The sequence below is a fragment of the Acipenser ruthenus genome, chromosome 28 (assembly GCF_902713425.1).
Source record: "Acipenser ruthenus chromosome 28, fAciRut3.2 maternal haplotype, whole genome shotgun sequence".
In the NCBI taxonomy this organism is placed as follows: Eukaryota; Metazoa; Chordata; class Actinopteri; order Acipenseriformes; family Acipenseridae; genus Acipenser; species Acipenser ruthenus.
The window spans coordinates 18,520,646-18,574,328 of NC_081216.1; the positions used below are offsets into that span (position 1 = coordinate 18,520,646).

A 53,683-nucleotide genomic window follows, 5' to 3' on the forward strand; every position below is an offset into this window, starting at 1 on the left:
AAACTTATTCATATCCATCTATTCCAAGAGGACCCATCATTGGAATAGAACACAACAGTGTGTAAGATTGAAATACACAATGAATACAGCACACAAGATAACAATCTCAGCATACTATACACAAATCTAAACATTTAAAAACAGCATAGACCTTAAAACCTTAGTACCAGTGCACGTCATGACTACATGGATATAATCAAACTTACTATCTACAGAGGATGTGAGTATTGAATTATTAAGGCCTGTGATAAAACAAACAAAAAAAAACAGCAAATCAGCAAATGGATTGACAACCACAGTAATTGGTGACTGGTGCTGCCTGGTGGTCAAATGTGAAATTGAATTGTTATTGTTAAAAATAATTGCAATTAACTTTTCAGTGTTTAATTTTCACAGCTCACAAAATGTATTTGGTGAATGGACTGTACTAAAATCACACCAAGGCAGAATGTCCTCAAACAATAGAGTGAGCAGATCAACAGTGCTCAGTTCAAGCAACCCCCGCATTGCAAAGCTAGTGTTCTCTTCTCGAGTCAGTAAGAAGGTTTATTTCTTTACCAGCGTAGCTTTTCTGTCTGGTTAAATAACTCATATTCTCTGTCTTCTGAGTGTGGCAGGTAAATAATTCACTGTCACTTTGCATCATTCAAATGGGGAGAAACTTGGCAGTATTTATGTAAAGCACACTGCTGTACCTGTTTTAGCTGCAGAGAAGCAGCTCATCACAAATGCCACTTCAGGCTGTTAGGCTTTAACCTTTTCTGAAAGGTTTACTTATTACCTCGCTGGCCATTGAATTATCTGTCATCCTAACATATTGGTATGTGTGCTGCAGCATAATACTGAGCAAAAGGATTTTTATTTTGTACGTGCACGCTGTCTCTTGCTGGAGTGAACATTTCATTAAGAAAGGGGCAGACTGAATTTTGAGGACAGAGAAAAAACTGCAGTAAAAAAAAAAATATATATATATATATATAAATATATATATATATATATATATATATATATATATATATATATATATATATATATATATATATATACATAAGTATTATGATCATTTAAACCTCCTTATTCCCCCGAGAGTTTCCACATTCTCCTTCAAATTCAACCCCTTTGAAAAGGGCTTCAGTGTGACCTTATGTGAACAGCATAACCATTTTAATTGGCAACCTTATGGGAGCCCTTATTCCACAAGTTACCTAGTTACCTTCTTTCAGGATGCTGAACAGTCACTAGCCTTGAAAATGAATTGATTTCTGAATACTCCACAGTGGAGCACGCTCTAATGATGTGTGTTTGGTTGTGTACTGGAGGTGGGCGCTGTAATTACAGGGGAAATGATTTCTGTGGCACTTTTCATTCATAGTACTAGGGACAGCAGCTGCATTAGCAAAGGTGTCGAAAACTCCTTTTAACTTTCTGTAAGTCCTTTATTTCAAAAATATATATAGAGTACCGCACCTCTGGAAGGTTTGACTGAATAGGACATAAAGAGCACAGGTTTTGTATTATGTGATTGAAAGGGTTTTTCAGTAATTGCAACAAACTGCACAAACGAAACAAGATGCGAAAGCCAGCCCATTGATCATTGGATTTAAATTCCTAGAGAAATGGATAGAGCAGCTAATCCAAACCCAGAAGACATCTTGTATGTGATGATAGAAACTCTGACACTTCAGACTGACTATGATCAAATGGCTGAAACGATCAAAAATATAGTTTTTAAATAACTTAGGTGCATGCATAAATTTGTGATTTAAAGAAAAATGAATATTTAGCATAGAATGAAATCTGTGACCATGAATTCATGTGTGTCTCTTATTTAATAACCTGGGTTTAAAAGCTACAGAAATATAAAGCTCCCTTTTGGCTCATTATAAGCAGGTTTTGGTGGGCTTTGCAGACAAAAAAAAAACCCATTAAAGAAGTTAGGCATTTAAAAGTAGTGGCAGTATAAAACCAAGGATCTGTGTTATAAACTTTAAGTTTCATTTCAGAACTAATAACCAGCAACTCAAAACATTAAGTCAAGGACTAGCAAGTGTCCCAAAGTTGTTTGTTACCACTTTTGGAACTTTTTTGTGCCTTAAAGAAAAAATGATTTTGCATCCTCGTTTTGCAGCTTCATTTTGTTGGAGCAGAAGTTGAACTTATAGTGGCACATCTTTATAATCAGAGGACATACAAGCTGTTGTGGTAAAGTGAAAGATTCAAGTAACACAGCATGTGTACAGTGTTGAGCAGTGGGATACAGACAGACAGCTCTGTACTGACACAGCTCACACAGAGGTCACTTGCGCTGGCTAGTTTGCAGTCTGTTAGAGTACCACACGCTTGCATACATATTCCAATTGGGAATGCAATGTCAAAATCAAATACAGGAGGTCATTTTCATCTTTTTCACTGATGGTTTGTAGTTTGTAGAGGTATGCAAATGTATTATTTTTTTCATGCAGCCTGTCAAAAATTATTAATCAAGGACAATTGTTGTATTAATGAAATTATATTATTTGAAGGACATGCCATTTAAAACAAAAACTCTCTGATTACAGCTGATTACAGCTATGTGGGGGCATTTTTATTCAACCTTCTCCACTTAGTATGTATAAAATGTTAAACAATTTAACTTTTGCTGGTCCCAGTTCATCAGTAGTAGCTGGAATTTGCCCTTCTCTGGCATTCACATAATACATTTGATGTTGAAGAGCACACGTTTTGAATCAACAATAGACCCAACCTGTTTTAGTAAAACTCAGAATGCTTCATTTGTTCAAAATGTGTTAAAAACTGAAAAACCTTGTCAGAAATCCAACACGGATACAGAAACGCAACTGTGTTCTCAATAAGAAGGGTACCAAATTGTCATGAACAGGATCAATAATGTTTTCCACTCTATTGCAAACAGCTCTTTCTAAATCATTGCGAGTGTCACAGACAGCTGTTGGGTGTCCTTTGAGATAATCAATTTTATTGTACCGTATTGTAAATATCACAATGAATGACATTAAAAAAAATTGATTTATTTTCTTTTTATTTGATTACGAGGGCGCTCCCAAAAAAACTCTTTGTGTTTGCATTATTTTCCGATAACTGCCAATTAATTTTACACTCGGAAATAATAAATTGCTTTATGATAGGATTAATTAGAAGGAGCACACAAAAAAAACAATGGAAACCCAAGCACAAATAACAATCAGTGAGATATTGATAGCAATAAAAATGCATTGCTGGCAGCTTGGCGCATGCTGTTCTTATCTTGCACATGTTGCTGATCAATAAGGTGTAAGTATTTAAGAGGAACGGCAAGATCACACTGTACATTCACTGAAGATTCACTGTTCACATATCAAACCTGTTAGCTGGTAAGTGTGGGGATTATTATTATTATAAATGTAATGCATGGATGAAGGAAATGTATGTTTTTACTTTACACACCTTTTTTATAGATTTGCTCATATTGCAGTAAAACGTGTTGCTTTGGCTACTACTTAAGATATATACTATTTCAGAAATATTATTATTATTATTATTATTATTTATATATTTATTTATTTCTTAGCAGACGCCCTTATCCAGGGCGACTTACAATTATTACAAGATATTACATTATTTTTACATACAATTACATTATTTTTTACACATTATTTTTAAATACAATTACCCATTTATACAGTTGGGTTTTTACTGGAGCAATCTAGGTAAAGTACCTTGCTCAAGGGTACAGCAGCAGTGTCCCCCACCTGGGATTGAACCCATTCTGGGGGCCACACAGACAACTTTCTTTGTCTCTAGTTGTAGCAGACATTTCAAGCATGTCATGTGCCCACTGCAGGAAACAGAACTAATTAATTTGAGAAATTTAACTTGAAAACATCCTCCTCCAGCAGTAGCCTTGCCTGGAAGTTGTGTTACTTTGCTTAAAGACTCTGTATTTTGTGTTGTTGCAGCTACAGAAAGCATGGCATTCCTGGTCGGCGTCGGGCAACTGCTTGTGTTGCTTATTGTCCTCTTCCATCACACAACATCACTTCCCACTTTCGACAGGTAAGTCTGAAACTTTAATTGTCATTGGCTTGTAATGGAACCACTGGTCCAGCTATAAATGGTGCGTTTTGTTTTTCACACCACAGGAGTCAAAGGCATGTTGATGGACTCTTCACAAGTGAGTTAAGTAAACTGCGTGGGTCCTTGTCTGCTAAAAACTACGTCAAAGCACTACTGGGAGCCAGGCGAAGGTACAGTAACACTAAACTGAACCGCTGAGCAGCATATCAAACAGATAGCACTAGAAAACAACGAAGAGATTAATAACTGCAGAGGCACTGCCTAATATAGCAGTACATAGTGCAGTATATACTCATTCTAATCCTAGATAGAGCTTTCTGAAACATATGAGGGTTGCAAAAGATTTTCACTAGACAATTATCAAAAAAAAAAATCAATTAATTTAATAGGAAGCACCAAAGCAACGTACTTGACAGATGTCTTCTTTCATCATATTGGTGTTATACAGAACCATTATTTAAATAATGTTCTCTTAATCTTCAAATGATAATCTTATCTGTGTGTGATTTTAGCTTGTCCGAAACATCTGGTTTGAGCACAAGGCAACTTGGAGACATCGAATTCACCAACAAATACGCTGATTACCTAAAGTCCAAGGCAAAGTTACACAAAATCACCTCCCTACTGAAACACATGCAGAACATTAAAAGGAGGTAAGTTCAAATAGTCTTGAATCTACCAGAGCAAGTAACCCGTAGCATCATGCAGACTGAATGGGGTGCAAGCGGTGGACTCAAAGTGTCTATAGGCTTGTGTGCGTGGATTGGAAATCAAGTGTTCTTTCTTTTGAATCCCTAGTGATGAAGAAAGTTTTCAGGAGACCCCTGAGCCTCAAATATCCCCTGTTACAGAAGAAATCAACATGGATGTGAATGGCATCTGCCTCCTCTGGTTCCAGCAGAATCTTCTTAATGATGACAGGTACCTCCATTCTACTGGAAGTGAATACACTGAGTGTCTCTTATTGTTAGAAGAGATGGCATTACTGTAGTGCTGTGCAAAATGACATCTTTTAATAGTAAGAGACACTACACACAACATTGGACTCAGGAACTGCTATTGAACATGACATTTTTAACTTTAGAATTGTACCGTGTGCACTCTGCAAAGGGATGACATCTATACACAAGATAAGATGTACTTGAATTCTGAGAAATCCTTAATTGGTTGATCATTTATAATGATAGAAATAAGCAGAAGGATCAGCCAGATCGTTTATTGGCTTGTCAACAGCATTTCCCAGATTTGAATGCTAATTACCACAGACTCCACTCATTTAGATAACCGCTGTAATTATTTTGTTTTATATTCACAGCAGTCTTATTGGCACCGATTCAGATGAGGCTAATCAGCTGATTGGTCAGTTTATTTGCCAAGCTGTGAACCAACTAGTTGCAGACCTCTACCAAGAAGACTTCTACCTACCAGTCAATCAAGAGAGGGAGTGAGGGAAAGGCAGTCATCAGCACAAGCAAGGAGAATCGAGATGCAATACCAGTCATCTTTTTATTTAATAATTATTATTACTCACCAATGTTTATTACATTAAGATGTTTAATGTAAAATAACCTGTAATCACACATTTTGAAATCCTCTATGGATATTTTTGTATTGGATTAAACCTGAAACTCATAATGGTTTGTTTGAGGACCCCCCCCCCCTCCCCCCCCATATCTGCATGGAGAAATCAGCACACATTCAAACACCTGCTATGTCATTCCTTAATTATCCTCCAGGTGTCAATACTTGATTTCCTAAAATATAAAAGAAACAATAAATACGAATGAGTTTCTACAGCACAACATAAACAACTCTTCAAGGCAAGGTGTCTGCCAGGACATCAGTTAATGTATTCAGTAAAAGACAAAGGCATTATCAAAAGAAAGTTGTGGTAAAAGCTTATGAGTATGTACAAAGTGATCAGGATACAGCAGGAAACTTTCCTAAAGGTTTGTAAACCTTGAAATAAGGATAGAGTATATTGTTTCAATAAAGATAATTTGATATTAATGAATTTGAATGTGTCAGTGTTTTATTTTCTACTACACTATCACTCTGCTCAATATAATTGCCATGTGAAATCACCTCAGTATATAAAGACCACCTGACTATAAAGAGTATGGTGGGATGGTCCCTTCAGCGGTTGCTATAAGCAGGTATGACTCTATTCAACCAGTAGAGGGGGCAAGACAGCCTCTTTCTCTCCTTTCTGTTACATAAAACTCTCACCTCTGAATATTTATGCCACATATCTATCTGCACCCTGAAACCAGTCTGTAAAACTCAATCTCGTATAATCCAATCTTCAACTCGACAATATAATCCCTCAATCCAAATACAAAGTCCACTGGAATTTCTGATCAAGGCCAAATATATAATTTTCACACATTTTATTCACATATTGTTATTTTAAATACATTCCAATTTTATATTTGCAACAGTGCTTGATACTGTATGTTATGCTATTGTTGCCCATTCTCTCTATGGCAGTCAAATAGTACCAGGCACTTGAAGGAGATTTATATTGTCATAATTACTGTTATTATTCTGACCCCTCACCTTAAAACTGTAAAAACAACCTAATCTTTTCATACCTCCCCACTGTCTGACCAGACATACTTATTATCCAATGTACAGAGACACTGGGCGTTGACAACTGAAGTATTTTTGTCCCTGAAGCAGATTCAAATAAAAGATTGGCACATATTAGTTCATATACTGAAGTTTCATAGGCCTGTGGGATTTTGACAATTGTGTTTTACATTCTGGAAGATCATTGCTGTGGACTTTTTGGCATGTTAAAGAGCAATTTAATATAGGTATGAAATATCACAGTTTTCATAACTAATCTATTATTTTTATGTTAACATTGTAGATCATTTTCTGTTTCAGTCTCATATCCTGATGACTTTTTAAAGCACAGATGGTTAAAGCACCCCTGTGGCCTCAATTGAGCTCTCAAACATGTCTGATACACCAGAGTGTAAACTTTAACTGTCCTACCTTCAACACTCTGACCTTAGTGCAGACATACATCAGTAAGAAATTTCACATTGAACAAATGTGGTATTTTTTCCACTAGGGGAAGAAAGCCAGGTTAATGGTTCCACTCTGGTGTACCAGCTATACTTAGAGATAAGATAAGAGTTTTATTGAGGCTGCAGGGGTCCCGAGTAAACAGTAAAAGATAAACAAAGTGATTCAAAACAGTTAAGATAACTGGGATATTTCAGACCCATCACAGTTACTCTTTAAGCATTCTACCATACATTAATAATCATACTGCGTACACAGTACGTATACTGAAAACATTGGATTGTTACTGAAATTGCTTGATTTCCAATCAACTTGGTACTGATTTTCTTTTTAGAACTGGTGATGCTAGTCAAGGATTAACTGAAGCCGATACAGCAGCTGGGTGTTTTATTACTTGAATGAGCAGGGGGAAGTACATGGAATACAAAATCCAAAGGCAATAAAAGCGATAAGGCTATGAAGCAAAGGTTAGGACTGTGAGTCTGCATTGTGCGATGTGCAGCTCTATAGGGTAGTACATGAGCACAAATATCAAACAATAAACCTGCTGTCTGGTTTTTACATTTAGGTCCATCACAAGGATCACACCATGGATCTAAAATGGAATACATTCCCAGTCTACGGGGCCATGTTGCTTCTACTGCTGTCTCATTTACACACCAAGTGCAACGCTCAAAGAGGCAAGTCTCGCTGTCTACTTTCCAACTTTGTACAGCATAGCCCTCATTTTATAGAACATTGCTTTAATGGTGTTCCCATGGTTTTCTTGAATCAGCTATAATGTTTTCTGTCTTAATTACATCCTAGATTTAAGGGATAATGACATTGCTGTACTGGTGTGTTACAATGTATTAAAAGGAAGGAAAACACCACAGCATTTATTTATCTATGTCTGATTGTCTGAAATAACCATTGTCCTCCACTCCAACACTCCAGACTAGTTTTGTTGTTCGGTGTTATTATTACTATTGGAACTATTACATGTAATTGTGGAATGTGTGTGGTTTTGTCGAGCATTACATTTTTAATCTTCCACTGAGAAAATAAAGTAGTTCCTTTCGTTCCTAATAAGGTAGTTCCTTTTCTTTCAGTGTTCTCCTTGTGGTGTGAATTGTTAGTGATGAGGTCTCAGCAGGTTAGAATTAAAGAAAAACTTGGAACAGAATATCACATTTATCTTAACTTCTTGTTGTTTCTGAAACAGAAAATTATATCCAAAAAGCATACATTTGTCAAGATAACTGAGATATTTAAGGACTGCTCTTTAGCCTTATTTTTATAAAGCGATGTTGATATTGCATTGCCATGTTGCAGAAGTTTATCATTGATAAAGACTTCTCTGCAAAAGATTGTCCAAAATGTATTGCTGTTTTAGTACTATTTTATGATATGAATTCCTCATTCTATCTGGTATCTGGTATCTGGTATATTACACTCAATGTGGAGCGGGTGGGTTTACAGCTGGGCTTATGCAAATGTAGATCAGAGTTTAATGCATGCTTTATGGACGAAAGTTAAAAAATGAAAACATATACTAGACCAGCTTTCTTGGCTCAAAGCCACCCCATGACATTAGGCACCTGGACTGAGGACCCCCAACCAATGAATCCATAGAAATGTAGTATTCTAAGCAGACCACACACTCCGGCTAATCAAGGCCATCTTTCTTTGTAACACAAGCAAATCCCAACTGAAGACACTTAGCCACATATTTTTGAGAGGGGTTGGTTGTTTGTATTGGTAGAAGTAATACTGCTTTCATTATGTTTAGTGTCATTTTTTGTTCGTGTAAATCAATCGATCTCCCCATCTGGAGAACATCACTTTGTCAGGGTCATTTGGGAGAGAAAATGACCCTGACAATGTGCTACTGGCTCCCTGAAATCATCTCGTAGCCTCCTGGGTGTCCCTGGCCCCAGTTTGGAAGCCCCTTGTATTGAGATGAAATGCTGTATCTGATTTGTATTTGTATCATACTGTTTTTATAAAGCTACATATTATAAATATATGGTATAGGGTGCTGGAGTGGATATCAATTTGTAATGTACACCAACCTATAAAATATTCTATTTGAAGGCTGTAAATCTACATTTACTGATGCAATGGTCGTTTACCATTTAAACTACAATACAAATTGTCATTGAAAAATGTGGTATTTAGAGTCGTTTTTATATAATTTGCTTTTGCATTTATTTAAGTTTTTACATGTATTTTCTCATTCAGTATTCAATTACACTAGTTAACAATGTAATACTAAACGATTGTACTTGTTTTTACACAATAATTGAGGACATATTTAAAACACAACGATATAGATAGGTTAGTGTATCGGGTTCCTCTGCTCTAGGTCACATGGTCCGATTGCTGCTAGACAGTTGGAGTGCGTTTGAACTACAACACAACAGCAGCACACGTGATTATAGCAATGTCATATATATACATTGTTTTAATCCTAATGTGTTGTATCTTATCCTATACCCTATTTTAGTAGTATTATTTGCACTCTGTAAACTATACTGTATTTAAATATTGTTTTGCATTGTAACATTGTGTTGCTCTGTAACACTTGTAAGCTGTCTTGGATAAAGGTGCCAAAGAAAGAAAGAAAGAAAGAAAGAAAGAAAGAAAGAAAGAAAGAAAGAAAGAAAGAAAGAAAAGGGGGCTTGTGATAATATTGCTAGTCCCAGTTCTTAAAACCTTGGTTAGCACTTTTTTAGCGTTACATCAATTTACAAAATGATGTCATCTTGTCAGCTTTACCTGTAACTGTACCTCTTTCCTCTAGATTGCTGGTCAGACATGCCCAGGATAACATCTGTGGAGGAGAACAATCCAATTGGATACAAGCTTGGGAATATTAGCACAGAAGCAGGTGTAACACTCACTAAATTTGAAGATTTAAGCAATTCATTTGGGTTGGAAAACCAAACACTGTTTTTAACTAAAGAATTGGACTTTGAGGTAATTTATCTATACTGTTTATCAACATTTGGGAGGTCTGATATTATTTTCCTGTCTCTGATACACAATGCAAAAACATCATCTGCAGAATATATGCTCTTTTTAAAGGCTTATAAATGAACAGCTGATGGCAATGACAGGTATATGGTATCATATATATATATATATTTCAAATAAATTATTAATGTAGATATTTGCAAAGGTATTACTTCCCTGTCTTCAACATGAAAACACTCACAAGGAATGGACTGTACAGTATATTGACCCCCCCCCCCCTCTTCCCACTGTTACATCATCAGCTAGTGACATTGCAGAGACATTCTGTGTGACTACCCATTTCATAAATGCCGATAGCTGACTTTTAATTTGTTTGTCCCTTCCCTTTTCTTTAGGCAACGACTCAATTCATAGACGTCACAATTGCTTGCCTACGTGGTGGAAACACAGTTGGTGCAGTAGGTTTTTCATATCATGTACTGTGGCATTGAGACATAGTTCAGGATGAGGTTAAAAATACAATACTGGCTTGCATGTATGCGTTACCCTATTTTATATGGCATTCACTTTCTCAGATATAAACGCTGGCTCTTTTGAGCGAAAACTTTAACACACACACACACACACACACACACACACACACACACACACACACACACGTTTGCATTCCTATATTTCTGGGGACTTCTCATTGACTCTCACTATATATGTATTTACTATTTCTAACTCCAGTCAGACAAAACTCCACACAGGGTGAAATTCGACAACAAACAAAATATTTTGGCACTTATTTATTTATTTTTTTAGGCATATTTAGTTATTAAAAAATGTGTTTTACAAAGTGGGGACATCCTCACAAAATCGTTTTTTCAGGAGTTACTGTCTTTGTGGGGGCATTTTATCAAATTTTGTCCACACAATGATAGTAATATCTGCACCCACCCCATATATATATATATATATATATATATATATATATATATATATATATATATATATATATATATATATATATATATATATATATATATTAGCACAAAAGGTATGTTTTTAATAACATGGCTTGCCAAGTTTGTCTCGTAGCTATTTTGGCTTTATTAAAACAACACACATACTGTACAGTAGAAACAGATTTGTTTCAGTAAAGCATACGGGGAGGTTTCGGTCTACAACTGCTTACTGTATTCTTAAACTCTTCCATTTTCTACCCCTTTTTAGAAAACTTTAACATTTTCGGTTGATATTGTAAATGTGAATGACAACTCTCCACAATTCGATCAAGCTGAATACGTCATCCTAGTTAAAGAGGTGAGTGTTTCACAATGTTTATCACGACTAGATATGACTTCAGAAAGTTTATCTTGGCTAGATATGTCTCTCCGTGTTGATAATATATAGCATCTTTACCTGTAGGATTTTGAATATTGTCTATTTCTTTCTCACAGGAAGGGATTTCCAGAACACAAATGATTTAAAATATCATACCTAGTAATTGTTTATGTTTTGCTGCAACATGCCTTGTTCCCACTGTAGTTGTAAGTTTGTACCCTCTGAATTTGCAAGTAGGGTTAGGAATTTGACAGTCGAGGTGAAAATAGTTAAATTGGGTGACTAGTCCACACTTTAAAATATATGAATAAATCATGTATTTGATAATGTCTAAGTGCTCTATTTGTGAACATACTGTTTCTAACACTTTGCTATTTGTGCACTATATTTTAAAAACTGTTTTTTTTAATGTCATTTAAATGTATTGTAACTGCAATGACATGTCGTCCATCTGAAACCGTACGCTTCACAAAGACGTTACAATCACATAGTGTGCGATCAGTCGGACAGCAGTTTCTGATGTCGACACTTCGCTTTTCTGCTATTATTATTATTATTATTATTATTATTATTATTATTATTATTATTATTATTATTATTATTTATTTCTTAGCAGACGCCCTTATCCAGGGCGACTTACAATCGCAAGCAAATATAAATACATTCAAGTGTTACAATACAAGTAATACAATAAGAGCAAGAAATACAATCATTTTTGTTCAAGTCTGACAAACCACAATTCAATAATACAGCTGCTGCTGCTGCTGCTATTAAGTGCTACCCTTATTTGCAAGTCTTACTGTAGCTGCTTAGTGCTGAAAAATGTAAATTACAAAAAGTGTATTTTTAGGTATATATTTTTTAAACAGAATTGGGCAGAGCAGCTGTCCAGAAACCCACAAACATATGCAATGGAACCTAACCATTTGTCTTCATTCTAGCTTGAACCGCTTAATACAATTGTTGCCAGAATTGTTGCTACTGATGCTGATAAAGACCAGCTGTTTTATGACTTTGACAAGACAACTGTGAGTCTGAGTGTTTATATTCAGTCTTATATAACATACATTAATGGCAAAAACAAAACAAAACCGTTTCCATACAACTATTCCTTTTGAAAAGTAATTCCTACTTTCAGTAAGATATTAGTGGCAAATAATTATAATCATAAAAGTGTAGACAATGAATGCATGAATACCATTTACATTCTTTTGCATTATAACAATCTGCATGATTTTTTTTTTTTTTTTTTTTTAAATATCCCTGTTCCTTACAGTCTGTTTCCTGTTACAGGACGGATATGATTATTTCCAATTATTAACTCAGAATTCTCCGAATATAACGATAAAGAAGGTTATTGATTACGATACAGCAAAGCAGCTGAAGCTGATTTTATTTGCCAGGGTAAGTGCTACACGCTGGATGACTGCTTGTCTTCAAGACATATAAAACAAAGTAAGATTACCAAAGCTAGATATCCAAGGGGGGCAAGCCCAAGCATTGGGATCATAGTGTTTAGTAATACACCAGGAAATACAACACTAAGAGATTGAAAACTAATCATCTTTACTGTATTGACTTATTTATATACTTATTTGGAAGAACAGGATTGCATTATTTTTTAATCCCTGTAAAAAGAAAACTAGAAGTGTTTCAGTATTGCTTTTTTTTTGGGTGTTCTTTTTCTTTTATTAATTTTATTTTTGGTTTGTTTTTGAGCAATGATTTGATGCAATGACTACATGTTGAATTTTTTCAGTGGTGTGCACTCCCCTGCTTAATTAAGTTACATTTTTGCTGCTCATAAATCAATGAATTCTTCTTAATCATGATTTTGATCTCTTATTGTACAGGATACACCAGCTGCTGTACAAGGCAATACTGCCACTGCAACAATAACTGTAAATGTTAAGGATGTTGATAACAGGCCGCCATGGTTTCAGCCCTGCCAGCAACTACCTGATGAAACCACCAAAATCTGCCTCAGTTCAGGTTACACAGGCAATGTTAATTTAACAGAGAAAGTGGTAGGTAATAAATTATAATGCATTTCTATATCCTTTATTCACAGCACTAACTTGTCAATCTCTGCCCTGTGCATTGTAAATGTTTAACTAATGTAAGGCTGCATTCACACAGGGTCCTTTTCAAATTTACTCGGCCTGGTTTGTTTTGTTTGAAACCATTTACAGTGTGCTATCTGTTCACACTTATCTGCCACAAAGGGACTGAGTGCATTTGGATGCGAGCTAAAGTTCGTTTTTTTGTTTGTTTGTTTGGTTTTTTTTTGTACCTTTTCCATTTTTTTCAGGATTGAGTTTGTTTCAATGCAGTTTGCAAATGCACTCGGTTCATTTATATGGTCTGTGAACCGGATGTTTACAATGTCCTGCAAGGTACCTTGAACGGTGGCAGCTTTTGAAGTATTGCTCCAGAAATTTTAATAGCATTTTTACATTGCTGTGGGAAAAAAGCAGGGCTATGGGGGAGCACTTAACTAATTTAATTACTACATTTGTTGAATGACGTACTGTAGACTAATGCAATATTCACTTATGAAACACTACACTGTTCTCCTACTGAAGGCATTCATTTGAGAAAACACTGGATATATTTTACTATTTTTGTGAATTTTGTCCAGTTGTTCAGCTTGAATTTTGGTATCTGACCAAATTTATATCAGAGCTTTAGTTAAAATAACAGTATATAATAACACAATAGTTTAAAATGTAAACATCAGGTTTATTTATTGCAAGTAATAACATCTCATTTTCTTTATATTGTCATCTCAAAAAGCCTGATTAAAATAGATCTACTAGTATTCGTATTACCACAACCTAATCAATTACTCTCTATTATATCTTGCTGTGCACACTGATGCAGCTTTGTACCATACCAACTGTGGACCAAACCCTCTAAACCAGGGGTCTCCAGCCCTGGTCATGGAGAGCCCCTATCCAGCAGGTTTTATAGGTGTTTACATCATCAGTGGCTAAAGATCTGGAATACCTGTTAATCTTGACTAATTAAGCCAATAATTTGGTTCAATTAAGTGACTGAGAGATTGGTTGAAATGAAAACCGGCAGCCACAGTAGCTGTCCCGGATCAGGGTTGGAAACTCCTGCTAAACTGACCAAGTGTGTGAACAACACAGCCTAAAGAGAATCCCTGAGTCTGCATTGCACTGTATTCAAATGAATGTGCTCATTCTTGCATATTTCACCAGGGGCATGATAATGAGTGCCCGTGCAGCAGGATAGTCCCTCTGTACTGGCTGTACTGATGAATGAAAAAAAAAACTATAAAAGAACCTAGACTTATATCTGTGACCTGCCCTGGATTTGAACACAGACTAACGACTATGGGCTAGATTCTGATCTCCAAATTGTCACCATTTTTCAGTAAAGAAAAAACACACGCAATAAAGATACCAAATGAAAAATAAACAACTGAAGAAAATTTAGAGTAAGTAGCACTGAGAATCTAACCCTATCTATCTTAATAAATAAAAATACTCCCCACCCTCCACATATTTAACACATAATTCAGTAGTTCGGGCCAAACACCAATCACAAAATGTTTTAGTACAAATATTTATTGTAGAGAATGCGGAGTATGCGATTTAACAGAAAAGTATGCTGTATATACACATTCATTTGGCATCAAACCTAACTTGGTTTGAAGGTTCGCTGCCTGGCCAACTGGACGAGGCTGAGACCCCCATTTGATAAAACATAAAAACTGTTATTAAGAAAGGTGGAGATGGGGAGGTGGTGGGTTACGATGAAATCAAAACGCAACTGAGAAATAAGTGAAGAGGGTATTTATAGTGCTAACAATTTAAATTAGCTAATGTGTAAATTGAATGATTCAATTTGGTGACGCGGAGATTGGTGTCTGACCCTCCTCCCGAACTTTAATTATAAATTTCATTAAATGCTCCAATGCAGTTAAGGACATCCGATTTCTGTAATTTGATATAACACTTTGTTTGCAGGATGGCCCTTTGCCGCTGGATCCAGGTCCTCTTTATGCTATTGATGGTGATGTAGGGATTAATACACCTATCACCTATACAATTGTCAGTGGTAAGTAGGAACATGTTTTTGCAATGCTTGCTTTTTATCCACTGCATTCCAAGATTGCTGGGAGCTAGGCTTTAGCATGGTTATATATATATATATATATATATATATATATATATATATATATATATATATATATATATATAGCAGTGGAAAATAGTTTAACACAGACAGGCGCATCACACAGGGCGACACACACAGGCAGAGAGCAGGCACGAACCCGGGACCTCTTGCACTAAAACACATCACCGATACCGCTGCACAAAGGGGCTGGCTCCTTTGCAAGGAGCGTATATCGGGCCTAGGTCCCTGTGTGTGATTACATCACCCACCAGCCCTGCTGCTGCCTACCCCTGTGCACACTACAATATATATATATATATATATATATATATATATATATATATATATATATATATATATATATATATACATATACCTCCAGGATAGAACTTTTGAACTGTGTGATTCACCTTTTTGTAGATTTCTGAGCAAGTTGTTGAGTTAATAAAGCACAAAAGCATGTTTTAAAGCAATTTAAAAAATAATAATATCTGATTAGTCATGATAACAGTGATAGCTGTGTTATAAAATATGTAGCTAAGGTATTATAAGAAGCTATGCAATTACTCTTTTAAGATTTTCCATAAAATACCAAATGTGAAAATGTCCCCAGCCATATCTCTTTGAATTGTCAAGAAATGGGTTTGCACACACATGACTTGTTTGTCTGTTTGTTCTGTAGGAAACGAACTCAAAATATTTGCCATCAATCCAGATTCTGGAAACATAACAATGACTAAAGCTGCTGGTTTAGCAGGTCCCATAACACTGTCAGTCATGGTAAGCAAATTAACTGAACTCACCTGCAAGCTGAACCACACAGAACTATCAGAATGAAATCTTCAGTAGCAAGTTTCTGAGTATGTCATAATGTGACTCGGTGTATGTGAGTCTGTCTTTCTGTATTTCTCTTTTTAATTTATCTAGACAACCACCTGTCAAATTCTGATGAAAATCATTAAGGACATGCTGTATGTCACTCTTACATTTTTACATATATAGACTCGGAATGCAAGTGCAGTAAAAGTTCAACTTGAAAAGTTATTTTAAATGAGTTTGGATTCTGGAAGTAGATATAATTGGATGCAAGCATTTGAATCATATCATATGCATGTTAGTAAAAGTTTCTGCTAACTACTTTGTTTGTCTGTTTGCTTAGGCTGCCCAGGCTAACGACCTGAATAAATTTGCACTCACCACGGTTACCATTAACGTTTTAAAGAAAAGTGTATACCCCCCGGTATTTGAAGCAAACAGTTATGAGGGGCTTGTACCCCATGACGCCGAAGTCGGTAGCATGGTTCTTCAAGTGAATTCTTTTAATAAGCCTTTGAGGGTCTCTGCAAGAGACCAGGACTTTGATGATGTAAGTATAGCTACAGTCAGTCCTTACCTGTCTGTACCTTTCTGTTTGTATGGTACAAGTATGAGTATCACACAAATAAAACGTGTTTATTCACAGGGGGTGAATCCTGATTTGGCGTACAAGGTTCAAGGCAGTACTGATTTTATAGTGACCAAAGAAGGATATGTACTTATAAATAAAAAGCTAACCCCAGGTCAACTTAATGTAATGGTAAGTGAGCATAATCTTTTATTCCTGATTGATTTAGCTATATATATATATATATATATATATATATATATATATATATATATATATATATATATATATATATATTTATATATATATATTTTTTTTAATTCTCTTCTGTTCGTAAAATAGAATTTTTCAGATAATCGAATTCCAACAAAAAATGGTTCATATGAGGTTGGCACTTTATTCATCTTGTTTCACAGTCCATGTCTTTCAATTTGTTCCCCAGGTAATCGCAGAAGATACTACAAATCTAGAATCAGCAACAGCCAATATCCACGTAGAAGTCCAAGAGGGTAATAGCATTATCTATCAAACAATGTCATCATGTGAAGCAGAAGTTTAATCTGTTAATCTGTTTTGTATTTGCCTTTGCATATTTTGACAGCGCTGGGCAGAACGTGTGTTTTTAAAAAAGCTATTCAATTACCCGTTAATTAAAGGAGAGATACATGCCTCTGTACAGTGGAATATGTTTTAAATTATTTCTCATTTATGCATTAGTTTCCATTGTGTTACTTTTTGATGCAGTCATAAATGTTGTTATATGAACAAATATGAACGTGGTCACTTCTACAACTGAATACGATTCCCAAACACCAATAAATACTAATAATACTAGGATTCAAATTTCAGGAACTATGGATAGCGGAAATTAATGTAGGTCAATGTGTTGGCCTGGTTGTTAAAATGTTGTGCAATCATTTTCAAAAGCTTAAGAAATCACTAGAATTCAACAGTTGAAATGACTTGTACTGTCAAATTGATAGGATCACCTGAGCAGGGGTAAGGACTGAGTCAATCAAAGCTGTAAACAAGATGTGGATCTTTTGAGATAAGCTTATCCTAATTAGGCTTTGTGGTCCAGTGGTTAAAGAAAAGGGCTTGTAACCAGGAGGTCCCTGGTTCAAATCCCACCTCAGCGACTGACTCATTGTGTGACCCTGAGCAAGTCACTTAATCTCCTTGTGCTCCGTCTTTCAGATGAGACATAATTGTAAGTGACTCTGCAGCTGATGCATAGTTTACACACCCTAGTCTCTGTAATTTGCCTTGGATAAAGGCGTCTGCTAAATAAACAAATAATAATTGACATGGTTGTATAGATTTATGATGGTACAGGAATGCTTCCTGGTCTGTTTGGCCTTTATCCTTAGTTATTGCTCCTTCATTGAGTCATACCTCATCAGGCACATTGACGTAGTTGTTTGCTAGTTTATCAGTAAAAAATCTGGAAACAAATCTTGGGGATTTATTTCATACAACTAACTGGGATGAACATGGGATTTAAATACACAAATACTCAAAATTCAAAATCTTAAACTAATATTTGAAAATTCATTCATTTTAAATTAGCAGAAAAAACAAAAGTGTCATTCTTTACACTAAAAGTATGATTATATCATCAATGTCAACCTGTGCAGCTTCAGCCCCCAGTTAGAAGCCCCGAGGTAACAGTTATAAGTGCTGTTGTTCCAGGTCTTACTAGCACTTCCATGCCGCCCACAACCGCTGAAACCACAGAGACATCCACAACGCCGTTACCAGACACGACGTCTAACTCCCCATCGACCATAAGCCAAGCTCCCAAGACAGGTAGACGTACATGGCTACAGTGCTCTTTAACCTTGTGTTGCATTATACAATGTGTTAGGGTATAATTCATTTTGTCTTTCAACACATTACTAATTGAAGCAGTTAAAAGGTGTCTTAAAAGGGTACATTATATAATCTACAGTATATTTTTGGATCGGTTCATTAATCACCACCTATCATATTCTATTATGTGCGCCTGCTTTTAGGTTGATTGTGTTTGGGAAGCATATTAGTGTACAGTGCTTCACCTAATATGGACTTCAGAGCACATCACAACGCTAACATGGTTGCCCCCTTCATTTGCCCCACAATCAGTTTTGAGAAGTCAGAAACTATTTGTGCTGTTACTAAGCATGTCTACTGAAGCAGAGCCAACAACAGAGAAGCAGAGAGAGAACACATAATAGGATATTAAACTGGTAGAAAAATCTTTACAAAAATGTGGTTGATATTAAGTATCATATATCTCTTAAAATTGTAGGCATGTGTCACAATATACAAACTCTTTGTGCAGTTAGACAGTATATTTTAATGGTATGTTTTAATGGGGCAGGGAAATACACAGGTGCTGGGTTTTCTGATTGATTCCCACCCACTAGTTACAGCAAGGACCCAATCCCATTACATTTACACCAGTGAGGAAACACAAATTGATAGATAATCACTGCGGAACAAATTCAACAAACTTTAATGCATGCCATGCAACAAAGGGTTAAAAGACATTGGCCACAGCAAAAACAACAAAGATGCTGGCCCCGTCTGTCAGAATCAGCCAGTGTCAGGAGTGTTAATCAATCCATTTTCTTACTGTTTATAAGGACTAGCAGCATTATTACCACCCGCCCCGCCGCACCCACAAGCTGATATGATCTTGATCTTGTCTTCTTTCACTGGGCTGTCCGTGATACATTTTCTCCTCATGCGAATCTCACTGAAATGACCTATCATGCAGCATTTTGCAGCTAATTCTACCACAGCTAACAGACCTTTAAAATAAAATGACTATCGAGCACTGGTAATGTAATTGAAACTCCCAAGTAGAGGCTGAAATAGTCAGCGAAGAGTGAACTCAGAAGTGGATCAATACTCAATTTAGTCACAGATAATGCAAGTTTAATGGGTTTGCAGCAGTAGCCTCAGAATTGAGAATACAATTTTAATTGAAGCTCTATTGGGCCCATTATACTTTTTTTTTTTTTTCCTGGAACACTTCTTTTGCACAATCCGTAATGCTACTCAGCTTGAGCCACATTCCTGTCCATAGTAATGTTGATAAAAATTGATCACCATGGCAACCATATTAATGTAGAGTTACAGTGTAGTCTCATTAGGATTTTCCTCTGTTAGACCCTCACGATTGTGCATATTATTTTTTCTGTTTTGTTGATGTTAATATTTGGCCTGGTAGCTATTGTATAGTTTCCAATGTTTTTTCTTAAAGTTACCCAACTGGGCCCAACCTGTAGCACAGAGGGGTCTGTGAGTAAACCTCAGATCCCCGAAATTGGGCTGCTGTTTCTAAACAATTAATCTATAACACTACAGATAACAACAATCAGCAATCAAGCTCTGTGTCTCCTTAAAGTGTCAAAAATGCTGTTCATCAAGGGATTCAAAACACTGACATATTTCTTAGGCTAGGATTAATCAATAGTTTAACAGTGCTATCTTAAGTTCAGGCACTGCAGTCTGCCGATTTTAAATGCTGAAACATCTTTGAAAAGCACCTCTTGCACAAAGAATCATTTGTTTGATCGTTCTCGCTGTGGGTCGGAATAACAGTTTTACAATCTGATAGACTGTGGTATAATTAGTGATTTTGGGTTAGGTATTAGGAGCATTCAATGTATATGTGTGTGTGTGTGCGTGCGTGCATGTCTTTAGGTCCTATGCTGCTTAGAAAAGTTTGGCAATATGTAAAGCAGTCCTTTTTTGAAGTTGTTACCAAATCAGCATCTATCTTTTATTTTGCAGAAGGAGCCCCTGTTCCAAAAGGAGGTTTCAGCTCAGAGGATATGGCTGCCCTTGGGGCAAGTTTAGCTGTCTTGCTGGTTCTTTGTATGGCAATCATTGGTGTGCTGGTATTTAAAATCCATAAAGGAAAAAAGGACTGGGAGCAGTTATCACAAACCAGCTTAGTACGTAATACTGTAAGTAAAGCACCTGAGTTTTTATACAAATACATTAATGGATTGGTTGTATGTCATGATGAACATCATATGTAGCCATGTGTTTAGTAAGTGACTGGGGGCCTGGAAAGGATCTTGTGTGCCTACAGCTGAAATGTGAGCTTACGTATCACAAGTTAAGAAGGTTTCTAATGAGCAAGAATCCCATTTAAGTGGAAGATTGAACATCATTGTGGAATAGTACAGCTTATATACTGTAGGATGATAAAGACTTTCTTGTGATTCATGTTCATTTGTCAATAAACAATAGTATGAAATAACCTTTGCTTTTCTTCATCCTAATGACAGTTTGGACGAGACTCCCTTAAAAAGAAACCAAGGTTGCAGTTTGATAATGAAGGCTACAATACTTATGAAAATACAAACAACTCTGGAACAAAGGTTCCCGATGAACCAGATAATGTGTCTGACCACGAGCCAGACCAGGAGCCAAAACAGGAGCCGGATCAACCAACACATAAGGACTCTGTGACCTTCCTTGAGAACCAGGTTGCCCTGTCTGCCACTGCGATGGTCTCCATTCTGAAGGCTGACACCAGCAGCCAAGATGGCTCAGAGGACGCTGACAGTGACAAAGAAATCAAGTCCATCCTCACCAAAGAAAGAAAGAATGATGAAGAGTACAAATCTGTGTGGTTCAAGGAGGACATTGTCCCCGATGCCAAAGAAGACGTGCTGATAATCGAGAATGACCTGGAGGTGGAAGATGAGGAGGACTTAGATGAGGGGGATGAGTCAAGTGAAGACGATAAAGACGACCATCCCGATTCACCTAGAACCAAGTCTAAGGTGTTTTTCGAAGATCCACCTACAGGGGTCGATATTGGCCCCAAAGTTACTTTCGAAGACCCTGCAAATACATCCACCTACACCACCACAGAAATTTAGAATGATACTTCTTGAGGTTGCCGTAAATGATCACTATAAACATCAATTGATTGTATATTTTATATTGTTTCTTTGGACAACCACGTGAAATGTTTTTAGGAATTATTTGAAAATTTTAAACAAAGTTCATGTTTCCTAATATATATTTAAAATTGTTAAATAAAATACTTCTGGAGCAAAATCAATAAGCTAAATAAGGATACTGGTCTTGTCTGTAAATCATAATTTTTATATTGTGAGATATAATGATACAAATAAGCTTTATTATTATCCTTTTTTTACACTGCTAAAATATATAAGAATTATGGTTATTCTGTCTATTGATTGTACAGATGTCATAATAATGCCATAACATCACAGCATATATTTTTGTAAAATAATATTTTGCCTGCGATATATCACGTGTTTAGAATTATTCCAAAACCTGTCATAGTCACCACTTGTGATGTTTTTTTTTTTTTTAACTTTTATGTTATAATATGTTAAAACCAATATATATATATACAATAAAATATTCAATTTCATTTAACATGTTTGACAAACAAACAAAAAAAAAATGTCTTCTATGTATGCATGATGCATAGGAGGCTGTGTGGTCCAGTGGTTAAAGAAAAGGGCTTGTAACCAGGAGGTCCCCAGTTCAAAGCCCACCTCAGCCACTGACTCATTGTGTGACCCTAAACAAATTACTTAACCTCCTTGTGCTCCGTCTTTCAGGTGAGACGTAGTTGTAAGTGACTCTGCAGCTGATGCATAGTTCACACACCCTAGTCTCTGTAAGCCACTGTAGGTAAAGACGTCTGCTAAACAAACAAATAATAATAATAATGTAACCTTATGCTCAAGATTCCTGGTTGGTTTGAAAAATGAAGACACTAAGGGGCTGATGTAAGGATAGGCGCAGTTCAAACAATTGCAGCTGCAAAACTGCCCAGTGGCCAAGCAATTCTTTTACACTGCAGTCTATGTAAGCTTAAGAGCAATGCAAATTACTCAACACAAACAAATAATGAGCTGCAATCATGATAATAAGGGTCGTAATGAGCGCCGCCTATGCATCAAGCTCTTTAGCGGCCACACTTACAGCCCAGAGGTGAGGTGAGAGGTTTAAAGAGTAATAGGCGCTGTATGAGATTTGTAGAGCACAAAATTCAAACCAAACAAAAAATATGTCGGAGGAGCTGAGAGTCCTTATGGCTGAGGTCACTCAGCATGAAATGTTACTGTATTTGGATAAGCCTCAGCCAACATCAGTTATGCCACCAAAGAGGCCATATGGTCCTCTATAGTGGAGAAAGTGAATGCTGTCTGTGTTACCAGGAGGACAGTCAACCAGGTGATGAAAAGGTGGCAGGACCTGCGGTGGCAAACAAAAGCGAAACTCACAACACAGCACAGGCATGCAGCAGGAAGATGAGGCGGACCACCAGCCACATCACAGCTGACGCCGCTGGAGAGACAAGCAGAGAGGACAATCCATCCCAGACAAAGTGACCCTGGGTTTGAATATGCGGGGTCTTCTCCAAATGTTTTCCTGCCTGTCCTCAACAAAAGCCAAGCGTCTCTGCATCAGGAAGTGTACCACGGCAGCCAACCTGAGACCAATGATAGGTCTCTGAAGGTGTGTGGTTTTATACAGCTATTAATTACTCACTTCTACAATGGTGAGCAATTACCGAAGATAAGGCAAAATCCTTACATCTCATTTTAATGTTTGCACCCGCTTAGTATTCCAGATCCCCACCCAATTCCATGCTCTTGCCTATAATATAATTTAAATGGCTTAATGATGGCAAAGTGCTAATTTGATAGTGGGAGCACAATGCCAGGTGAAAACCATTCTTAACATACGCTGCATATTTAGTGACTGCTAAAGTCCCACTTTACACCAGAAACATGTTTTTTGGCAGCTATATGGGTGTTTTGCAGCCTCAAATCACTTTGCAGATATCCTTGTATCAGCCCCTGAATGGCACTGGATCGTAAACTGCCTCCTCCACCCAGTTCTGTTTGTTTTTGATAACCATCTTTATCAGCAGCAATGACATGCTCAAACAGTAACATGATGCACACCTGTGCACTTTGACCATGGACAGGCAGGCTATAGCCTATAGACTTTGATTAAGAAAATATGTTTGTTATGCCAACATCAAGGCTTGAAAATTACTGTAGTTTTGACAATAGTTTCCTTTTTTATAACATTTGTTTTGAATATTTCACTAGACGCATGTATACACTTTTCTGAACACACAATACATTTTTGTGTAGAAGTCACAAATATGGCTTAAAAAATATTCTGAATCCATAAAGGAAACACAGGACATACACTGAGTTCACTTCCTGTATACCAAGTTATAGGATCCCTCCTGTGTCATACACCCATGTTCTGTGCTGCCCATTGTAAAATGAGTTCCTATTACCTTTAACAAGAATGGGGAGAGAAAATTGAGTATGTCCTTAAACTTGTAGTGTTGTGGCTAGATTTGAAGGACTTCAGTGTGTAGCGTCTGGAAAACAATATGATCAAAACAGTGAGAATGTTGTTATACTAACAGGAAGTAAGAAAAGGCTGTGTGGTCCAGTGGGTAAAGAAAAGAGCTTGTAATCAGGAGGTCCCCAGTTCAACTCCCAGCTCAGCCACTGACTCATTGTGTGACCCTGAGCAAGTCACTTAACCTCCTTGTACTTTGTCTTTTGGGCGAGACGTAATTGTAAGTGACTCTGCAGCTGATGCATAATTCACACACCCTAGATTCTGTAAGTTGCCTTGGATAAAGGTGTCTGCTAAATAAACAAATAATAATAAGAACATATTTTTAGAACATTTACAACTGAGTCCATAATCTAACCCAACTCCAAACACATAAAATGTAATAGAGAGGTATTGCACTGCAGTTTTACTGTAGCCAGTATCAGTTGCAATCAACCCAACGCTCTGGAGAAAAAAATGACCAACAGTCAGTTTAATTACAATTAATACAATGGTTCCAATCTCCTGCTAAATAATATAGATTTACATTCCAAAGTCCAGTCATGTTGTAAAAGTATGCAAGATTATTCACAATGTTACTTTTATGAGCTCAGAGTATGCATGCCCATAGTAAAAAATGACTGGACTGGTTCAAACTACCTTCTTTCTTTACTGACAGGAGTTACACCATGTCCATATACAGATTCTACACAGAGCTTAAAAATAATACATCTCCATATAATGACTTGCAAGCTAAGGTTCATGATACAACATTAATCCGGCCCTGACTAAAGCCCCCATTTTTGTTCGAACAAGGCAGTGATGAGATTAAATAATCCAAAGAGATTGATGTTACTGTTATAATCCTAGTTGAGGAGATAGCAGATAACATGTGTGAGGGACCCGATTATAAAGGATACTGGTCATTTTACAAAATCCCAGTATCATTTACTACATACTGGTTGTTAACTCCATGTCCACAAGTATTATTTTCCAGGTGGAGCATTCAGTTACTGGACAGTTATTTATTGGAAAAAAAAAGACAAGTGAATCCAGCTTGTTAATTTATTTAGATCCAATTATTACACAAAAAGGCTGCAACATCAAGAGGTACGATTTCTGATACGTAATAGCAGTTACATTAAAACTAGACATTGCTAACATTCCTGTTAAAAAACCAAACAAACAAACCTGTTGCATCATCATCATCTTCTTCATCTCAGTTAAAATATTTTGCCAAAAACAGAACAGCATGGAGCCCTGAATCACAACTCACATTGAAGTGAACTTTTTATTTTGTTCTGCATTTAGTAACAGAAAAAGCACTTATCTATCAATAAATGGAGTCACTGGGGTCAACCTTTAATGCAAACATATTGCTACCTGGTTCTAAAGTGTGTGGAGTAATGGAAACAATGCATGTGCAATTTCTTAGTATTTCTTTTCCCCCTCCCACACAGATTGTGAAAATGTTCACATTTATTTCGATTTTGCAAAACCCACCCTGTTGTTTTCCCTATCAAACTCAGTGTAATACTGGCCAATAAACACATCTCCCAGGATCCACAGAGGTCCAGCCGGGGCTGGGATGTCAAGTCCCATGAAGCCACTCAGACAGATAGTCTGGCCGGCTTGACTTTCCTATGGTAAAAGAAAAGGCAAAAAACAAAGTCAGCATAGCTGGTCCATGAAGTCATACATTTTGAAATGCATCTATGAAATATGTTTGCTTTTCTTCAATTCCATAGTCTAGAAACCTTATTAAAACACAGTTCCTTCTGAAAAACAAAGACTTTAATAATCTTTGAAAAAGACATACATATTCTTTAGTGAACGTACATAGTATGTATATTGTCCAGTTTATATAAAGCTATAGCTACATTTCTTATATACTATAACTTAATTTTACTAGGCCATGCATTACATATTAAAGAACAGGTATTTCTAGTAACTGGTGTTTGGGATTTCCAAATGCAACACCAATGGTACAGCGCCCTCTTGTGCCACTCCTCAGATCCATGCTTTGGTCTCAAATGAAAACCTTTCTAACAGCTCACCTTCAAGATGTACTGATCTCCAGTCAGGGTGTAGGTCTGACCTCCAAGTTTGAAAGAGATGGCAGGAAGAGTGGCCACTTTCTTACAATCAACCATGTACTGAAAAGACAATGATTGACTTTGTTACACATTTAAGATATTTACACAGTTAACCCTTTGCGGTCCATTGTCGGACTGGGTCCGACATTGCAATTATTCCTCACAGGTCCTTTGTCGGACTGGGTCCGACATCATTATAGCAACGCAATAAACGGGTGTTTAGTCGTTTTTTCTCCGGAAAAAGCCGAGAAAACCATTCAATTGCCGAGTGGGAGCGACAGGAGCCGAGACAAGTCGGGGGAAAAAAACAAAACAAAACAAAAAAAAAAAACGTATCTCATGAATAGTCATACATGGTATCAGGTATCAGATAATGGGGCGTTCATAGTAAACAAGCTGGCTGAGTGCGTCAGCGCACAGAGACTATCATGGACATTTGCAGAGCTTTTTTCAGATGTTATAATAATAAAATAATGACTTGGATCGCATTATTGAGGAGTTTGGTTATAAAACGAGTGATCCGGAGATGATCGATCGGTATGTACGACTATTATTATTATTATTATTTATTTCTTACATAGGTGAACGCTATAGCAAACAAAAGGGTGGGACGGTGCTGGAGATGCCTAGTGAGTGCTTTGTTGATATGCAGGGCCATTTAAACCCGTTTGACTGTGGAAAAAAATACATTTTAAACAGCGCGTATAAAATTAACTGCGCGTGTGAAAATTAATTAGACCTGGAGTGCCTGACGCGCAGTTAATAAATGGACCGCAAAGGGTTAATGCATTTCTCACTTACCAGTAGCTGGATATTCAGTACAAAACAATTAAAGTTAATGTTAAAACTCCAAAAAATGCTCATTGAAAATTATTCATAACCTGACAAGAAATGTAATTAATAGTTGAGGCACCTTTAGCAACAATAACCTCTTTTAAACAAATTAGGATATTTGTTGTCAACGAGCTTTTGGCATGATTAGTGATTTTTTAATCATTCTTCAATGCAAAATTGTTTCAGTTCATTCAAATTCCGAGAACTTCTCTTGTGCACAGCCTTCTTCAACTCATACCAAAGACTCTCAATCAGATTTAGATCGGGACTTTGACTAGGCCATTCCAGAACCTTGATTTTATTATTCTTTAACCATTCTGAAGTAGATTTTGACGTGTGCTTTGGATCGTTATTGTGTTGGAACGTCCAGTTGCGCCTTAGCAAGTTTTGTAGCTGAGGGTTTCAGATTGACCAGTATCTTTTGGTATGCTATGGAATAAATTTAAACCATGTATTGGAACTAAATGTCCTGTGCCATTAGAGGAAAAACAGCCCCACAGAAGGATATTACCACCTCCATGCTTGACAGCAAGTATGGTGTTCTTTTCTTTGTACGCCTCACCCGACGTAACAACTATTAGCGTGACCAAATAGCTCGATTTTTGTTTCATCACACCACAAAACCTTTGACCAGAACTTATATCCACCATTCAAATGCCATTTTGCAAACTTTTTGTAAGCAATTGTACTTGTGATGTTTTCCTTGGCCTGTGACCATCGAGACCTTCACCATGCAATACTCGACCTATGGTTGAAATGGAAACCCCAGTCCCACTTGCAGCCAATTCACTTTGAATATCTTTGGCAGTCAATCTCAGATTGTTATTAACCTTCCTCACAACTCTTCTACTTGTTCTTGGTGAAAGAACCTTTCTTCCAGACCAAGGGAGCATTGTGTCAGTACCATGAGTCTTGTACTTCTTGATAATAGAAACAATGATTGAAATAGGGATACTCAAATGCTTGGAAATCTTCTTGCATTCTTCTCCAGCTTTATGACAATAAATAAATTCTGCCCAAGGTCTTCAGATAGCCATTTATGTAAAATCTTAAATAGTAATTGCATAGCTTCTTATAATACCTTAGCTACATATTTTATAACACAGCTATCACTGTTATCAGGACTAATCAGATAACATTTAAAACATGCTTTTGTGCTTTATTAACTCAATAACTTGCTCAGAAATCTACAAAACGGTGAATCACACAGTTCAAAAGTTCTATCCTGGAGGTGTGTGTGTATATATATATATATATATATATATATATATATATATAATAAAATGGTGATTACAAAGTAAGTTTACCACACCAACAAAAACTTTCTAATCACCCTGTATATTACACACATACACACTGCATGTGGTCATTTTGCTTTCAGTCATACCTCCCCCTGGATGAGTGGGACAGCTCCGATGGCTTTCTGCAGTGCTTTCACCTCTGCAGACGGTCCAGTGATGAGCGAGGTTCCAGTGTCCACGATGGCTTCACAACCCCCCTTGCACAGAGTCAGCTGGCTTCCAACACCCATCCTGTACAAAACAAACACAAGACTGTTAAATATCACACCACCAATACAATAAAAGTGTTCAATAAATACAAATCTATCAATGAAAAGCCAATCTGTAAATTAAATAATTAAAGAACACAGTGTTGTTTTCTGTGCCTGTTTTCCCAAGGGTCAGTATCCATTGAGTCACGCTGTTTCGGTGTGCCATTCTGCTTTAGATTTACTACTGAAAATGTCAGCCAAGAGCTCAGTATCATCTAGAGAGCATTTATATATATCCTGGGAAAGCGCCTGCCCCTTCTTAATGTTTGCTGTTTATATGAGCAAGGGCTGGAATGAGATGTTTCAAATCAGTGGAATCTGGGGCTTCTACGACATACATTATTATGGTGGATCTGCTATGTTCATTTTTTTTTTTTTACTGAAACTTAGCATAAAAAAACAACAAGGTTGAATCAGAAAGGAAAGCTTCAGTCAATAAAAAAGGAAACTAAAAAAGCATATTAAGTGTATACTGGGTTCATCAATAAAACAGAGATGCAAACAGGAAGACTGTATAAGGTACTTTTACTCATCCAGCTTAAGACTTTATATTCCTTACTAAAATAGAAACCGTCTAGATGTTAAGACTATTTAATTACACCCCTAATTCTAATCTTATGTATCCAACCACATGGTTTCTATATCAAATGGCTTTGGCACAATATAAAGCCTCTACTTACTCATCCATATGGATCTGCCAGTAGGCCTGGCGTGTGATGTTCAGGTAGTTGAACTCTCCAGTGTAATATTTGGGATCAGTTCCCCCCAGCAGCAGTTCACCCCCTGGTTGAGTATCTGGGTTCCTGAGATGACAGATTTATTAGACATATATCAAAAAAAGACTATGAAACAGATTAAGTTAATTCGCGATGCACACAGCAACTGTTAATATAATCTTTAACACTGACGGTATGAAAAATGAACTTCATCACATATATTGTGTATAACCAGTTACAATGTTTTGAAACTTCGGCATTCACTTGCATTATAAGATATCTCCCCAGTTCTTCATATAAATAGTACACTTTGTACATTACATACCGCCACTGCTTTGGCAAAATACATTTTGTAAAATACTGCAATAGTCTTAATAAGAAAGTACTAAAGAGGTTGAGATTCACTGAAGGATCAGCATTACCTGTTTAGATAAAAAGAGAAGACATTCTTTTCCACTTTTTTCTGGCTCATGATATTATCAAAGACTGGAGTCACTTCATCCACAGCGATCTTTGGGTAAGCCATGCCCAGGATTCCATCAAACTTGGCAGCAATGAACGCCACCCCAGGCTGTTTGATGGCTTCCCCAAACACCTGACCGTCTATAGAAATGTCCCCAATCTGAGAAACAAAGAAAGGGATTTACTCATGCACTATGGACAATAAAAGATAATGTTTAAAACCAAACACATGCTGTTGTGTACCTTGCACGTATCTTGGCTAAGATACCCAGAAAGACTGCCCGAGCCATACTGGATTGCAAACGCTGCCCCATTCTTCACATAGGTGCTTGATTTTGCAGAGTTATACTTGTGGTGAAGCACTAAAAGGAAATGAAGAAAAGACTGTTAGATTGGGAAAGCACTGGAAAATCTAAATTTTAATGCATGTATGTTGTTTATTCCAGCTCCAGACTTTTGCAAAAATGTCCATTCTTATGACCTTTTTGAGGGATTACCAAAAGACCTTGAGGGGCACAGCCCTTTCTCCATTTTATCTTTCAGCCACAGAATAACCACCTTTTTCCATAATTTGGCCACCTTGATCTGGAATGACCACACTTTAAAATGGCAAGCATTCACATTCAACTTACAGCAAGCAATATCAGTCAGCGAGCAGTGGATGGAAGGCACCCACAGGTTGGAAGAGCCGGTATCAAAGACCACAGTGAAAAGCTGAGGTGGAGTCCCAATCCCAATCTCTCCATAGTACTGAGCCTGGAAGGACACAGATTCGACAAATCAGACAACACTGTACATGTAACAGACAGAGGCTAAACTGTATTGTAAACTGGACAGCAGGGCATTTGGCCTTGGACTGGATAAGAAGTGAGACTCTACTTCTTAATTCCACTAGACAGGATGAGGATACTGCTCATGTAGGGCAGATAAATGAGTATTAGTGTGTGAAATGGAAAATGACAAATACAGATTCTATCAAACTGTCACTTCTTGAATGGCAATCATAACCATTTCCTTTATGAAACTAGCCAGTAGTCAGGTGGGAGACATCCATATAAAATGAATCGCAGTTATCTTTTGTTTCAGTACCAAAGAATATAGAATTAGAAAACAATACAGTTTTCATTATGATTTGGGAATTGTTTATTTAAACAGCTGGAGTAAAAAGGTCAAACTTGCTGACAACGTTTCCCCTTGACATTAAACTGTGTGTGGCTCCATTAACACTAAAGCACCCTGCTATCGATATGACGCAAGTTGACCACATGTGGTTTTGAGCTGCACACTTCAGCAAGCGGTCAGGCGCTAGCAGTATGCAACACACAGCATACTCATATGTCTGTTGACATTACCACTATTTCTCAAGAGAATGCAAAAGTTGGAAAACACATTTTCTGTAAGCCTTCAAATGGAAAGTTCAATGGTATTAAAGCATCTTAAAATAGTTCCAAATATAAATATATATCTCATCATGTTCTGCTTCTCTTGCACTGATATTACCCTACACCTACAGAATCAGTAACACAGCAAAATACCCATGTACTTAAGTGCGCCAACGCTGACGTTAACCATGGCTAATATACTGTTAATAACTGCAGCTCTATTTTGTAAGGGTTAGTACTCTGTTGTGACTTCTGTTGGCAAACACACTAAACAAAGCAAAACAAAGCCCTTGTCCCAGAGCATGTGATGATGAATTAATAGCCTTGTAAAGCAAACAGCAACAGCAAGCTGAAAGGCAGGTTGAGGTGGGGAAGCCTGTTCACTCCATGTTGCTTTATTTACTGCAAACATCTTTCCTAGATCTGGATTTAGCCGCTATAACATGCCATTTTACGTGGATTTTTAAATTAGTAAGTAGCTGCTCCCCTGCCAGTATGATCTAATTGGCAGACAGTGGGATTTACAACAGCATGGCTTAAAAAAAAAAAAAAAAATAGATGTGTGTGGTTGCTTGGTTTCACAGGCTACTGGTCGTAACTCCTTAAGAAAGTAATATAGTTTATTCATCTTTAACTTAATGAAGAGGGTGACATTAAAACAAAGCAATGACCTGAAAACCTCTCTGCAACAGCCCAGTGCTCCACATCATATGACTACTACTGTAGAACTCAAACAGTAACTCATAAACAGGCTTATCCCTCTTTAGAGCTTTCAAGAAAAACAAAACACTCCTTACCACCACACTTATTTTATAACCAGCACAGCACTAATGTGGTTATCATGAGAACATATTTCTTGAAACAAACTCAAAACAAGGCTACATTTACTGGCAATGACCACCATTAACACAGAAGGCAAGCAGATTAAACAGGGCTTTTCTTGTTTGATTAAGGAGTAGGGCTCAAACAGTATACTACTGTACGCAACAAAGCAATGGCTACAAAAATAAAATACTTTTATTGCGTAAAATGTAACATCACTTTCTACTAGACAATCCATCTCCCTTAGATCACATCAATGTCGTTTTTTTTTTTTTTTTACTCACATCAAGATAGTTTTTGAGAGTCTCTGGGGTAGGCCCATCACTGGAAGGGAAGCCCAGATTGTATTTTAAATTATGTTCTTCGGAGACCAGCCCTTCAACACTTCTACCAGCATCGGACAGAGTTCTTCTGAGAGATCGGAACTTTTTAAGAGGAATTCTTCAAAAAAGGAGAAAAGGGCAGGTTGACAGGGGATACGACAGCCCTTCAGTACTTCAGCACACAGAGCCCTCTGTATACAGACATTGTTAAAAGTGCATATTCTCTATGTGCACATGTTTACTAAAAAGATTTGGTCCAAGCGCCCAGACTTATCAGTCTGGCTGCTGGCCTGCTTTAAGCTCTTCAGTTAATGAGGTTTATAGGTTAAAGGGTACATACAGCTATGGCCAAATGTTTTGCATCATCTATAGAATTAACTAACTTTGTTTCATAAAGTCGAAATGAAACCTGCTGAATAATGTTACAGTAACATATTGAATTACATACCGCTTTGTAGTTTTCCATATACTTAAAAACCTGACATTTTAAAATGTGACATTTCGAAATCTAACATGAAATACTGTACTACTAGTATTATGGCTGCCGGTTGACTTATGCAATATCATTTTGTAGTTTCATGTTAATTTATTTTTTTAAATGTCTCAATCCTAAAATTCTAGGTGATGCAACACTTTTGGCCATTGCTATAGAACACAACAGTTTATGTGAAGCCTTTGTGCCATATTCTAAAAAGTCACATTTATTATTAGGTTATGCACTAAACCCCTCCATATGCCTCTGTACTGCTGGGGGGACATGGTCATTGTTGCCTCAGACATTGCAGTCAAGATAATCTCCAGTGTCATATACACAGGTTATGATCAACTTATTAGTGAATTAATTATGGAAAAATTACTTTTTATGTTGTTCTCTTTCAATATGCAATTGAAACAGGCACCAGTTTCAAAGCATTACTAATTATTTTCTGAAAGAGGAATTTGAAACTACTTAGGTTATTTTTAGCGGATAGATAGAAACCACACTGTGGTTTCGAGGACTTTTTTTATTTATTTATTTATTTTTTAAATGCCCTCTGTAGATTTAAGGTGGATATTTCAATAATAGAAAGGCATACCCAATGCACGTGGACATTGGAATGTGCTGTGCATGGGTGCCCCCGTTTCCACCGGAGGACACCAGACGCTATCAAGAACACACCATGTATCTGTTCTGACCGCCATTAATGCTTCTGAACTGCGTTGCAACGAAATTAAATCACCCTACATGCAATGAATAAACCCATCTTTTAGCAACACTCTTACAAACTCTTCCTATTCGCTAGTACAACTGACGTTATTACGTATCTGAATGGTCCCACTGCAGTATACAATATTAATAATTTTAAAATTCCTAAAAATTCAAATACATTGGTTAAATTAATATTGCACTGATCTGATGGTACTCTGCAGTTTACACTATCGTTGTGTGATACTGGTTTACATACAACTTACAACAGAAGTGAATTTGTAACTTTTTATCAGTACGTCTGTATTAACAGAATAAAACTGGCACGCTTACATAATGAAAATGTTTAAATGACTTGCATGTAAATCAACAGAACAAATGTTAAATACCGCAAGACGAAGTCTACAGCGTTTTCCGTTACATCTGTTTAATTTACAACTTTTAATAATGCAGTACACAGCGCGAGAGGCAGAGGCAGTTTTTTTTATGGCTTTAAAAATTACAACTTAAACATAACGGTGGATGCCCTAATTTGCACAGAATATGGTTAAAGGTCAATTCGATTTTTAGTACATGTAATGATTAACACAACTTGATTTATTTGTGCTAGAAACGTGTTGGTGCCTCTTCATTGCATTCAAATAATACTGCTGCTGCGTTGCAACGGCAGCATGTGAATGACATGCTTACCTGACAATAGCATTGGTGGTCGCGATAAAGGCAGCAAACAGGATTATATACGAGAATTTCATTATGTTGTTGTTGTCCTTCTGGCTGTCAGTGCAAAACGCTAAACGTTGGTACCCTGTATGGTATCTAAACAATGACAAAGCAGTTTCGTTGGACTCTAAGCACTGGCTCACAGTCAGCTGACCTTAATAGTGCAAACAGTCATGTGATGGTGCGGCGCCAGCAAGCACTTAGAAGTCACCTCCCACCCAAGCTTACCCATTTTCAGTTGCAGAGAAGTGTTGCTGGTTATGTTACAATCTCCGCGGATTTTGCAATACTGTAGTTTGCCAACGGCATTTACAGTAAACAACAAACAAAAGGTCTGCATGTTGCAAAATGTACAGTGCACATTTCAAAACTATGTCAGACAAATGTTCACTGTTTCAATTGTTTCATCTTTATCTGCTATTTGGTAAAAACGCTGTCCAGCCAACAGTACCTTTGGTGGGCAGTTTGTTTTTTAAGGACAGTACCTCTTCTTTGGGCGCTGCTATCCAATTGTGGTTAATAAAACAAGCACCTGACCTAATTCTACAGCTAACTTACAATGCCTGCTTTATATTCTACATAAGTAGGAGTCAAGTGACTCAATTACGGAGACCCCAAACTTGTATGGTGTCTCAGATCTTTAAGTCACCTGGTGCAACTTATAAATTAAATTACTATTTTTTTTTATCCTTTGCCAAATATAATTAGCTCATTTTAGTGCAGGTGTGAATAAAAACATTGTAACACATTCTAAAACTAATCTCCAAGTGAGTCTGATTTTGTTTTTCAGATTTAAATAATACCCTATTTCAACAGACCCTTTGTTCATTTAATCTAAAGCACAGTACAATAACAACAGTTATACAAACCACATAGCATTGTTTTGTTTTTAAGCATGATCACTTTTTAAATGAGAGTATAATTAGAGGGTATAGTCAGTACTGAGGCGCATGTTGACCTGCATGAAATCAATTTGTGTCCAGACTGCAAACATTACTTCCTGCTATTACACAGGAAAAATCACGTGAGGTACAAACCCAATACAAATGTTTCCTGTTGATATTAACCATGCTGATGCAGGATTTCTGAAATCATATGATGAATATTTAGCACATTCAACATTTGCACACATTTAGCAGCTGCTGACTTTCTTGAACTTTAGTATATTTTTAAGGCAACAATCCATTGACACAGAACATAATTCAATCTCAAATTGTGGCAGTAGTGTTTTCCAATTAGTGACAGTTATCTTTGGGATAGAGTTGAACTAGCTATACTCAGCATTTTAGTGGCAGTAAATCCACCTGGTTTGCAATAACCACTTATTTTAGGGTTGATCCAAGAATAAATGTTTGATCTAATTCCCCAGTGCTGGAGTATGTCAAAACAATGCCACTGTGGTTTCTCCTGGCAGGATAATGGTTGATCAAAACACCCCTTTGGAAACGGGCAGTAACAAAAGATACCAGTGAAAGTTAGGAAAATGACAGGGGACCTGTGAGAAAGTTGAGAGGTAAGGCATGGTGATGAATTCTTTAAAGCCTGCAGTATACAGCTATGGCCAAATGCTTTGCGTCACCCTATATTATGAACTAATGTTGCTTCATAAAGTCGAATGAAACATATTGAATTACATACCGCTTTGTAGTTGTCCATATACTTAACGAAAAACTTTTAAAACATAAACATATCTAACATAAAATACTGTACTACTATTATGGCTTCCAGTAGACTTTTGCGATGTCATTTTATAGTTTCTTTGATTACATGATGTTAAATATGGTCATACAGTTTTTCTCTTTTTTTTCTTTTTTTTTGGTCTCAATCCTAAAGTTCAAGGTGATGCAAAACTTTTGGCCATATCTGCACAGTTGCGCTGTTATTTCCAAAGGTTAAAATACAGTACACAAGTCTGACCTCAAGAGGGCACTGATGAGTTTGAATCAATTTTTTCTCTTAATGCTCTGCTTTACGGTATGTAAAGCATAAGTATATAATATAATAAGGCACACATTCATTAAAAAATTATGGGGTGTTTTTTTTTCTGGCCTGAACAAATCATGGGTACAATCAGTGTTTTTTTTGAATGCATGTCATTTATTAAGACAACATTTCTACAGAAGGTTGTGAATTCTGAAGAAAATAGACCACGGAGATCCTTGAACAATTGCTGATTATCAGGATTCCTTTTTTAGTGAACAGTGATAATACTGTGTTTGAAAAAGCAATCCATTTTCACCATATATTTTCACCATATATATATTACTTGTGATGGGCATGGTGTTCATTTTTGCAAAGGATCATGGGAGTTGTAGTAACATGTTTTTAATTCTATAGGAATAAAAATGTCACACAGGTTACAAACCTGTGTATAGAAAAGATGGGTGTATAAACTAGGCAGAAGATTTAAATTTAACATACAGTTCAGTGCTTTAGATACCTGGTCTCAGCTCATCAAGAGGCACCATACAGCCAATCTCAGCATGTCTCTCTACCATGAACGGAAAAGTATGCTGAGGCACTTTGCATGACCAGGGGGATTATAATGCAAATATGAGGAATTCTGATACTGTACCAGTACTGGAACTATCTAGAAAATGATTTACATACATTAAAAAATGTGTCACAATGTTTTTCTCACAGCTTCTTACGAATTGTGTGTTTTGCAAAGTCTCTATATATTATATAGTCAATACAGTGCTTGTTGATGAAATACCAATGTTGTACAAGCCTAGGTTTTAATTTTGTCAGGAATCTGCTTGCGGTCTGTGTCATATCATCGGTTTGTTTTTGAAATCACGTTACTGTTTATTGACTCACAAATCCCCTTTTTTTCATGGTATCTGATTCACTTTCCTAGTCCCAGGATTAATGGGAATACGCTGATTAGTTTCCAGTATTCTCATTCTACTTGAGTGATAAACATTCCAGCTGAAGTTGTAACTAAGTAAATAAGAAACCTTTACTGTCTTTCTAGAAGTCCAGCACAGTCCTGCTACTGCGGGGGTGCAGGGGGTTATGATTGTGATGTACAACCATGGTTCTCAGATTGGGGTCCAGACAATGAACAACAATCATCTGTTTTGGTTGCAGTTTTGTTCTTATTTGGGACTTTTTTGACTTTTCCTTTTAATTTGGGTTCCCTTTTCAAAATCATTTAACATAATGTGGCCTGCCACACAAACCACAAGCTCTGTTGCACAGTTATTATTATTATTATTATTATTATTATTATTATTATTATTATTATTATTATTATTATTATTATTATTATTTATTTCTTAGCAGACGCCCTTATCCAGGGTGACTTACAATCGTAAGCAAATACATTTCAAGTGTTACAATACAAGTAATACAATAAGAGCAAGAAATACAATAACTTTTGTTCAAGTGTGACAAACCACAATTCAATAATACAGCAGATAATAGTGATAGTTAAATCAGGATATGATTAAATAGTGATAGTTACATCAGGATATGATTAAATACAAAATTCTACAGGTTAAACACTTGGCAGATTACAGTATTCTGAAGTACAGGATTAAATGCAGTAAAATAGGGGGCAGATAAGAGCAAAATAAAGCACATTTAAATGAAGGGTGATAGTGTCCCAGGATACAAACAGAGGAGTTCTACAGGTGCTGTTTGAAGAGGTGAGTCTTAAGGAGGCGCCGGAATGTGGTCAGGGACTGGGCAGTCCTGACATCTGTAGGAAGGTCATTCCACCACTGCGGAGCAAGGGTGGAGAAGGAGCGGGCTCTGGAGGCAGGGGAGCGTAGTGGAGGTAGAGCCAGTCTTCTAGTGCAGGCGGATCGGAGAGGTCGAGTGGGGGTGTAGGGAGAGATGAAAACAAAAACAAAAGCAATTTCTGTATATTTCTTTTTAACTCGATTTAATAAAACAAAATAATAATAATTTCCCCACAATCAACCTTAGGAGTCTTTTCAGAAGTAATTTTAGCTGGAATACTGTAGTTAGTAAGTATGGCAAAAAAAATATCTTATCAAAATCAACAATAAAGAATCATGCAGAACACATATGATATGTATTAATACATTAAACAATAAATCATACTTTAAATGGGAAATATATATTAGGAAAATGTTGATGATATAAAGTATTCCTTTATGTCAGCAGTATTTCCTTATATTCGGTCACTTTTAACCTTTCCTCAAAAAGATAAAAAAATTAATGAAAGGTTTGGAGGTTGTATTTTGTATATCAGTCTTATCTTGCTAGGGAATTTTCCTCCATTTTGTGTTCCATAGCTGGGTTTAATAACTCTCATTACGACCCTCATTATCGTGATTGCAGCTCAGTATTTGTACACGTTGAGTAATTTGCATTGCTCTTAAGCTTACATAGGCTGCAGTGCAAAATAATTGCTGGCAATTTGGATTTTGCATCCGCAATTGTTTGCACTACGCCTATCCTTACATCAGCCCCTCAATGTCACATTTGGAACTGTTATATATGGTGTATTATAAATAGCTTTATTTGCCTAATGTAATACTTGAACCTTGATTTGGTTTTAAAACCTATTTATTAAAGAGTTGAAAGACCACTTTTAGACTGTACCTTGAGTGATTTTAATAAGCAGGTTTGACTGTAAACAAGTACTATGGTATTTCCTTTTCAACCAAACTGTAAAGAGTGTATAGAATATAACCAAAGAATGGTACAGTATGGTAATTACAGTACAGCATTGTGTATTGTAAAGAACACAGACCTTGTTTTCAACAATGTCTGAGATTCCATCTACAGCATCACTAGTAGGAGGTGCTTGATTGACAGGTGTACTGGAGGTTCCAGCCTGCCTGATGAGTTCTGTGTGGTGGAATTCTCTTCCCCCCCCCACCTACACATTCTAAAGGGAGTTTCCTTCATGACAATATCAGCAGGTAGACCACAGGAACATGAGGTGTGGCCAGCACTACCAGTCTAGTAATAAGCGTCTCAGGTGTCAGTTGAAAATCCTGTTGGGTAACTCACTAGAACCTAGTTACTATTCACAAAAAACTTTTTATTTCGCTTACTTCTGGAAGAACATAGTCGTCTTTAAACAATGAAGGAGATAGAAGATTGGATCTAAGGAACTCTCAAGTTTTCGGATATCACATGTACATTATCAATATCGTTTGGGGCAAGCAGGCTGTGCATTTACAGCCAGAAATCAGGTAAGAAAGAATACAATTCTGCAGTATTACCTCCAACAGGTGACACTAAGCACTGAGGTAGTATTAGTCATCCCAGACAATTTGCTGTCTAATACTGTGTCCTGTGGTCTGTGGTGCAGGATTTGGGCAGCCAACTACTTTGTTATCTATTGATTTTTGGTTTGTTGTGTTTAACAGGTCAATTGTTACCCTTCTTTAAACAAGTAAAAATGCTTTTCTACCTCAGAAAGCAGAGTTTCATAGAAGGGTTTTGTGTTTACCTTTTTGGCAACTCCTGCACCGTTTGGTTTTATTAATTATTCTGTTGTTGGCATGGTATGACTTGGAGAGAATGTCAAATACTGTATAAATGTTATGTACTGTAAATAAGAAGAAGTTTAAGAAGACCTGAACTTTTTAACTCTCTTAATGTTCTAAACTCACAACCTTTATATTTCATTTCAACTGTAAAGAAGATTATATGTGTGCATAACAAAAAAGAATAAGGTTAACATGGCTAAGTATAACTGGAATCACATCTACATTTAAAATAAGTCAGGCGGCAGCTACATCCTATTAAGAACGAAAACATACAATGACGCTAAATTTGGGTAGCCAGGGGTAGGTGTGATCATTTGCATCCAGTTTTACACAGAAGGGGTAAATAGAAATGACCTGAATTGCCTGAGTCAAATTGTAACTGATGTGTGAAAACCAGGAGCTCCTAAATCCTGGTCCACTGTTATCTTAGCATCGCTCATATCGTGTGTGGCAGTATGAGCAGCAAGTCCAGCCTGTCTAAGGTATATGAGTCCAGGACGAAAGTAACAAGTAACTAGCTAAACTACTTTTTCATTCCAGTATCAGTTTCAGTTACTTTACTTACAATAGGGCAGGGTTTAGGCAAATTAACAATGGTTGTGATGCAAGTTTGGTCTGTGTGCCTGCCCATACCAAGCACTCATTTTCTCATAAAAATACTAGCTTGTATCAGGGCCTATTAGCTGTATTCTTGAGTACTAGCTCTTAGAAAATGTTAGACTCCCCAGTGAAACCAGCATATCTGTTAATCACTTTACTGGTTTTCGGTACACTCTTTACTTTTCAGTTTTTATGTGAAGCGTCATTTTATGTTAAGGCTTAAAAAATTAAACAAAATGTAAAGGCGGCTTCATTTCCTATGTTAATATACCTTATACTTAAAGTTAAAACATACCGGTACAGTTTTACTGGAAATGTACCTATGAGAGAATGACACCCCCTACACCTCAGCATTATATTACCCACAGTAATGATCCCTTTCTCCTTAGATTAAGCTGAGGATTTTTTTTTCTTTGTAAAAGAGGCCACACGTCAGATTGGGATCTTTTTCAATGAACTAAATAGTGGTGGATCTCAATACTGCCATCATACAAATATATATTTTTCATAGACCTTATACCAGTGTTATGATACCACAAAGAAATGACCAATATACCTTTTAGAAACTTAATTCTGCATTTGACCATCATTTTTTAATTGTATTGACCACTTGTCACATATTGTGCAAATTACTACTTTATTGCGTGCAGAATCAACACATTTATTCTTGCAGTTCTCATACATATACAGAGCTGTCTCTCTCCTTAGAATCAAAGCCACTAAAGTTTTGATTGAAGCTCAGTTATGTAATATGTATGGGATTTTTTTTTAATATCATTGCTAGTTTCTGGATTAGATTGTCCTTTTCTATCTCTTCAGTGCAGCGGTGTGTCAAACAGGTAACACAGCAATAACGATCCATGATGTGGTATGGAACAGAAAAGCCAGAGCACTTGTTGTTATGACAAGTACGTTATTTAAACAGTTGTGTAACAGAACACCATTACGTACTCTTTAAATTTCTTGAATGACTTTGTTTTTACATTTACATTTACATGTGTTCTTACACATGTTATTATGCATAGTTACAATGAACTTGATGAGGGATGACCCGAATTTCGACTGTGGCCATGAGTCCCAGGCCATGGAACACATCACATCAGCCTACCCACTAAGACCTGTCGCAGGAGGCACCTCATTTCTCCACTCAGCATCTCAGGAGGCCATCGAATGGATAGCCAAACTGGACATACCATTATAAGCTTTTCCCATCATACGAAAGAAAAACAATGTACTTTAGCATTAGGTTAAGGTTATATTGTGCAAAAAGATTTACATATTAAGTACATTGTAACTATACATAATAACTTTGTAATAATGTGTAAGTACACATGTATTTACTAAGTAACTACTATATAAATACACAGTATTTAGAGACACTTAAGGGCTGATGTAAGGATAGGCGTAGTGCAAACAATTGCGGCTGCAAAATTCAAATTGCCTAGCAGCCAGGCAATTATTTTGCACTGCAGCCTATGCAAGCTTAAGAGCAATGCAAATTACTCAACATGTACAAATACTGAGCTGCAATCATGATAATGAGGGTCGTAATGATCACCGCCTGTGCATCGGGCTACTTAGCGGCCGCACTTACAGCCAAGAGGTGAGGTGAGTTAGGAGAACAGAAAGCAATAGGCGCTGTATGAGATTTGTGGAGCACAAAAATCAAACCAAACAAAATAAATATGTCAGAGGAAGGGCAGCAAAGTCCTCATGGCACACAGAAAAGAAAAGTTTTCTGAGGAACAGCTGAGAGTCCTTACTGCTGAGGTCACTCAGTATGAAATTGAGTTATTTGGAATAGCCTCAGCCAACATCAGTTATCCTACCAAAGAGGCAATATGGTCCGCTATAGTGGAGAAAGTCAATGTTGTCGATGTTACCAGGACAGTCAACCAGGTGATGAAAAGATGAAATTCAGCTATTAGGTCTAGGATGACCTGCAGAGTAACGCCTTACCACCGCACCCTCCAGCATCACAAACAAAGTGACTCTGGGTTTGAATATGCAGGGTTTTCTCCGTCTTGTCCTTCTCCTCCGAAGGTTTTCCTGCCTGTCCTCAACAAGAGCCAAGTGTTGCCACATCAGGAAGTGTACCACAGCAGCGATCCTGAGGTCAATGACAGGTCTCTGAAGCTGTGTGGTTTTATACAGCTCTGAATTACTCACTTCTACAATGGTTTGCACCTTGTAAGCGGAGATGCAACGTTTTTGGAGGGTTGCCCCAGTGCAAGGCAAAATCCTTACACCTCATTATAATGTTTGTGCCCGCTTAGTATTCTCAGATCCCCACCCAATTCCATGCTCTTTTCTTCATTTGAATACATTTCAGTATCATTTAAATGGATTAATGATTGCAAAGTGCTAATTTGATAGCAGATGCAGAACGGCAGGTGAAAAGCATTCTTTACATATGTCGCATTTTTAGTGGCCGCTAAAGTCCCACTTTACATCTGCTAAACATGGTTTGCACGTGCAAAATGCTGATTTTGGCAGCAATATGGGTGTTATGCAGCTGCAAATCACTTTGCACATATCCTTACATCAGTCCCTTAGTGTAAAGTGTCACCCACATTTGAGCTCTGCACTGTAGACATTTCAATAAAGAACAGGGAGCAATGAGTGTAGTGTTTGGCATTCTTTATAAGCAATGTATACTGGCTTGTTCCTTCAAAGAGGATATTAATGTTGATTTGACTACTGGGTGTGCTGTGTTTTAAGGCTTTGTTTGATGAGTGGATTGTTAAATAGATTATAAGGACTTTTCTTGAAGCATATACAGTATATCACAAAGTTGACATATGGAAAGAAAAACAAAAGCCCTTTTAGTCCAAAGGTACAGGGCTTGAGAAGGAATGCTTGCTGCCAATGACTCATAACAATGGTGTTCTATGAGATTTTCAAACAGCACTCTTTTAATCACACAAGAAATTAAATCCACAGATATGCTATTTTGTCTGAATCTGCAGGTACATGGGTGACACAAAGGCATAGGCATAGATAATGCAAAATAAAAAGAAAACAATTGATAACAGAAAAGTTCATTGGGACTGAAACACATTAAAAAAATGCCTGTGTATGCAACATGTTAAGTTTGTTTTATCATACAATAAAGAACCTTTATGCCACCACTCAGTTGTTGCTCCGGTACTGTTTTCTACTGTAGTTTTCATTAGCTTTTAACACATTTCATTATACAATGCCTGGCCCAGCCACTAACAATAGGAAGTCATTTCCTTCCTCCTTACTCTGTGCAAGCAGTACAGCAGGAGAGGGATCACAGGCAAAAAGACACACATCTTATCTTCGCTTCTTAATGAACCTTCATTGAACAAGTAAGTGTATTTTGGGTCAGCTTTTGTACCTATAGAGTAGTGGAGAAGCTGAAGAATGCAGAAAGTTCTAGATACTTGTTATACTTCTATCTGGAAATAATGGGGATGCACTGGTCAAAAAAAAAATAGCTGTGTGAGCAAAGGCTAAAATGGGATCATTGGCTGAATGTTGATTTGTATCATACAAGGGTTTGCATGGTTTGGGTAAGGTTCCTCAGAAAGTTTCTGCAAGATTCCTGAAGGACGGTACCAGCTCCATATTACAGTCAGCAACTAGCAGCTTACTAACTATTTCAACCCACAACTTGAAATCTGCTTTTGAGAGCCTTTCCTTCCTAGTAAACAGCCTTCAAACCTGGGTAATGCTAGCCTTATAATAATGCTATTACATGTATGTGTTCATACAAATAGCAAAGGCAGTGTGGTGGAGGTCTTGTTGGGATTTTATTAACACATCCTCTGATGATGTTTTTAATACAACCAGAAAAACATTGCATTCGGTCCATTTATTGTATTGATATACCTAAACCCAAGGATTAAAACGATTAGGTCTAGATTTCCCCTCACTTCTTACACAATTTATGTTGCTTTATACACTGTACTTTTTAATTACAAAAAAAAAAGCTGTCAAGAATGAATGTTCCCACCTATTAAAATAAATCTGAAACACACCCTTTTCATATATTTTAAAAGCTGGCACTGCTATGCACACTCCCATCTGAGCTGTTAACACAGTGTGACTAAGCTCCAAGGCCCTGCCTCTTCTGTTGCCTAGCATCAAAGTTTATAGCCCTATGGGGGCACTCCCATGTGAATGCATAATCGGGCCCACAGGCATGTTGGCGGTACAGTTGCAGGAGAATACACTGTCTGTTTGTTTTTTTTCATTTTCTCCCACAGTTTTAAAGCGAGCTTAACTACCACCCTCTCTTTACACATCAAAAAGGGTGTAAATCTTCACAATGAGATTATCCTACATGTATAAAAATAAAGCACGTCATAAACTATAATACCAACATTTACAAACGCTTTATAAATACAATTTTAAATGCTTTAAAAATATATAAGATATCATTTTTTGTGGGGTGTGTTGGTGTTTTTTCTATGGGATTCTTTCATCTTTAAAAAGCCCTTTCTTTATAGTACTCTGCTAATCATGTGCTAATCTAGACCAAAAAAGCCTTTTTTATTTTACAAATTAAACTATTATAATTATAGACTTCATCTGGGAAAAAAATAACCATATTTTAATATTGGGTCTATTCATTTCATATATAAAGTAGCAGATGTCATTCCCCCCACTGTTTAGATTATTGCTAAGGTTATGGGTGGATTGTTACATTTCAAAGTACTGTGTACCAGGGGACACCCGGGGTAGGCTTCATTGTGATGGTTAACATTTGTTTAGATCCCCTTCGATTACAGTAGCCACATATATAATACAGTATGCTGTATGCCACAAATATCTGGAAGTTGTGTGTTCAAATCTGCAGTATTCTCTTGGGATTTTATATGAATTATTTATACTTAATATGTAGTACTATACTTATGGTGGCTATTTGCTCAATGTAGTGTTTAAATAGGGACAGCCCTAATGATACAATATAATGACTAACTGGAAGTTAACTGACCTGCAAACATGCAAAGGCTAATATAGAAACAAAGCATTAGGTGTAACCAATGCTTTAGGGCTAAAGACATATTTTTCCATTGCAAATTCATTTTCTCACTTTACACAGAATCATAGACTATGCAGTAAAGCCTGCCTTTACGGTCACCTTGAATAAAACCTGACTTAAATGATATGTTGACAGAATGACAATAAGGCTCATGTACAATCAAACAACCTTCATGGAATGTAAACAAACTGGTTTCTAATAAAGTACAGCACACAGGATGGTAAATTGCAGAAAAATGAATTAACCCCCAGAAATATTTGTTAGTATAAACCCAACACCTGTATTATTGTATTGCTTCCAGCAGAGGGTGCCATAAGACTACCAGTTGTAAAATACTGTATTACGTACAGACAAGAACAGGTGCAAGATCTCAGCATGCAATTTTCAAGTGACTATGCCTTTACCTTACCATGCTAGCAATGCAATCTGTTAATATACCTACATCTTATCACAGCAATAATAACTGCAAGTACAGATTCAGAATAAAGATGTAACAGTCAAGGCACTGAAAGTATTTCCATACACCTTGCTAGCATGTCACAATCTCCTCATTATTTTTTACACTTTGCTTTACATTTATCCAGCTTGATGGTAGTATTTGGTTTCCTCTCCCCCTTTACCTCCTGTCTCCTAATGTAATGTAACACCGGATGTGTTCTTCCAAGTAAATTGGCCATGTTTGAGTCAACGGGTCAGAAAATCTAAAGTATCAACTGCAAAAATGGCTAGTGCACACGTTTTTCAGTACACTCAAGTAGCAGCTTTTATGTTTAAGAAAATCTCTATTTTAAACTCATATGCTGGCAATAACTGGCCACTTAAATCACTCCCAAGACATTTTGAATTATTATCCCAATTGCAATGGGCATACAATAGCTAGGTCCGTCAGACACGTTGATAGTCTGAATGACTTGGTCTGTCATACCAGTATGGTTTATCATTTATTGCAGTTTTTGGACATATTCTGACAGTGTTATATTCCTGCAGATTTCATCTCTAACCCATATCCATCATAACAAGCCATGGCTCCTAATGCTCACAATATCAGTGCTACCACCATAACACCCACTACAGCTTTTAACACCACCACAACCGCTGCCCCTGACTTCATCACTCAGCTGCTCAACAAGATCCCATGTAAGTACAGCTCAGCTTTCCACTTACACCTAATTCCCTTGGCAACCCCTATTTTGATGAGTCCTTCTGAATAGGAAATTATCTATCTCCAAAATAGAAATGTGCATGTAAAACAGCTGAATCTGCAGCCGTGATTCATATGAAAAAGAAACATTAATCATCTTTGCTTAAAATATATTCATGTCATATGATATAGAAAATGTGTTCCACTGCATTTCTTTAAAACAATATACTGGTAGCTTCCCATTCAACACGCAATACTTGTGTTAATTAAGCAATAACCAGGGGGGATATCAAGTGTACAAAACCTCTTCTGAGTGGTTAAAATCTATGAGAGAGTTGAGGTTTTTATACCAGCAAGCAAGTTAGTTTTAAACAGATACAGTTGCCATGGATTTTAATAAAAAAAGTAAGCTATTCGCAAAAGTCTTCAGTGTCTTGATAGCAGGAGCCTTTGTGACGTTGTTTAACAAAACTGTACCATGTCTTGGTATCGCAGGCTAACAGGATTTTGAATCCCATTGACTTTTCACTTATCATTCCGTGCATTCCTCTTACTGTTTGTGCTCTTTCTCACTGAAAAACCTTTACTAATTTTATGAACCATTCTATCTCACATACCTGTTACCGTGCATTTTTTTTTCTGCCAAAGGTGTGTGTGTATTCATATGGCTCTTTAATAAAGTTTGATTTTCCCCCTTCTTATATAGTGCCAAGATGGGCTATTTACGCTATAGCGGCAGCTATAGGTCTTGTCTTCTTAATCTGCTTCTTCTGCATTTGTATCAAATGCTGCTGCAAAGGAAAGAAGAAGAAAAACAAAGACGAGAAGATCAAACTGGATGGCATGAAAGGCTCCACCACAGCAGCTCTGGTAAGATTAATAACATGCCTTTCTGTTCTTTGTAAGTCTTCACCAAAGCTGTGTGCTCTAAGAAGTTGAATGCCTGGCAGCTCTATATACTGTAAACCCCAATGTTAGTCCACATTAAACCATTACTGCTTATTTTGATATATACCTTTATTTAGACATGCAAGAACAATTTTTTTTAAAAGGTTTTTTTAATTATTTTTTTTTTTGTTTCGTTTGGTTGATGTCGATTCAACCCTTATAAAAGTTTACCATGTAATGTTGCATGGTATTTTTGCAGTTTTCCCATGTTTTTTCCATGGTTATAATATGCATTTACCATAGTTTAGCCTGATTTGCCATGTTTATTAATATGCTTTTACATACATTGCTATTCATTACTATGCTTACCTGTGCTGTACCATGCTTTTGCTATGCTTTATTACACTGTGCTATGCTTTCACTACAGCAAACTTTTACAAGGGAAACCCCATCCAGTCTTCCTAAATATCTGGATTAATTTCCATGCAAATAAGCTATTATTAGTAAAAGATTCATGGCAAATTACCTATAATGCAAAATAATGTAGGTTTCCAAAAATCAAATTATTATTATTATTATTATTATTATTATTATTATTATTATTATTATTATTATTATTATTATTATCACACTTTGTGCCCTGTTTTATTTTTCACTTTCTTCAATTAAAAGCTGTTGATTCCTCTTCACAGGTGCAGCCAGGCATGGAGGATCTGGATTATGGTTCGAATAACAAGCCAAAGGGAAAGCTGCAGTATTCTTTGGAATACGATTTTCCGAATCAAGAGGTTCATACTTTTTATTTCCCTTTATAGCAATCTGTAATTAGTTCTACTGCCAAGCTTTAATGCAGTGTGTTTTGAGTCATGTAATCCATGCCTGGACATCACATTTAAAGCAGTAATTCAATCGAGGGGTTTGTCTAACACCATAAACTGTAAACCTCATCTATATATCGGAACCACTACTGATACAGGGATCAACCATCATACAACCCTCCAAACCATTCATACATGATCAGCACTTCTATACATGCATTGTATTCCTATGCTTTTGCTGACAGGCTAATGCTGTATAAATACAGCCATCTATAAAGGCATAAGCCATATTTTAAATACATTTTCAATCAGACTTCAATCATCAATTTTAGGTACTGGAAACTACATGGATTTTACATAGATTCATTTAGCCTTGCATGTCTGGATATTTAATGTCTTCCCTGTTCAGTTTTATGTGAAAATGGAGCAATTTTTTTATGTCACTTTGAATCAAGTGTGCAGACGTTCATTCTAGGTTGTAGTGAGGGCAGTATGTGTATTGTCATTATGGACACACTGCAGCAGCAACTTTTAGTGTTTGATGCTATGCAGAGGTGGGCTCCAAAACATTTGGATAGCTCCAGGTTGTGTGACTAATGGCTCACGATAGAGCCATGTATGTATCTGATAGGCTTCTCTTCCTCTCTGCAGCTCATTGCTGGAGTGAAGCAGGCAGCTGAGCTACTGGCCATGGATCTGGGTGGGACATCGGATCCTTACGTCAAGGTCTACATGCTTCCAAACAAGTCAAAGACGTGGGAGACCAAAGTGTACAGAAAAACACTCAACCCCGTTTTTAATGAGAGTTTCAAGTTTCAGGTATGAGCCTTTATTACTTCTAAACTGTTGGTATTAGAAACTTGAGAAATTTCATGAACCATTACAGGGCACAACCGTACAGAAGATGACATTCATATACAGTTGAATGTCTAGCTTTAAAAAAGAATTGAAAATGTCAATAAATCTGTAAATTAGAAATTTAATTAAAGGTACTGTTCACCAGTTTCTAATGGCAATAAAACCCTGACTACAGGACATCGCCATTGGGTTGTTGACCTTATCTGTTGGGCTCTTCCTTTCCTGGTACAGTCAATTGCCAGAAATGTACTCTAATGAGAGTTCCGTTGCTTGAATATAATTCACTGTTTTAACATAGACAAGGGAATACTTTTGTATCAATTGTCCTATTTTCAAAACTTTGCACTAAATACGTTTTTTTTACTGTTTCTAAAAAGGTTTTATTCTTTTGTTTCAACACATCATTTAACCCTTTTTGTAAAGTCTTCTTCAATCTATAATCATTTTAATTTCCTTTTCAAATGTATACTTCAACAATAAGTGTCCTATTTCATTTGTACTTTATTCAGACACCCCAGGCTGAGCTAAATGAATCGACTATCGTGATGCAAGTATATGACTTCAACAGATTCAGCAAGCATGACATCATTGGGGAATTGAGAATTCCACTCAACACAGTGGACTGGAATCACGTAATTGAAGAGTGGATGGAGCTAAGTGCAGCATCTAAATCTGAGGTAATAATGTTAAATCAATTCCCAGCATGCAATGCTCTTCTATTAAGAACTCCTATAACTGCATTTTACTGATAACCCAGAAGGTTAATAGTTTGGTATGTTCTTCATCCAATCTCCATTGCTATTTATAAAGGATCTAGTATAGTTATAACTCATGTATAGTAGTATTATTATTACACACCTTTGTCGTCCAATGATTTATTTTCCAAATCCACGTCCAACATATCAATTTCACAGACTGTTTTCAAATTCCCATTTTACTTCATGTTTACAAACTATTTGTTAATATAACATACCCCTTAGATTATGTTCACAAAAACATGCTGCATTTTACTTTCTAAATCTGGTCTTTTTCTGCCTCGTATTAGCAGCATTCAATATTACCCTACCACCTATCACACCATGTGTCCGAGTTTGAAGCATGTGAATCTATTTCAGCACGAGGACCTTGGTGAGATCTGCTTCTCCCTGCGGTACGTTCCCACAGCGAGCAAACTCACCGTTGTTATTCTGGAAGCCAAGAACCTGAAGAAGATGGATGTTGGGGGGTTATCAGGTAATAATGACCTTTGAGACATATGGGTACAATTCTATATAAAATAAGCATGTGTAAGTCTATGATTTACATCTTTGAAATTAGTTTTTCTGATACACATATCTGTTTACTGTAGATTCTTGCATTACCCAGGCCAGTTCTGCAACCTGTCCTGTTACCTGCCTGATGAAACCAGAGCAGGCATTCAATGGTGTTGCACAGGTCCAAACTAGACCAAAACGATGTGTTTTGGTCTAGTTTAGCTATAACAATTGTGTTTTTAGATCCGTATATCAAGATCCAGCTTATTTTGGATAAGAAGAAGTGGAAGAAGAAGACGACATCAGTGAAAAAGAAAACACTGAATCCGTACTTCAATGAATCATTCACTTTCGAAGTGTCCTTTAAACAAATACAGGTGAGCTGGGAAAAGGTCAGGAAATGGTGTAATATAAACCCATATATAAACTGGAGTATTTTGTATTTCTATAGATTTGATCAGCACCTCATTGGTGAGCCTGAGTTGGAATATGGTTCACATCATAAGTAGGGTGACCACCTTTTCAAAATGCAAAAATGGGACACCTGCCACTTCTTATGCTGGGGCATTAAGCCCGGGACCGGGACTTGATCTTTACATTTTCGGGACCGTCCTGCCCAATTAGGGATGGGTGGTCACCCTAATCACAACTGAAATGAGATTTATGATCTAAACCCTTATAATAGTTGACTGCGGTAAAATGAGGTACAAGCATAGAAGTGTAATAAAACATAATGAACCACTTGGAACAATGTTAAAGCATGGTAAAACAAGCATACGTGTGTACTGAATGCGAAAAGCAAAGTAAACTGCTAAATGACTGCAAATATAAAGTTATACTCTTTTATAAGGGTAGGTCAGTGGACTTTAGTTGTCACAATGGAAGTCTATCATAAGTTGTTTTACCTCGCCCGAAGTATATTGATTCTTAGAAGGACAACTTTGCAAGGAATGAGTTAAGGAACATAACTTAAAATGCATTTCTTTGACTTTATCTTCACTTTTCCTTTGCAGAAAGTGCAGATGGTCATATCTGTGTGGGACCATGACAAGGTGAGCAAAAATGATGCAATTGGCAAGATCTTCTTGGGCTGCAGTGCAGCAGGCAACCAGCTTCGCCATTGGTCTGACATGCTGTCAAATCCCAGGAGGCCCATAGCCCAGTGGCACACGCTGCAGTCTGTGGAAGAAGTAGATTCAGCCTTGGGAGTGAGCTATAAATTCAAAATACCTTTAATAAATAAAACATTTTAGAGACTGTCATTTTAATAGGACCCAACTTCCTTGGATGTATCTCAAAATGCTATGGACACAAAGCTACTGCAGAGTACACTGGACATCAGGTCTGCACAGGACAGCAGTAAACCAAGACTGCCACTTCAAAATGACTGAACATGAAGCAGAGACTTAGAACTAACACTCCCAAAGGAAGTAATAGAAGACATGTTGTTCCTCTTTAAACCAGTCCAAAGTTTGAACTCTCTGTATTAGGTGAAAAAATCGAAATGTTATGAAACTAGCAAAATACATTTTCAAAGCAGTTAAATTACTAAATATTCTGTTAAGCAAGCCTGTGTTACTAGACTCCCTAGACACTTTTTACTGAGGTATGTAATATTCAGATTTTGGTAATGTGCAGGTGTACAACTTACCTTTACTGTCAGAGTAGGAACCTGAACATTAGATTGCTGGGATATTGTATTAGTCGTTATTATACATTTAGGATAAAATGTACTTCAAACACATTAAAGGCACTTTAGAAAATAAACCGTAAATATCACTCTGTCTTAAAATAGATTATAATATAAAACTCTTTGGACCATATTTTCAAAGTGTTTGCTCCAGTCTTTAATTAACTCCAATTTTTTGAAAGACGACAATTCAACAGTAACTGAGAAACAAAAAAATTGAGAGTGTTCGAAAAACCTCCAATTACATGCCTTAGACATTTGATACTAGTTTTGTAAAGTTGATAGGTGTTTTTCTACTTTAAAAAATAGGAGTTAATTAAAGACTGGAGCAAACGCTCTTTGAAACATTATAGAAAAGGTCACCCGAGTCAAATAATAATTTGCACCACAATATGACTCCATCCTCAAAATACACAAATTAGAAAACGTCACACATTACGAGAGAAGGGGAACCTCCGAAGAGGGTACAAATTTGCAAAAAATATATAACCTTAGAAATGTTCTAAAAATGATGCATATTACACTTGTATTTTTGTATTTAATGAATGATTTGCATATATTTTTATCTCAATCTTGGATCTGAACTGGGGGGGGGCATTAAATCTAAATGGGGTTTGGGGGGGCGGCGGCCTGAGAGCCCCCCCCATTAGCGCCAGCCCTGCATTCTACCTGAACTCTTGAAAATTATAATATATATATATATCTTTTTTTTTTATTTATTAAAACTGTAGTCATTAATGGCACCTGTATTTTAGATCATAGCCCTTATTCATTATTGTCTCCAGTTTCTATTTTCCTACTTATGTTGAAGATCTTGTAACTCTTAATAGCAGCCTGGCTCTTTAGCACTATATTTGAAATATGTGTAGAATATATAATAACATGTACATTTTGCAAAGAAAAAAAACTGCACTTGAAATTTACATTTGCTGTCATTAAAAGGCCACAACTCTCAATATACTTAACAAATGTCGAGAAAGAATTGAATTTTCGTCATTATGTGTCCTTGTCTGTCAATCTTTGTGGGTCACAAAGGATCTCTATATTTGTGGAAAATAGATAGAAAGAGTAATTTCTTATAGTTTTAAACCATTATAATTGCAACCCAAAGAAAGTGTATCAAAAATGCAATGGAATACTATACATTAATACTAAATAAAAAAAAAATGCCTACATGAGTAGCTGTCAGGTGCAAACTAAAATTTGTGGGAAATGATGAAGAAGATTGATGAAACTAATAAATGCATAAGTGTAATGCTGGGCTTCTAACAATGCACTCCAGTGAGGACACACTCTCCAGCTATTCATACCAAATATCCCCACCTAGCAAAGACTGCATTATTTCATCCTACACCCAGTTTCCACATGCAAGCATTCCGGGGAGTGTGAATCACACACACAATGTAATGTGGATAGCTGCAGGATGAGGAATGGATCCATTGTAGCTCGAAGGTACAGAGCTGAATGGAAAGAATTTGGAGAGAGGGTGAAAGAATAAGAGGTGGGTTAAGAAACGGTTGAATCACTAAATTGGGAAAAAGGAGGTAAAGTCAACTGACACCTTTACA

At 36.7% G+C, this 53,683-nt stretch overlaps 4 protein-coding genes across 5 annotated transcripts; 3 read left to right on the forward strand and 1 right to left on the reverse strand.

The window, feature by feature from the left end:
* Positions 1–3,955: 3,955 nt before the first annotated feature.
* On the forward strand, positions 3,956–5,646 carry LOC131701922 (VIP peptides-like). Its single transcript, XM_059002741.1, has 5 exons — positions 3,956–4,050; positions 4,137–4,241; positions 4,584–4,724; positions 4,870–4,992; positions 5,387–5,646. Exons 1-5 carry the CDS (start codon positions 3,965–3,967, stop codon positions 5,517–5,519), a joined length of 588 nt encoding a protein of 195 aa, XP_058858724.1. The 5' UTR covers positions 3,956–3,964; the 3' UTR covers positions 5,520–5,646.
* A 1,923-nt stretch (positions 5,647–7,569) lies between these two features.
* Positions 7,570–22,342, forward strand: LOC117434515 (cadherin-related family member 5-like). 2 transcript variants are annotated; one of them, XM_059003334.1, is made up of 15 exons: positions 7,570–7,787; positions 9,893–10,068; positions 10,461–10,523; positions 11,284–11,373; positions 12,336–12,422; positions 12,688–12,798; positions 13,248–13,421; positions 15,393–15,483; positions 16,226–16,323; positions 16,703–16,909; positions 17,006–17,119; positions 17,370–17,436; positions 18,620–18,736; positions 20,711–20,886; positions 21,214–22,342. In XM_059003334.1, the coding sequence occupies exons 1-15, from the start codon at positions 7,697–7,699 to the stop codon at positions 21,811–21,813; spliced, it is 2,262 nt and encodes a 753-aa protein (XP_058859317.1). In that variant the 5' UTR covers positions 7,570–7,696; the 3' UTR covers positions 21,814–22,342. The 2 variants fall into 2 exon arrangements, with proteins under 2 accessions (XP_058859317.1, XP_058859318.1); XM_059003335.1 differs by lacking the exon at positions 18,620–18,736.
* A 2,992-nt stretch (positions 22,343–25,334) lies between these two features.
* On the reverse strand, positions 25,335–34,533 carry LOC117434446 (cathepsin D-like). Its single transcript, XM_034056993.2, has 9 exons — positions 34,347–34,533; positions 32,432–32,588; positions 30,576–30,699; positions 30,187–30,305; positions 29,904–30,103; positions 29,446–29,568; positions 28,601–28,745; positions 26,341–26,439; positions 25,335–25,924 (listed from the first exon to the last, which is right to left on the reverse strand). The coding sequence occupies exons 1-9, from the start codon at positions 34,406–34,408 to the stop codon at positions 25,763–25,765; spliced, it is 1,191 nt and encodes a 396-aa protein (XP_033912884.1). The 5' UTR covers positions 34,409–34,533; the 3' UTR covers positions 25,335–25,762.
* Positions 34,534–39,332: 4,799 nt separating this feature from the next.
* Positions 39,333–53,000, forward strand: LOC117434736 (synaptotagmin-2-like). Its single transcript, XM_034057370.3, has 9 exons — positions 39,333–39,553; positions 46,455–46,604; positions 47,315–47,478; positions 48,189–48,284; positions 48,966–49,133; positions 49,682–49,849; positions 50,288–50,405; positions 50,669–50,802; positions 51,439–53,000. The coding sequence occupies exons 2-9, from the start codon at positions 46,490–46,492 to the stop codon at positions 51,676–51,678; spliced, it is 1,203 nt and encodes a 400-aa protein (XP_033913261.3). The 5' UTR covers positions 39,333–39,553; positions 46,455–46,489; the 3' UTR covers positions 51,679–53,000.
* Positions 53,001–53,683: the final 683 nt, after the last annotated feature.

Bases quoted from the DNA above. Each gene is read 5' to 3' on its own strand.
- LOC131701922 (XM_059002741.1), top strand. From the start codon at position 3,965: ATGGCATTCCTGGTCGGCGTCGGGCAACTGCTTGTGTTGCTTATTGTC. The intron at 4,051-4,136 runs GTAAGTCTGAAA...TTCACACCACAG, and splicing joins TCACTTCCCACTTTCGACAG to GAGTCAAAGGCATGTTGATG. The intron at 4,242-4,583 runs GTACAGTAACAC...GTGTGATTTTAG, and splicing joins CTACTGGGAGCCAGGCGAAG to CTTGTCCGAAACATCTGGTT.
- LOC117434515 (XM_059003334.1), top strand. From the start codon at position 7,697: ATGGATCTAAAATGGAATACATTCCCAGTCTACGGGGCCATGTTGCTT. The intron at 7,788-9,892 runs GCAAGTCTCGCT...TCTTTCCTCTAG, and splicing joins CAAGTGCAACGCTCAAAGAG to ATTGCTGGTCAGACATGCCC. The intron at 17,437-18,619 runs GTAATAGCATTA...CTGTTGTTCCAG, and splicing joins CCACGTAGAAGTCCAAGAGG to GTCTTACTAGCACTTCCATG.
- LOC117434446 (XM_034056993.2), bottom strand. From the start codon at position 34,408: ATGAAATTCTCGTATATAATCCTGTTTGCTGCCTTTATCGCGACCACC. The intron at 30,306-30,575 runs GTAAGTTGAATG...ATTTCCTTTTAG, and splicing joins GCTGACTGATATTGCTTGCT to TGCTTCACCACAAGTATAAC. The intron at 29,569-29,903 runs GTAATGCTGATC...CTGTCATCTCAG, and splicing joins TTCTCTTTTTATCTAAACAG to GAACCCAGATACTCAACCAG.
- LOC117434736 (XM_034057370.3), top strand. From the start codon at position 46,490: ATGGCTCCTAATGCTCACAATATCAGTGCTACCACCATAACACCCACT. The intron at 49,850-50,287 runs GTAATAATGTTA...AATCTATTTCAG, and splicing joins GTGCAGCATCTAAATCTGAG to CACGAGGACCTTGGTGAGAT. The intron at 50,406-50,668 runs GTAATAATGACC...TTGTGTTTTTAG, and splicing joins GGATGTTGGGGGGTTATCAG to ATCCGTATATCAAGATCCAG.